A 72,089-nucleotide genomic window follows, 5' to 3' on the forward strand; every position below is an offset into this window, starting at 1 on the left:
AACCACGAGGGGGAGTTTCGAAACATGGTGGGCATCAGTGACATGGTATTGACAGCAGGTGGAAGTGGAGGTGCTGCCAGCCCCGATAGGCCCCAACAAGAGCAGGACCATGGTGGAGCAGATGAGCGGTGACACCATGCCAAGGCAGGTCCGAGCAGAGGCCTGATTGCCCCACAGATGGCGACCACCAGTGGCGGCAGGGAGCAGGGGTGCTGCTCATGCATTGAGGGAGTTGGGGGGGGGGGGAGCTCCCATGCATCAGACCTATTGCTCCCAGGCGGGATAGTGGAACAGGTGAGGGGGCAGTGCCAGGCCAAGGTGGGGTGCCAGGTGGGGCTTTGTTGCTGGGGCCCGATCTCCACAGGCCACCATGAGGGACCTTAACTGTGCACAAATTCATGCACCAGGCCTCTAGTCTTACCTAATAATAGAGAAACATGAAAATTGACCATGCCTCCGCTATGCCCATAGCCAATCAGAGAGAGTATGTAAATTAGCTCAACAAAAATGGTGGTTAAGTTGCATACATATCTGAGTCCCAGGAACCTCCTCAGCACCAAGGTAACTTCCAGCCTGTGATCCGAGGGGTGGAGGGGCTGTGCCCTCTTCCCAAGCCTAAAGCCTGGGGCAGAAGCTTTAGGCTTGGGAAGGGGCTGAGCCTTTGATAGGAGGTCCTGGAAGGGATGAGGGGAGAAAACCCCTTTCCATGCCTAAAACCTGGGCGGAGGCTTTTGGCTTGGGTAGGGGCCAAGCCTGGGATCAAAGGGAAGGGAAAAATCAATGGAAACATATACTCAGGTGAGAATAAAAAGAAAAAGAAATATCCTATCCTATGAAAGACACATCTTGAAAATGCTTAAAGAAAGTTGTCATTTTTTCATGGTGAAGGGACTGGAGTCCATGTTGATGAAAATACCTTTGTGGCTGTGGTGACTGGCAGTGGCTGCAGCAGTAGGGTGATGGGGCTTGCTCCTTCCCCTGATCAGCCTGGTCACCTCAAGCAAAGGAAGGCAAGACTAGGGCTTAGATCTGCTCCCAATGGGGAGCGGGCCTAAACCATCAGTAGGACATCCCCTGAGGGCTCCCAGTATATGAGAGGGACAGGCTGGGCTTAGGGATTCCTCCTTGGTGCATGAATTTTGTGCACCAGGCCCCTAATGTGACTATAAAGTTCAAAGAAAAAGCAAACAAAAGGAACAGAGTTAAAGTTGCAGAAGGAACATTCTTTAAATAAAATTTTCAGAGAAGGTCTTTATTTAAGCTGATTTCCAAGGAATGGGTAGGAGCAAGTCACCAAGTAGAATGGGTGGAACATTCCAAGATGGCTGGGAGTAATGCCCAGTGATCCTGAGGTAGAAAAGAGCTTGGAATATTCAAGGAACTAGCAGTACACCATTGGGATTAGAGTGTGGAACATGAGAGTGGCAAGTTCCTAAATGGGAGAATTAGACAGTGGGTTGACCATATGGGGTCTTGTTGTTCATGATAAGGAGTTTTTTGTTTTGAAAATTTCATGAGAAGACATTGAATGATTTCCAAATGTCCCTGATTTAATAGAGTGGGGTATAAGAAAGAAAGGATGTCTGTTTCTGTGCTATATTTCATAGAAACTTTACGTTATTTTTGTTTTCTGAGCCAAGTCCATACTCACTAATTTCCCTCTGCCCTCTTCTTCCTTTCTTCTCTCTTCACATCTTTTGCCTTCATTGTTGGAAGGAAGAATAACTTCTTGGATCAAAATATTTCCCACAGGTTTCCTGCAGAATAAGTCTCTGTGTGACCCTAAGAGAACATTCAACTGTCCACCCAACAAATTTTTATAAATGTTTTTCATTGTGAAATTATATTCATTTTGTAACAATTTAAAACTATTTACCTCATGCTGTGGTATATTCCCAAATGTAACTAAGGATAGATTTGTTCTCTAGATCAAAGAGGTATTTTGTTTCAACACGTATTTATTGTATCTTGCCTGCTCTAAAAGAAGCTCACTTTGGAGAGAGGTCTTTGAAAATGGCACTCAATGTGCTGAGGCATTCAGGTTGTGTTCTTATATTCTTACAGACTTTTTTTTTTATACTCCTGTGTCTTTCTTCTTCACTAAAGGAATACATATGGGCTTATTATTATGTTCTCACTGGTCATTTGGAAGTTGTTGCTTATGCTGAGAAGCATCCAAAGTTAGTGATGGTTCAAATAGTCTACTACAGGCATAGACTAAGCAACTGTGGTCCTCTGTGTCTGTCAAACATTCTTTAAAATGTTAAATATTTCCTGTAATGAAGTTGAACTGACAACACAGCAGTGTGAAAGGAAATATTAAGTATTAATATTTATGTTAAGTATTTATGAAAACACAAACTCTCACTTTAATATTATAAAGTACATTAGGACAACTATAGTAATCTATATTTGTATTAAGAGAATATGATTAAAGTTGTCAGAGAACTTATAAATATTGCTGAATATTCTGAATCACCATTCTTAGTAGTTTTTATTTTTTGAAGTTCTTTGAATTTTTGATGGCAGTCAGCTAGTGTATTTTCTTTCTTAATTATTGTTTTTTAATTTGATTTTTTTAACAATATATAAAATAAATCTATTGCCAGATTGTAGATACAAAATAATTAGCCATTTACATGCAATAAACATTAATATTTCAAGAAAAATATTTTAAATATAATAATATTACCAAAACTGTACTGACATAGTATACTATCACTAAAATTGTAGGAAATATTAAAAATCTGCAAATAACAGGATCACTTCTATTATATTCTAAAATATCTTTTTTCCTTTGGCTCTATTTTTGTTCATCAGTTTATGTTGTTCATTATATTCCACAAATAAGTGAGATCATCTGATATTTATCTTTCTCTGAATGGCTTATTTCACTTAGCATAATGCTCTCCAGGTCCACCTATGCGATAGCAAATGGTAAGAGTTCCTTCTTTTTTACAACAGCATAGTATTCGATTGTGTAGATGTACCACATCAGACTGTTCTTTTTTCATAGTTATTGCATATTTTTTTTCATGCTGTTGAGCATTTTTACCATCATTACTCTTAACTCCATTTCAGATAAATTTCTTATCTCTGCTTCATTTATCTCTTCTTCTGGAGAATTTGCTAGTTCTTTCATTTGGGGGTTGTTTCTTTGTCTTCTCATTTTGACTTTCTGTTTGGGTTTGTGATTATGTACTAGGTCCGTGGTCAGCAAACTGTGGCTCTCGAGCCACATGTGGCTCTTTGGCCCCTTGAGTGTGGCTCTTCTACAAAATATCAAGGCTTGGGTGAGTCTATTTTGAAGAAGTGGCATTAGAAGAAGTTTAAGTTTAAAAATTTTGGCTCTCAAAAGGAATTTCAATCATTGTACTCTTGATATTTAGCTCTGTTGACTAATGAGTTTGCCGAACACTGTATTAGGTAGATCCTCTACACCTCTCAATCTCTAGTGCAGGACAGTGTTAAAGCCTATTTCTGACTAATTAGATCAGGCAAAGGCTCAAAGCCTCTGCCTACAGACTGATAGGATTCTGACTTTAATTGCCCCAGGCAATGGTCCTTAGTTGTGGCAAGAGTTTGTTTTTTTTCAACATAGTAGGACATTTGCTTCTGCCTGGAAGCTAATTGCTATTTTTAATCTTTAAGTGTTTTCCAATAGGGTGTGTCGACTGTCTTCCAACCAGGCAAGGCATATGTCTATGTGGGAAAGATGTCTTCAGCTGAATGAGGGAATGACTCAGCCCAGGAAACTTTCTTGGAGTGTCTGCTTTCTGAGCTCTATTTCCCAAGTCCCTGGTCCTGGTTTCTGCTCTTACAGCTCCAGTCCACTTCACCCTCCCTCTGCTAGAGCACAAGGTGGTGGGGGGGTGGTGGTGGGGGGGAACTCCATAAGGAATTTTGTGCATTGTCCCTTTAAGAGGGTGCCTGAATTTTTAACTGTTACTCTCTGGCAGACAGTGCTCTGCTGCTTTTCACAGCCAGATGTTAGGTGGGTACTCTCCTCAGTTTTGGTGCTCTCTGCTGGGGGTCCTAGCTTTGGGATTAGGTCCCAGAGTTCTCTGTGGCAACCCCCCTCAGCTGAGATATCTCTCTGAGACTTCAGTTGCTATTTGTGGGCACCCAGCCAGCCCTTTTGCACCTCTGCCCCTCCTGCTGGTCTCCATTGTCCATCCTCAGGTGTCAGGGTTCTTTCCTGCCAGTTTTCTATTGATTATTCTGGAAGTTTTTCTGAATTTTAGTTGTAATACCAATTTGTTCCTGGGAGCATGTCTGTGTAGCATCCCCTTACCCTGCTGCCATTTTTAATCTCCTCATTCTCAGTAATCTATAATCATCTATAATAATAAAAGCATAATTTGCTAATTAGACTGGACATCCTTCCAGACATCGTTCCAACAATCTTCTGGATGAAGTCGGGGCTGCGAGGGAAGCTCGGGTTCCAGGTGCCAGAGGAAAGCCAGTGCCAGAAGCTGTGGGGAGGAAGGTATACTCTTGCATGAATTTTATGCATCGGGCCTCTATTTTATAATAGGAGACAAGCCATCATTTGTGGAGTAATGGAGAGGAAATAATATTCAATATGATTTTGTCACCAAACCGTTCTTGTGATCAAGAATATAGATTTTGCCATTACATATCTGGATAATTGTGTGTCTGGCCCTGGCTGACCATGGCACATGCCTTCATTTTACCCCTTTGTGTCCACTTTCTGCTGTTCTCTATTTCTCCAGGAGACTGATCTATCTAGAGACCCCGTACATGAAATTGAGAACCTAAGATCATCAGAAAGCACAAATATTTACATTAAGATTCATTAACCATAGCAAAATTACAGTTTTGAAGTAGCAGTGAAAATAACTTTATGGTTGGGGGTCACCACAATACGAGGAACTGTATTAAAAAGGGTCGCAGCATTGGAAAAGTTGAGAACCACTGCTCTAGAGATTCTGCCTCTACTGCTTGCCATTCCCTCACCCTGGGAGCAACTTTTTCTTCCTCGGTTACACTAAAGTTCTGAACAGTTTTTATCTGAAGCAAGGCCTCTATGACTAAAACCACTTGAAAACCATGGACCTTGAGTGATTGTAGGGCTCTTGATAGTCCTAAAAGTCTGCTTCTCTGTCTGGCTGTTATTTGAGGTATGAGAGTACTGTTCTTTGCATCACAGCCTCTGACCAGGGCTGGCGATTTGGTAGTAGGGTTAGTTAGCTATCGGCCATCCAGTCTCATGACTTACTATCTGGGCACAGGAAAGAGTCCAGTTAATTCTCCAGGATCATATTCTCTTTTACAAAGTGTTTTCATGGCTTAGGATAGAGAGCCATTGGGGCCAATAAATACAGAGTGAATAGGAGATCAAAAGGCTGCCCACAGTGGTTTCACTGTGGCCTTCTCATCACTCAGAGCTCTTGAGCAATAATTGCTTGTCAGTGTGCTGAGCCCGGACTGGAGTGGCTGTTAAACCTTGGAAGTTGTTCAAGTCCAGGAACACATTTGGAACATTCCACCTCTTAGCTTGTTGCTTCATTCAACTTTGTAGTTAACATCTTTTACTCCCTTTTCTGTATAAAGGAGTAGAGGAAAGATATGAACGAATTTCTTGGGTGTGCTGCAGGCTAGACATTCCAGAGATTTATTGCTTCATTGATTGGGACCATGAATCACCCCGAAGCACTACCATATAGCATGTCAAAGAAAAGATCTGGAAAACTGTTTATTATGAAGTAGTTTAGATTTGCTCTTTATAACCGTCTAAGTGGCTGTTTGTATTCAGCAAATATGTCTGAGTACCTACTGTGTGCCCAAGAACTTGCTATACACTGTGGAACATGAAATGAATTGGATAAGGCTCCTATTGCCGGAAGCCCAAGCCTAAATTGTATTCAGATTTCTGCAATCTGACTGGCTGGCTGGCCAGAGGCAGCCTCCTAATCAGCTTGTCTCCTAGAGGTGGTCCTGGGAGACTGAGTAGGCTGGGATGCCTAGTGGCTGGTTTTGGGAACGACTTGGTTTTGCATTTCATCAGTACATGCCTCTATCGCAGGGCCCTCCCCATGTGGCTTTGTTCTGTGTACCTTTCATTGCCACAGTATAGTTCATTTCACTCTGGGCAGTGTTGCTGTCATATTACACACATACATTTTATTACTTTTTTTCTCTTTTAGCTAGTCACACCAGGAAATCTTCTACCATGCCTCCACTTCTCATTCCATTTTGTGAGCCCATAAAAGGTCCTAATCATAGCTGAGTATGGAGAGAGAAGTAATAGCCTGAAACCACTGGGGCCCTTGTAACTACCTTCAGAATGTTGGTAAATTTATTTTCGGCTTTTCTAAGTATGAACAGTCGAGGTTTTAAAACAAAAAGTAAAACATATATGTATTTCATTTATTAGAAACTTTTTTTTACCTCATTAATTGTAGGACATTCTTTATTTTATTTTATTTTATTTTTTATTAGGAACTTTCACTACATATTTGGGGAAGAGACATATCTACATTGTTATGAGGCATGCTTTCATGAAGGAAGTGGCATTGGAACTTGATGCTATGGGATATAGTTATATGAAGATGCAAGTATGGATTGTGGATACAAGTAAGGCAAAGCAAAGCAAAACAAAACAAAAAAGACAACCCCCTCCCACACACACACACACAAAATCCACATTTATAACCCGAAAACTCAGAGCTCTTCCTGGTTTCCAATGCACTCTGACCAGCTTGACTTATGGCAATCATTTTCCTTGACTGTAATAACTTATTTGCATGTCTCTTTGCCTATTACACTATCAACATTTGAAAAAAATATTCTTCTAGGGAACAATACTATGAGCTTTTTTAAACTTTATTTTTATAGTTGATACTATTGCAGATGTTCCCATTTCCCAGCCTACCACCTTTACCCACCTCCACCCAGCCCCTGGTCCAGGGCTGGTGGTGCTTTTGGGTGCTTCTGTTTCCAGGGTTTAACACAATGTCAGGCACATGGAGGCACTCAGTAAGTGTGGAAGAGTCAAGGATAAATTTCAAGATGGATATTGAGGATAGAAGGTTACCTAGTTTGACAAGAGCCAGGATTTGATAGAGAAGTGGGATTTAATATTAGGAAGGTAGACCGGGGTTAGATTAAAGAGGTCTTACACACCAAGGTATTAAATAGACTGTGGGGAGCCACAGAAGGTTATGGAGAGTGTGGCACAAAGAAAGGTGACTATAATAGCAGTGTCCAGTGTTGATTGGTAGAAGGAAGGTGTAGACCAGAGAAATGGAATAGAGCAAAACAAGTATGAGTGGTCTAAAGAATATTTAATGTTATTTAACAGTGTAATACCTCAAACAACTGACTTCAGTATGCTTCTCCCTTCAGAGTATTGCCAACCTTCCCAAACCTCAATCCTAATATGATGCTTAGTATTCAAATGACCTTGAACATATTACCTAGGTTCTTTAAATATATTTCCAATGTGTTTTTTTATTATGAGAAAACCAGTCACTCTAAAGTATTTGGCATGGTTCCTGATGAGTAGGAAGCAGTTGGTGCATGATAATTATTAGTTGTGATGCTATCATTACTTGTGAAGGCTGCAAGGAGCAATTTAATGCTGTAGGGATGGAATGAGTTCTATACTTTTCTCCTGGGGTATTCTCAGTCAAGGAGTCAGATCATGATGAATAAGATTTGATTGATTTGATGAAAAAGGCTCCACCTCTTTTGTCTCTTGGCAAAATAACAAGTTTCCAAGCAAATAGTACATATAGAGGAATCATAGGTCATCGGGTAGCATGGAAAAACCCTAATCCAACATTTGTCTCAGGAGCAGAGTGACCTCAGGCAAGGCAGTTCATCAATCTGGATCTCCATTTTCTCAGTTAGAAAGTTGAAGGGGTTAGACTAACTGATCTTTAAGTTCCTTCCTAACAAAATATTAAATGACTTTTCAAGTTGCTCATTAAATTTCCAAGCTCCATCAAACAGCTCATTATGTAGCCTGCTTGTTCATTTGATGTCTCTATATATTTCCCATTCTATTTTTCAATGTAGATTTTTATTTGGTACATTTTCATTAGCACTACAGTTCTTTGAACTGCTTTCTGTAGATGATGAGAGAGAGAGAGAGAGAGAGAGAGGAGAGAGAGGAGAGGAGAGAGAGAGAGAGGAGAGGAGAGAGAGAGGAGAGAGAGGAGGAGAGGAGGAGAGGAGAGAGGGAGGAGAGGAGAGAGAGAGGAGAGAGAGGAGAGGAGAGAGAGAGAGAGAGAGAGAGAGAGAGAAGAGAGAGAGAGAGAGGAGAGGAGAGAGAGAGAGAGAGAGAGAGAGAGAGAGAGAGAGAGAGAGAGAGAAGGGGAGAGAGAGAGGGAGGAGAAGGCTTAAATTTGTTGGTGGAGAGGATGGCTTTAACTGTTTTCACAAATATCTATGAACTCTAGCAGCTTGGATGAAGTTGGGCAGCATCGCTCTGGTTTAAATTTATTTACATATAATTTCGTGAGCAAGAACACTTCTAGGTAGAAAATAGATTGGTTTTGACTCCTTTTCTCTAAGATTCAAAGATACTGAAATATGTCTGATGGATTAGGATGACCTTGATAAAGGCCAGATTGTGGGGAAGAGCAAAGAGGTGCTTGAAGGGCAACTCATCTGAAGCATAAATAATTCTGACCCAGGGTGCCTTTATCTCATCAGTGGCTAAGTTTTGGAGGAGAGGAAGGTCTGATTCTTGCCCAGGATGATTGAATCTGGAACCATTTTTACATATCCACCCGGACACCTTGGATATGCTGTGGTGGGAAAAAATCAAATATGTTTGAATTGAAAGAACTTCACCCAAACATGGAAACTCTTAGGCATCAGGCAGTTTTTCTGTGGGACTGCTGACTCCACCACCCATTGTGGCAGTATCTCTCCTGCAGAATCCGTCAAGCTCTCTGCCAGCAAATATAAATGCTAATTTTAATGGTATCAGTTCAATCTTTCTTTCTTTCTTTCTTTCTTTCTTTCTTTTTTCTTTCTTTCTTTCTTTCTTTCTTTCTTTCTTTCTTTCTTTCTTTCTTTCTTCTTCTTCTTCTTCTTCTTCTTCTTCTTCTTCTTCTTCTTTTCTCTCTCTCTCTCTCTCTCTCTCTCTCTCTCTCTCTCTCTCTCTCTCTCTCTCTCTCTCTTTTTCATCCTTTTTTAAAATTGTTGAATAAACACCTTTATTACCTGAGCTAAGATAGAAGGATTTATTTGTCTTCCAGGGCCATGATTTTTCTCTTACACAGAGCCATCTGCTTGGCCACACTGGCCTGGTCTTGGCGTGATGCTCCAAGCTTTCCTGCTGAAACTGCTCCTTGAGAAAACTGCTTTTGGCATTCTTTTTCCTTTCATCATATTTCTTCTGAATTATTTTTGATCTTTTTTTTTTTTTTTTTTTTTTTTTTTTTTTAACTCTTCCTCCTCTGCAGTCAGTTCTGTCTCCCTTTTTGCAACACGGGGAAGTGCCTATCAGGACTTTGCTGTTATGTGTATTGTAGACAACATCAGTAATCTTTGTTTTGCACATAAAATACTTGCATTTCCAGGAGAAGTTGCCCATGTCTGGTTTCAGGGCACAGTACATCCTGCAATGGGGCTTTCTCTTGCCCCTAGTCTTGTGGCACTTGTGCCAGTTATCCTGAGAGATGCCCATGGCTTGGCAGCTGCTGGAAAGAACTCAAGTTCAATCTTAAGGGCTGTGTTCCTCTCTTCAGGCAAGAAGCAGGAGACAAGCAATGGCTTTTGGACACATGAACATGCTCGAAGATTCTCATAGGTCTTTGGGGAAAGATATATGTAGAATATATTTGAACTATTGCTTAAAGAGTAGAATAGATGAGAATGCAAAGCCATTGGCACATTCTGTATGGATGTAAGTGTGACTTCATTTGAATACAGGCCCATATTGAATTAATATAAATAGATTCACCGAGCATAGAGAAAGGTTAAAATTATTTGAGGGCCAGTCATATTTATTCGTGTGAAATAATAACAGGGCATTCTCATTTTACAAGGTAGATGAGATGAGGCCACCTCTGACAGATGGAGCCTCAGTACACTAACAAGCAAGATCTTTTAGTCTACTCTATAAAGCTAAGGAAAGTATCTCATAGATCTGAGTGGCTAGCCAGACTCTATCAGATGATACCCAAATTCCCTATACAACTGTATCTTCTATCTTATATTAATGGTCATCTGAAAATCTTCATGAGTTAGAAGGGTAGGTAATATTATTTTATTCATTTTAAATGGAATTGAATATGGGCTCAGAAAAGACTAACAATTTGCCCAACATCATGCTAAGTTAATGGTGGAATGTGGACTCCAGGTTTGGTCTTCTGACTTTACTGTATTATTTGATTTCCTCTCCTCTGTGGTCAATGGGACAACCTGAAGTGTGAAAATATGAATGAAGTGGGAGTGGAGGGAGGAAAGTTCCTTCTTTCATTGGAAAAGGGGTAGCAATTTTATATATATTGTTGAAACTAGAGTTCAGCCTTTTTAAAAAAGTTCTCTTTAAAAAAAAAACAAAAAACGATTCATCATCCTAGACCAGAGGTCCTTGGATGTCTAGGGGTGTGTGTGTGTGTGTGTGTGTGTGTGTGTGTGTGTGTGTGTCTGTGCATGTTCAAAGATCCTGGGATTATTTTTGTGATTCAACTCACTATATTTTACAAGTAGCTCTAATAAATGTGGTGAGACAATAACAATTTATCTCTTGCTGATTCCAGATGCAAAGGAGAAATTTATGTCCTGGGTCATTTAGTTCCCTCCTGAAGCTTGGAAATTTAATGATCTTATTTTTTCCCCTTTTTGCTATAATCCAAGTGGCTTATTATTAATTTTCCAATGTATTAATTTTTTTTCTTTGTAAGAGTTTGGGTTCCATATAAGGTTAACCATCAGATTGAACTCAGATAATGGCTGAGCATAGATGCTCTGTACAGAATACCTAATGATACTTAGATCAGTGACCCTGAGACAGAAAACACATAAATCCTCTATCAGTCTTTTATTCCATGGGGCTTGGCTTTTTGAATGAACTAATGGTGATTTCAGGAGGCTCTGAGGGATTTAGACATAAAAAAGTACTTTTCTGGGGTAAGGGTCGATCCAGAATGTCAGTGCTTCTCTAAGCAAGAGTCAGACAGCATTGCACAAGAAAGAGGATGTGTTGGAGTCAGAACTGTGGGGCTGCATCATTTTGACTATGACACTTTGGACAATAAAGATAAATAACACAAACCTCTATTTCTTTCCCTATAAAATGGGATTGATAGTATTTTCCTATCTGGGTCCAGAGGAGTTTTTTGTTTTTTTTTTCCTGGGGGCCAAGTTAAATAATGAATCTGAAACTTGTTATATAAAAGCTTATATCATTTAGGATTCTTTGGATGTAAGCAACAGATTCCATCTAACTTAAGCATAAAAGGAATTTATCAGAAGGAGTAACTCACCAAATTAAAGGGCAAAGCTTGAATACAAGACACAGGAGTACAGGAACCAGGACTGGACCAGGGATCTAAATGACAGGAACTACTGTGTGGTCTTGCCAGGATGCCATCACCAGGAAGAACCAGTTCCACCTCTCTATTTTTTGCTCTAGACTCAGAATCCACCTCTCTATCTTTTGCTCTAGACTCAGAATCCCTGCTGAGAGACCATGACCAGATATCCCCATCTTGGGGCAGAAGCCCTCCACCTGGATTAACTGGAACAAGGCACATTGATTAACTGACCATCAAGGCTGCCAACACTGAGGGAAAGGAAACACTATCAGGGAAAAACTGCGAATAGAGATGGGGTGGCAAAATCACAATGTTCACAGCAAGAGCTAGGCCATTATTTGTTCCAGTGGGAGAGCATGCTGCTGAGAAGATGTAAGGAGTGAGGGATAGGGCTGGGGAGCTCTGATTAGCTATGGTGGCAGGGGTGCCTACTTTGGGGATAAGGTGAGTAGGATGAAGGAGGTGGGAGGGAGGGTGGTTGAGGAAATAGAGGCGGCAGGATACTCAAAAGATAAACACCAGTAGTTTTCCCACAGAATATTTTTTGTGGCAAATGGATTTCATATGGCAGTTCAAGATAGTCATAGACATTGACATTATCAGTCTTTTCTTTTCCTCTTCTTCTTCCAGTTCTTCAAAAGTGGGAGAGTCTCTCTTGAATGCATCCTCGGGTGAGAGGAAGGTATACTTAGCATGGCTGCCACATGTCAGCCAGAAATGCTCTAGTTATGGTTTTATAAATTGGGGTTTTGTGTGTGAATCTCTTCAGAGTAGGCAAACAAATGAGAGAGGAGAGAGAGAGAGAGAGAGAGAGAGAGAGAGAGAGAGAGAGAGAGAGAGAGAGAGAGAGAGAGAGAGAGAGAGAGAGATTGATTTTGCTGCTAAAAATAGCACTAGAAAGCCAGCATCTCCTAAAGGAAAACATGATTTTTTTGGCATAGCATATTTAGGCTCTTCAAACTGTCTCATCTCCTTCAACAGCTAGGCAGCTGAGTACACAAGCACAATATTGCTTTATTGTTTGCATATTGACATTGCTGCACAATAGCCAGAAAGAGCCACGATCTGCAGAAAATATTTACCTGTGTAGATGGATTGTTGAAATAACCCCAAATTGTTCTTGATCTGTTTGATCAGCAGAGGAATCATTAGACTTAGGCAGATTGGGCTTCTTTGCTGACAGATATCTCCTTTTTCACTGTGTGCTCTGAAAAGTTGGAATTCAGCTGTCCTGAAATTCCCAGTCGTCCTTAAACCTGGGAGTTATATTAGCTCATTCATTTGTTCTCATATCCTTGTGTTTTGCAGAGTGAATGGGTCTCTCTGGCAAACAGGAGTGCATTAGGGAAGTGTGTGCTAGTGGAGAGGCTGACAGACTTTGGGAAGTGCACATTCTTAGCTTTGCCCCAAGCAAAACAAATTGAATGAATATTCTTAGATTGTTCAAAATAATCTGAGCAAGGAATTTCATGTAAGGTCAAGTCAGTACTAAAGCAATACCTTAGATATACAATAATCTACTTTCAGTGTTGACTTTCAAGATGCTATATAACTTATTCAGTTGTGTATTTACTCATATAGTTACACTCTCAGGGTCAGAGTGGAAGTAATGTTATATCTTTGACTATCTGTCATATTTATCTACCTCCAAAATACCAGTATAATTGTTTTAGTCTATGTACACTGCTAGCCTTACAAAATTCTTTGTATGAATTACATATGCATATATGCATATGTCACTGTTATGGGGATAAAAAAAGGTTTGGGGATGTGACAGAGGTTGTCTAATGTAGAAGAGGAAAGATTAAACACATTATATAACATCACAAGAATGAAAAATGGAAGACTGGGAAGATTTTTGAATAGATTGTGTAGAATGCTTTTTATATGAGTTATGTTTTATATGTCTGAAATAACATTTTTGAAAATGTTGAAAGTATTAAAACACTAAAAGGATCAGAAATATCCTAATACAGCCTGGCTGGTGTGACTCAGTGGTTGAGTGTTGACCTATGAACCAGGAAGTCATAGTTCAATTCCGGTTGGACACATGGCTGGATTTCAGGCTTAATCCCCAATGTGGGGACTGCAGGAGGCAGCTGAACAATGATTCTCTCTCATCCTGATGTTTTTAGCTCTCCCATCCTCTCTGAAATCAATTATATATATATATATATATATATATATATATATATATATATATATATATTTTTTTTAATTCCAATGCAAATCCCACCACTCCAAGGCATGTGATAGCATCTTTGTATATTTCCATTCAAGCTTTCTTTCTTTCATTTTCACAGTTTTGTTCATGCAACATATAGAGTTTTGTGCTTTGCTTTGTTTGGTAAATAGTATGTCATAGACCTATTGTGTTTATAGTCGATGATATCAAACATTTAGCCTACTGAAAGATACACACTAAATGTTGAATTAGTGTTAGCTCTTGTTAACAGGGCTATCGATTTATAAGTGATCTTCAGATCTTTTTCTCTAGATATGAAATTATGAAGGAAGCAGCGTGTTGTGAAATTTCATGTTTCTTGGTGGGGATGGTGCAGAGAAGCATAAAGGAGAAGCAGTTGATGGGAGAACCTTGTACTATGACGTATTTGGTTATAAAGTCAAATGGAGATTTGTATTTCCATCTCCTGTGTTTATAACATAAATATGTAGGTACTAATACACATACATATGTCATCCTTTAACTTTTTAAAAACCATATTGCACAGCAGGATTTTTTTTTTATATCTCATAAAATTTCTGTTGCTCCCTGGTAGACACTCACCTCTTTACTATGATTATACCTATCTCCTACATCAACTCTGAGAAATGTACCCAGCACTGCTTCACTAATATAGATCCTCAAGAAGAAAAGACAGTTGAGAATGAGATATTAAAATTTATTTCTAGTTGATTTGAACCTGATTCTTTTTCATACTCTAGGCATATCTTTTCTCTTTTTAAGGCTAATACTATGAGCGTAAACACATGCCTATCATGGTGGTTAGATTGCAGCTAACTTAGCCCACATCAAAACTCATACTTCTGGTTTTGATCTCTATTGTTAGACATTTTTTATTCCATATTAAATGAGTCAGTCTACCCTTTTCTTTTTTCTTTTAAAAAATATATTTTATTGATTTTTTACAGAGAGGAGGAGAGAGGGATAGAGAGCTAGAAACGATGAGAGAAAAACATCGACCAGCTGCCTCTTGCACACCCCAACCGGGGATGTGCCCACAACCAATGTACATGCCCTTTACTGGAATCAAACCTGGGACCTTTCAGTCCGCAGACCAATGCTCTACCACTGAGCCAAACCGGTTTCGGCAATCCTTTTCTTTTAATAATAATATGCAGTGACCATCATTTATTCTCCCAAAATTGCTATGCCTGAGAAGATCCTCTCCAATATGTATTATTTTTGTCATGTAGCCACAACTTTGAGTGAGAGAAGGCGATAGGGTTGGGCTGATTATTTTTGATGAGGAGGTCTTGGGGAACCCTGCAATGAGTTGAGTGAATTCTGGTGAATGGAGGGACAGCTTAGTCCTGCGGATCAAGCACAAAAGTTGGAGTCAGACAGTTCTCAGCATGCATTCTGCCTCTAGCACTAATAAACTGTGTGTAATCTTAAACAACCTTCCTGAGCTATAACTTCCACAGTTACTATAGGAGAGATAACAGAACCCACCAGTGTGGGAGCATTCAACAATGCCATGTATGTTAAGAGCTTAACACAACACCTGACACATGTCATGTCAAAGGCATGATGACATGCATGATCGTTATACTCATTCAGGTCAGGTGTGGGGAAGAAAACAATCAGATTCTGATAAAGAGTCATAGCTGGGCTAGTTTAAAATACTAGTAAGTCCTTAGGAGAGCGATTTTCTTAAAAGGAAATGATTCCAGCTAAACTGTGAATATACGGTGAGTGGAGAAGGCAAGGTGACTTTCAGCCCTGCTATGTGTTGGTAGCTTTGCTGGTGAACGGTGACTGGTAAATGTTTTCCAGACTCTGCTGTCACCCTGACAGTTGATGGTTTCCTAATAATTTTCCATTTCTTCAACGTGTTCAATCATAAACTATAGCTATTTCGTTGGTTCATGGCAGGCCTATCTGTGATGTTGAGTAATTGCTTGGCAAACAGAAAAGATTGCCTTCTATATTTAAACATGTTTATCAATCATGCCTTCCAGACACCATCTGCCCAAGAAGGGCCACAACAAGTAGAGGTCCAGAGAAGGATGACTTTGGGAGGAAGCCTTTCCCAGGAGATAGAACAGAGCCGTCTGGCTCTGAGGATTGTTCAAGGTGGATGAGGAGAGGGGAAGGGGGGACACTTGCTCACATAAAACCCTTACTTGCTTATTAATCGAACAAAACAGGTGCCAGGCTGCTTTGAATTCTGCTGGCAGGTTGCAAAACATGCCATTTTCCCTGCTAATAAGTCCTTCAACACAGGAGGCATCGCTAGCCATCTTTACAGCAAGCAATAAAGGAAAAATTCAATTAATATGAACCCTGAGGTTAACTTTAAAAATCTCCTACAAGTGGAGGGTTCGAAGGGAAGATAAGAAAAGGAAAGGAAAGAAGGAAATGGAGCTCACTGTCATTAGATTATTCAAGAGCACATTCGCCAGATGTAGTCTGGACTCCCCAGCTTGGGATTCAAGGTTACTTTCATGTCCCCAGTGCTCTACCTGAGAGGTTGTCTCTGAAGCTTTAGTACCAGCTGCATTTAGGCCCTGGGAGTGAGGCTGCAGAGGGAAGGGGCTTATTATTTGCTTCTCTTATGACACTTTTCACATTCATCTTCATAGGTATCCTCATTGTATTTACTAGCTGAGACTCAAAGAAAGTGTGGGGAACTTGCCTAAGAAATCCGGGTAAGGGGAGTGAGTGAATGAACTCACCTTAATTCCACTAGTATCACTATTTGCTTCCATGTCATGTATGTCTTCCTTCCCCCTCCCAATTATCTGAATGCTCCTTGAGGGTAAGGTTTATTATTTATATCACATTTTATATTTATTTTTTATTATTAAGAGATATACATACTCTATGCAGAAAATTTGGTAACAAAGAAAACACAGAGAAATTTAAGCATTTCCACTTCCAAGAATTTTCATTTATAACTTTATTTGTGTGCTTCTGTTCCTGTGTGTGTGTGTGTGCGCGCATGCATGTGTGTAAGGGCTTGTACATAATTACATTATTTGGAAACCTGCGTAATAGTTAAGAGTACACAGACTAGATTCAGACAAATCTACATCTGGGTCTGAATCTTTTATTGTTGTGTTACATTAACTATTGTAAATTTCATACTAATTTTGACCCTCATTTTTTATTTTTTATCTGGTAAAATAATAGCCATTCTAAATTTCCATTTCCTCATTTGTAAAATGGGAGTAATAACATCCATTTCATAAGTACTTTCTGAGAATTAAACCATGTTGTTTATGTAAAGCACATAATAGTGGACCCACTTGATTAACTACTATTGTAATAATAGCAACAATAGTTACTGTAGTTATTATAATTATTTATAAGGAATATTTTCTTTGTCAGTAAATGTTTTTCTATAATATTATTTCTCAACATTTTTGTTCATGATTGTCCCACAAAGGAGCTTTTTAAGAGATTCTTATTTCCTGAAATCCCCCAATGAACTTTTAATATCACAGATATAGTGCATATCTGTTTATATATTGTTTATATATCTGTGCTTTGTACATACAAATAGCAAGACTTTTTTCACTCCTGCAAAACAATAATTTTAAGCCTCCATTGAGAATATCTGTTCTACAATATGATTTATAATACCACATCAGAGTCTATTATATAGATGGATTGCAATTTGGATCACCAAGACTATTATTTAATATGAGAGGCCTGGTGCATGAATTCATGCATCAGTGGGGTCCCTTGGCCTGGCCTGCAGGATCAGGCCGAAACTGGCTCTCAGACCTCCCCCAAGGGGTCCCAGATTGCGAGAGGGCACAGACCAGGCTGAGGGACCCCACTGCTGCACAATCAGGCCCAGGGAGGGATGCAGGAAGTTGGCCAGCCAGGAGGAACCATGGGAAGGCTACAGGATGAGTCTGGCTCATCTTGCTCAGTTCCAATCAGCAGACCCCAGCAGCAAGCTAACCTACCGGTCAGAGTGTCTGCCCCCTGGTGGTCAATGTACATCATAGCAACCAATTGAGTGACCTTAGCATATCATTAGCATATTACACTTCCATTGGTTGAATGGATGACTGTACTCTTAGCATATTAGCTTTATTCCATTAAAATTGAGTTATTTTAAATTATTTCCTGGGAGAAAAAGATGAAAGGAATAAGCAAAAACAAAACAACTAAAAAACCCCAACTCATAGACACAGACAATAGTATGGTCATTACCAGAGCTAAAGAAGTAAAGGTGGGGCATAAATGGTGGTGAACACGCAATATAATAGACAGATGATGTATTATAGAATTTACATTCAAAACATTTATAATCTTGTTAACCAGTGCCACCCCAACAAATTCAATAAAAAATTTAAGAACTCCTTTTCTCCCTTTTCCTTTGGCTGCATTCATAGTAAATTTAGTCCATTAAGGCTGTGAATAATGAGTCAGCCATAAAGACCCAGCAGGCATTGGATGGCTGCAGTAGAAGACTCCTGACCCCTAAGAGCAGTCCCCCCACATGGTGGGAGAACAGAGTGCTCTGTCTCTTTTTCTTATCTTCAGCAGGAATTATCCTGTCTACAACATTCTCCTGCTTTATAAAATCTCAGATGTTGGGGTCAGATATTTTAAAACTCTGTGTTCCATGCGAAGGTACTATGTTCTTCTTTTGCTTACAGATTCCTTTGTGGATAGAGACATTTTCTCTTGTACCTTTAATGGAAATTCTGCAGGATAATGTAATGGAATACATTTAGTCTGCTCTTGGTTGGTACTGAGTATATTATTTTATTGTTTATAGGGCTGGTAAAATTGACTTAACTTCTTTGTTTTCCTCAGCGGCTACCTTGTGTGTATATTGTATGTAGTTCTTCCATTTGGGACATTCAATCAACAATGAAGCAGAATTCTAAAATATAAGCTTTGTGGATCCTGCTCCTTTGCTCTATTTTTATCTGAAGCTCTTCACAGGCAGAGCCCGTGCTCAGATCTAAATCTCTCGCTGGAACTTACAAGGACCTTTCTCATAGCAGGTGCTTATGTATTTAAAAAAAAATAATTTTGGGTGAAGATTTATTCAACAATATAAAAATGATGTGGCAATTAAAGAAGAGTCATGTATTTATGAGAGGGAAGGATGTTGGGAAAGGGATTTTTAGTTTATAGTGTTTCCATAGCCAGCTTTAAGTTTTCTAAAATTTTATACTATGTATGCTATTTTTAAAATAATATACCTTTCTTTAGAATAATATGGAATATTCTTCAAATGTAGGAGGAAAAAGGTCAAAAAAGGAGGCATTGATGTCATGGAAAGATTTGGCATTATATCAAACCTAGAGATTTTCTCCATTGAAGTAACAGGGTGTGCAGTCCAGCACTGCAGTCTATTGGCAAAGTGGGAGAATCAACTTGCCTGTAGTAGCCTTGACGCCTTGGTGTCCCCTTTCCTCTGGCATAATAGCACTGGGTAACAGGAAATAGAGACACTAGATAAAATCTGGTTTTAAAAAGAGGTTAGTACTGGGATAATTGAACAATTAATTCAATTCATCGAAGTACATTAAAACAACATAAGAAATATGACTCTATCAAGTAAGGTCTGGGAAGGTCAAAATAGGCCACATTATCTTCTGCTGATTTGTGAGTGCATACTTTCTTAGGATCTGGTGACTTTCTACCAGTGAAGAACTTTCTGGGCTCAAGGGTGGCACAGCCAGAGAATCAGGTTTAAGTTCCCTTTTTTAAATCACCCATGTGACATGATGCTGATAGTTGATTTAAGACTCATTATCCCTGGTGCATGGGATGATGCTCCAACCAATTGAGTCACCAAGCCAGGGCTCCATAAACAATTTTATTTTTAAAATAAGGTGTATAGTTTTCAAGGCATTATATTATTAAAGGTTGGTCTTCCAACATTTTGTAAGAAAAACCGAAATCAGAGAAACTAAGTGAAGGGCACTGAAGTCATCAAACCATGACATGATGAGAATCTGGGTAAGGGTATTGCCAGTGAAAATTTAGCAGAAGTTCATGGATATCCTGTTGAAAAACCAAACAATAGGTAAATCATAGATGAATCTGTGATATTGAGCCTAATTTCCTGGACAAATAATTGGGTCCATGAAATATTCACAGAGATGAATTTTGGGGAATGTGGCAGAGAAAACGAATGAATTGGATTTTGAAAGTGATGAGTTTTTTTTTATGAAAACAAGACATGTAAGTGAAAACATACATAGGTTTCTGGAAAGAGAAGTTTTAAGTCTTGCCTGGCTGATGGAGCTCAGTGGACTGAGCATCATACAATGAACCAAAGATCTGAGTTTGATTCCCAGTCACGGCACATGCCCAGGTTGTGGGTTTGGTCCCCGGTTGGGGGCGTGCAAGAGGCAGCCCATGATGTGTTTCTCTCATCGATGTTTGTGTGTGTGTCTCTCTCTCCCTCTCTAAGAATCAATAAAAACATTTAAAAAAAAGTTTTAAGGTTCAAGTCAAAGGGTGTAAGTGTTCAAATAATTTCAAAGGTCATAGATAAACTGGCTTTTCCAGGGCAAGATGATAAAGGGGATAGGATAATGTGTAGTCTTGGGGGAACTCCACAGTTTAGATGTGAAAGAAGAAAGTAGAGAGATACTTGGAGGTACTAGCTGAGGTGAAGAGTAGGAATCAGAATGCTTGTTGTATAGACACCAAGGGTTGACATTTCAAAACAATGAGCTAACTAGCACTGTCATCTATATAGCAGAAGCTTCTTGGCAAAGAAGTTTGAGAAAGCCACTGGACCCTGGGATTCTGTAATAAGAAAATTATTGGTGAAGCTTGAAAGAGAAGTATGGTGAGGTTGGAAACAGTACACTAGATTGAGGAACATATGAAATTTTTGAGAATATATTTTAGTGTGTTACTCACTTTTAAAATGAAGGAAGACAGCAGAAGAGTAGCAATAGAGAAGGCAGTAGATGTCATTCCCCAACAATCTCTCTCCTCATTCTTTCTCTCTCCCTCCCCTCTCTTTCTGTATGTGTGTACTTCTGTGTATCTATATATACAAAAGCCAAGTGACCAGAATGATAGGAATGACCAGAATGTCTGGTTGTTATTATGTACACTGCAACCAGCTAACAGGCCAGATCGGGGTGGGGCTGGATGGCCAACCTCCCGTGGCTCCTCCCCCTGGCTGGCCCTCCCCCTGATTGGCCCCCAACCCCTGCCCCAACTGGGGGTGGGGCCAGCTTGCCAAACTCCCATATCTCCTCCCCCCCCTAGTATACATATAAACAATATATATATGTGTGTGTGTGTGTGTGTGTGTGTGTGTGTGTGTGTGTGTGTGTATGTATATATATATATGTTTGTGTTTAAGTATATATGTATACACAGACAGAACCACCTACTCACACACACACACACACACACACACACATATATACACACACACACACACACATATATATAGGGTTAGGGTTAGAGAATATATATATATATATATATATATATATATATTTATTGATATATATATATATACACCCACACCCACATACACACACACACACATATATCAAGAGGCAGTTGGGGCTATAGAAGAAGCTGGAGAAAAGAGGTAACTGTAAATGAGGTTCAATGACAATAGAAACACAAAAAAATGTCAATTAGAGTATGAGAATCACTTGGATATACATCCCTGAGGAACTTGCAGGCTCTAGAAGGGAACTATTATTTCCATTTATTTTTGTTACTATATTTCCTCGAAATAGTATAATTCTTGAGATCTCCTACAGTGCCTTACACATTTAATGCTCATCAAAAATGTGTGTCTAGCCTAGCTGATGTGGCTTTGTGATTGAGCATTGACCTATGAACCAGGACGTCATGGTTCAATTCCTAGTCAGGGTTGCGGGCTTGGTCCCCAGTGGAGGGTTCGCAGGAGACAGCCAATCAATGATTCTCATCATTGATGTGTCTATCTCTCTCTCCCTTTCCCTTCTTCTCTGAAATCAATAAAAAAATATTTTTAAAAAAATCTCACTGATTTAATGATGTTATTGATGTTGTCATTGTTTTTGTTGTATTTAGAAAATGGCATGTTTTACAAAAGTTGAAAGGAAATATAAAAAATGGAGAGCAACATGACATGTATTTGGTTCTCTTAAGACTGAAATGAAATTGAAAATTTAGGCTAGATTTATTCCCAATGCATTTGGATTGCACATTGTACTTCCTGAGGGAGATTGAATGATACTACCATTTTTATACATATATAAATCATTAAATAGGATTACCTTTTAATCTTATAATTTACATTTGCCCAGTATTAAGCACTGAATTATTTCTATGCAAGAAGAAACACAGACAAACCAGAACAAATGCTGCTGAAGAAAATGGAAAAAGAGAAAAGTGATATTGTCCAAGAGACCAATCCAACAGTGTGTGTATTGTTACATATGACACCTGCTCTCATGAGATGCATTCCCCCCCCCCACCCAAATACTCCTACAATCTTCCTATGGTGACGGTGAGATGATGGGTGTCATACTTATACAGTACATGTACTGATGCTTAAAACAGAGAATGACATTCACTCTTACTGTTCTGAATTATGAGAAGTCAACCTTGTAACCTCCATCTTCCCCCACCCGACACACACACACACACACACACATACACACCACGTGAAAATCAGCTTTCTGTCTGCTAAATCCTGAAATATGATTCTGTTCCAGGGTTTATTTCCTTCCATAAACAAACTAGGAAAACAAATTTATTTTCTGAATAACAACTTCAGTGGATTATATATTTTCAAAATACATATTAGATGAACCTATTTCAGACAAATCCAAAGGATGTGAGCATAATGGAAAACTGGGTTTTGGTTGTTGAAATAGAGTCTCATTATACATTAATCTTTAAAAAAATATAATAGTTTTGACCAACCTTTAAAATGGTTACAACTTTTTATTTTTTTTCATTGTCTCCCAAGAGAGGGCATGTACCTGGGTTTCAGGCTCAATCCCCAGCCCTGGTCAAGACACATGTGGGAGGCAACCAATTGATGTGTCTCCCACACATTGATGTTTTTCTCTGCTCTCCCTTTCTCTTTCGCGCTCTAAAAAAATAAATGGAAAACATATCATAGGTTGAAGATTAACAAAACAAACAAAACAAAAAAGTATATAATTGAACAATATAAATATTAATATTGCTAACCTGGTATATATCTCTAATACCTCCTTTTCTCTTTGGTGTACATCTTAATAGTTAAAGCTTTCCCTCAATTTTGATAGTTGATGGGTTGCCATTTAGTGGGTGGAATGTATTATTTCTTTAGTGTCTTTCCAAATTTTGCTTTTAAATTAACCAGAGTTCTAGAAGAAAAAAAATCAGCAATATTTGTTCTATTTCTCTGCTTAATGCCCACTGGATTACCTAATGGATCTTACTTGCTTGTTTTATGACTTTGAGTTGAAGGCTTCTATCTGAATACTATCCAGGTTTAGACACTTTCTGCATTCTTTACCTCTTTTTGTTTAATTATGTATTCCAAAGCTGAATGATTTCATATTGGGGCTTAGGACTTTGACATATGAATATTTTTAGGGGGAGGGGTTACAATTCTGTCTGTAGCTCGTCTCTACAATTGTGAATGGCTCAAAACAATCAATAAATATTCACTGAGGGATTAGTATGAGCTCAGGACTATGCTGGATTCTGTAGGAGCTGTGAGGAATGAAGAAGACAATGTCAGGCATTTTACATACTATACCTGATTTAATTCTCATAACCCTCCTACAAAGTAGATATTTTTATCTCTATTTTACATACAAAGGAACTGAGACACATGGAAATTAAAAACCTTGCTTCAAACAAGTGTTCAAAAGCACTCATTCTGCTAATAAGTATAGAAATAGAAGTTTAGTCAGACCATGTTGACTCTGAAGCCCATAATCTTTTTATCACACATACTAGTAGCATATGAATAGCTACTATCCCCCTCACCCCCTGAAATAACTGCAACCATCCTTATATCTGATTTTACTTTCCATGTTTTCAGTTACCTGTTGTCAACTGTGGTCCAAAATATTAAATGAAAATTTGCAGAAATAAACAATTCATGAATTTTATAGAATGTAAAGGGGAGCAATCTGATGCTACCCCCTTACATTCTACTCAGAATGTGAATCATCCACTTGTACAGCATATCCATGTAGCTGTCCTTTAGTCACTTAGTAGACATTTTAGTGAGAGAGAGAGGTGGGGGGGGGGGGAGAAAGAGGAAGAGAGAGAATTGTTATAATTGTTCTGTTATTAGTTATTGGTATTAATCTCTTACCATGCCTAATTTATAAATAATCTTTATCATAAGTAGATATATATGGATAGGAAAAGACATAGCATGTATAGGACTCAGTACTATTCATGGTTTCAGGCATCCACTGGGGATCACAGGTTGATCTAATTAAGAATTACATGCAAACAAATAAGAATGGTGTTCACCCTAATGAATTGCTTGAGCAATGATTTATAGGAAATATAGTGGATATTGTATGAAAATAAGGGCCTATGGTAAAATAAACTTAGGAAATTATGTCTTAAATAGTTAAACAGGTTCATACCTTACAAGATTTCTTATATCTTCACAGGATAGTAGGTATTGTGGATTTCCAAAAGAATAAAAAGAATAAGCTTCTGCATTTTCCTAAATGATTTGACCACAAAACCTTATTCTTTTTGAATAGTCATTAGATTAGAGTCTTAATGACCCTAGAGCACAGTCCAAAGCACTGGCTTCTGGTAAAGAGTGTCACCTGTTTCTTCTGAGTGGTTTCCCAAGGTCGCTCTGAGAATGCATTTGTCTCTTGAATTAACACTCAGAAGCCCAGAATGCATATGTATGTGCGCTAGTCCTTTCATTTCAATTGGTAAAGCAATTTGTGGAAGATGACACATAAACCACACAAATATGTGCACAGAATTGTATTTGTGTAGTTCAGAGCAAGGTGAATTTAAGATTTAATTGCTCTGATGGAGTGTGAGTGTGGGTAGGGCGTGGGTGTGGGTGGGTGGCATTCATTTTAAACCATAATGAAGGTAGAACTTACTTGCTTTTACTATCAGCACAATATGTGCCTTTGTAAACAGGACACAATCTGGAACCCAGTTCCTCTATTCAACACACACTTTTTGTAGTTCATTTTTAGAATTTTGAGCTTGGCTTCCTGGTGCTATTGTAGAGCAGGTTTAATTTATGCCTACAGAAGACAGTTCTCTCGGAGTCGGTGGTATTATGGGAAAGCAATACATGAATTGGCTTTGGTGGGGAGAAAGAAGAACTGATGGCCACAGATCACTCTCCAGCTTTCAGCCATCTGGAGGATGCCAGATGGAAGGAGGGAAGGGTTCAGAGAGGACCAGCGCTTAAATCATCAGAACCCATTTTAGTCTCTGTTGGACTAGATTTGCTCATAAAGAATTGACCATAGTTATCTTCTTTTTGACTATCGGACTCACACAGGACTAGGTTAATATAGTGCGTCCACCACTTACTAGCTGTAAGTGGTATCTATTTTCAAAGTATTTACTTTTTATAAATCTTATATTAATCATCAGTAACATGAGATTGGCACTCACTTAATGCACTTACTATTATTATTACTAGAAACTAAAGTGCCTACATTTTTCCTTGCTCTTAGCTGATATCTAAGGAGGGTTGCTTTCCTTTCCATCCTAGATTTTTCGATGGAGTTGGAGAAGAAGGACTTGATGAGGGACAAGATGATCCAGGTAGAGGGAACATGTGCTGATGCTTCTCAGACAACAGGTCCTGCATGTTTGCAGGTTCTGCATTTGACCAACCACACATCAAAATATTTTTTAAAATGTTATGTTGTTGCAATGTGTTCCATGTAGGCAGGCTTACAATTGTTGTGTCTGTACTGAATGTGTACAGACTTATTTTGGTCATTATTCTCTAAATAATACAAGTATAACAACTGTTTATACAGCATTCACATTGTATTAGGTAACATAAATAATCTAAAGATTTAAAAAATATATGAGAGGATTTCATGTAGGTTATATGCAAACACTATGTTGTTTTATATAAGGGACTTGAGCATCTGCAGATTTTGGGATATGTGGGGGTCCTGGAACCAACCCCCCTCGGGCACTGAGGGACGACTGTATTTGATACTGTTTTTGCATGGAGGCTAGTCAGTTTTACATTCTAGACAGGAGATGATAAATGTACTTAATTTCTAGTGAACCTTCTTCTATTTTCATTCTGCTTTTCCTCTCTGCAGCCTCCACTAATGAAGTATACTTTCTCTTCCTTTGGCTTCCGCAAGGCTCTCCATATTAGTTCTGCCCAATGATGTGACTGTACCACTTCCTCCTGGTTTCAGAAAGACTGTGTGTTCTGGTTACCCATCATTGCATAACACACCACTTCTGAACTTCTTGGTTTAAAACAAGAAATATTGTATTTTTATCCGTGGAGGTTGACTGGCTCAACTCGGTGGTGCTTGCTTAGGTTCAGTCATGCGATTACAATCTGGAATACAGCCCTGGAGTTGTTTGAAGACTTATTCACTCAGGTCTGGCTCCTGGGAGGAGGGGGGGTGCTACTAGGTGGTGGCTGCAGCAGCTGTGGATCCTTGGGCATTTATGGAGTCTCTTTTCATGATTTTTGAAGTGTAGCAGCTTCAGGGTAACCGTACTTCTTATCTGGTGCCTCAGGGCCTCAAAGAGAGAGAGAAATAACTTTTTATGATGTAGCCTCAAAGTCATGTGCTATCATCTTTGAAGCATTTTATTAATTGGGACAAGTCACAGAGGCCTGTTCAGGTTCAAGGAGAGGAGAAATAAACTCCACTCTCAATGAGAGTGAGACAAGATTCTGAAAGAGCATGTAAAACCAGAAATATTTTTATGGCTACACTGGAAAGATAAATTTTACTACAGTACCCTGGTCCTGAGAATACATGCAAAACAAATTCAACCTATCCCTAAGACTATCTTCCTCCAAATTTCATTCCATTTTGGCATTAGGCTCATGTTTGAGGGGCCAGGATCTCAGCATATCAGCCAGGTGTAGGTGTGGATGAGTCTCTTCGGTGTGCTTCCTTGTGTGTAGCTTCTTTGCTATCTTTCTTCTTGACTAAGACCTGTAAACTAAAATGGCAAACTGTCTGTGTCTTCCCCCACAACCAACATATAACTGTGGGACAGACCCAGAATAACTACAGTAGACACTCCAAGTCAGAAAGGGGGGAATAGGCAGCATAGCAATCGTTGGTCCTTAGCAATTCTGAAAAAAAAAAATAGCTGGGGATATATTGTCAAGCACTTGATTAAGGTTTTGTTGTACTATCTGGGAATAATTTTATGCAACTCTTGCCTATTCCGTGAAATGTAGTCTGTGTTTGCAGGTCAATAGTTCTGTCTGTTTCTTGACAGTAGAAGCTCAAGAGTATATGGGATTCTGTCCTTTTTAGTCCAAGGTAAAACAACTCTTTTACAAACTGTGTGTGTGTGTGTGTGTGTGTGTGTGTGTGTGTGTGTGTGTGTTTTACTGCATCAATCTCTAGTGCATTATATTAGACAAAAGTTACACCCAAAATTTCTTCAGGACAATCCCTGTGCCACCTTGAACTTTGTTTGAGATTGTGTAGGACAATACAATTCAGATTCTTGGAAATGCTATTGTGTAATAGAAAGAATATGTGAGTCGTGACAACATTCTTAGGTCATTTATCTGTTTCTTAACATATAACATAGGTTTTTGTAGTCCTACTCCTCCTTTGCTTTTAGACCCTGTGTCCTAATTGCATGCTAGACTTTTTAAATATATAAAGACATTACTAATTTTAGAATTGTCCTTCCTCCAGAGAAGCTTGGAAGGAAAGTATTCTATTCACTCAAAAAGTCCTTGCTTCTTGCTTCTTTCTATTGAGCAATTCCTTCCTTAGGTTCTTTTTTCCCTCTTGCAATTTTGCTATAAGCAGCAAGAAGGCAGGCAGCGACTTCAATGCTTTGTCTGGAAATCTCACCTAGCTCATTTGGTTAGTACATTTCCTTATTTTCCACATTGCAGAGGCAATTGTGTTATCAAACATTGAAACACTGCTTTCAGACTAGCCAGACCTTTTATTTATTTTTTACTAGTTCCATCATAAAGGGCTTTATTTATATACATAACAAAAATAACTATTGGTTATGTCATACAAACATGATCATGTGGTCTTTTTTTCAGTATTCTTTTTTTAATTTCTTTATTGAATGTGGTGTTACATATGTGTCCTTATTCCCCCCTTACCTCCCTATCCCCCCCTCCCTCATGCCCTCACCCTCCTGTTGTCTGTGTCCATTGGTTAGGCTTATATGTATGTATACAAGTCGTTTGGAGTTGATCTCTTCTCCTAACCCCCACCCTCTCCCCAGCTAGTAAGTCAAAGATACATGTCTCAGGATAAATATGTTTAATTGATCACAAAGCCCCACTCAGGTTAAAGAAGAAGGTAAACAGACTCTAATTCTTAATGGAGTAATAAAAATGTTATGGCCATTTATGCAAAGTATAATCAAGCATATCCAGACTATAGGTATTCCCAGAGGTTCCCCACTCCACTCTTCCCTCCCTCCCCCGCCCCCCACAATAATTGTTCCTTCATGATTTAACTGCACATATGGCATCAAGTAACATACTATGTATATGACTCCAAAATTAGCTTCATCATCCTAGTTGTCACTATTATTGAGTACCTGTAGTGATCTAGCACTGAGCTGAGGGTTTTACATAAACTATAATTTATATGGTCCCTGTGCCATTGTTTTGGTCTATAGAAGAGATGTAGAGGTTTAAGTAACTTAACTGCCATACAGCTATTATGTGGTTCTGATTATATATATATATATATATATATATATATATATATATATATATATTATATATATATATATATCAATATAATCAGATTATATATATAATAAAATCCTAATATGAAAATCAACTGAAGGGCATAACGACCCATTACTATGACCACCAGGGAGCACTCAACCCCAGGAGCTGTCCCCTAGTAGTCAGTGCTCTCTCACAGGGGGAACACTGCTCAGCGAGAAGCAGGTCTTAGGGCTGGTGAGCACAGCAATGGTGGCTGGAGCCTCTCCCACCTCTGTGGCAGTGCTAAGGACTCCTTGGGACACTCCAAGGTGTCCCAGACTGTGAGAGGGTGCAGGCCAGGCTGAGGGCCCCCCATACACCGAGCCTCTAGTATATACACACACATACACACGCAGAGTGAAACATCAATTTGTTGTTCCACTTATTTATACATTCACTGGTTGTTTCTTACATGTACCCTGACCAGCGATCAAACCCCATACCTTGGTGTATCAAGACGATGCTCTAACCAAGTGAGCTATCCAGCCATTGCTATAATTCTGATTTTTAATCTCAGATCTTTCACCTCCGAAGCCCATACCCTTAGTCACTAGATGAGTTTTTCTGCCAGGTTTTATTCCTGGTTCTGACTTCTTTTCCAAGGCTGTCTAACTGCGTACAATAATGATACCTTTTTCAGTCTTTTCTCTGGGCAGGAAGATGGTAGGCAAAGGAGGAGGGCGATAGGCTTAATTGGTATGTGACTGAGACTGGCGAAGGGGAGACACCCTTCATCTCAAGCTGTGGACTTTAAAGAACAGGCAGTGTAAGATTCTGATCATCGAGCTGAGGAGACTGCGTTCTGTAAACCAGGGATGAGGGTTCCAATGTGTCCTAAGACAAAATAGTTCTGGGTCAGGTTATCAGGCATAATCATCGAACATTTAACTTGGGAACTGTTGAGCACACAAGTAGGCAAGAATCTCAGCAAAACATTACCTGTTTGTAATATGTGATCAGAGCTGCTCCATTTCAATGTCTAGGCCCGGAATAGATGCCATTGTATATCTCATGATCCCATTAATGTCTCAAACATACTTTCCTCTCCATATAGAGATTCAAACATTTTTTTGACATATAATGCAGACACGGCTTAAAAGCAATTTAGGTGAAACACAATGTAGAGCTTTTATCTTATTAGTACTTCAGTGTGAGTCTACAGTATCCTGTATCTGTATTTTTCCCCCCACTGAGATAAAAATAGGTTGCCTTGGAAGAGTCTGCAATGAGGGAAGTGAGCATTCCATGCTGTTCTGAATATGTACAACCACTGCTGAAGTCTGCACTGTGTTTTGATCAAGCCACTTTCTTGGAGGTCATTGTTAAGATCAAATTTCTTCTCTATAGCTCTTCAGAAGCTTGGCTAGTGAAGCCACTCAAATATGGGCCAAGTTAATTATATTTAAATAAAATATATAATAATAAAAGCATAATATGCTAATTAGACTGGACAGCCTTCTGGATGACCTTCCAGATGAAGCTGGGGCTACGAGGGAAACCAGGTCCTGAGTACCAGAGGGAAACCCAGGTCCTAGGTGCCAGAGGGAAGCCAGTGAAGGCAGCCGGGGGAAGGAAAGCCTACTCTTGCATGAATTTCATGCATCAGGCCTTTAGTAATTTAAATGAAATAGAATAATTTACCCAGCAGGAGCCAGAATATATGTATTAGTTTTTCATTGCTGCTGTAACAAATCATTACCAACTAAGTGGTTTAAAATAGCAGTCACATGGTGGTCAGTGAGGTCTGAAAGGTTGGCGACCACTGGTTTAAAACAACCTTCTCTATATATTGTATAAAAGGCTAATATGCTAAATGTCCATCCAGGTAATGACAGCATGTAACAGTGCCTGCCTTCCTCTCCCTAGTGACAACTAGCCTCCTTGTAGTTTCTTCAGCCCAGGAACATGACTAGCTTTATAGTCAGGTGTAAATATGTCACACTTTAACCAAATGTCTGTGAAGCATTTTCCTGTGCCTCATCTCATTTGATCCTCATAGAAGTCCTGGAGTAGGTAGATAGGAGACTTGGTGGAACCCTATTTTCTTTTCATTCACTAGAAAATAAAGAGTTAGAAAGCTTAGAAACTTAACCCAACTGAAAAGAAATAAGAAATGGTGGGCCTTGAAAATAACTTCAGGTTTTCTCATTGTGCAGAATATAGTCAAACACTGCTACAGGTAAATATTTTACTCTTTGTTCTCTGTAATAATCTGTAATACTGTAATAATCTGCTTCATGTTGATATTTGCTGTTGTGTTGCTACAATTACCTGAAAGAGAAGTTGAGATGCTTCACTGGGCTGGGAAAATTTTAGCTAAATCAGAAAGCAGATCTAATTAAGTAAGTTTGTTCTATATCTACAAAAGGTTAAGTTGACTCAAGCATGTGCAATACATATAAAGCTCTTGCTGGCACCAATCACATGCATGTATTTCCATCTGTCATTGTCAATTGTGAATTTGGTTGACACTTCTATAATAGAGAAAGGGTGAATAGCAATATTAAAATATTTCTTCTAATTAATTTCCTTTCAATGTGAATGAAATTGTGCATAAGGCCACTAGTATAAATATATTATCTTAAGTTTTGTAGGTCAGAACTCCAAACACATTTCACTGGGTTAAAATCAAGTTGCCCACAGGGCTGCATTCCTTTGTAGATAAACTAGGGTAGAATCCACCATATTTTTCTACTTCTAGAGCCTGCCCACATTCCCTGGCTCTTGGCTGCTATCATCCTCCTATCTTCAAAGCTAGCAAAGGAGGTCAAATTCTTATATAGCATCTCCCTGAAAAGCAATTCTCATCTAATTTTAAGGAATTATGCAATTAGATTGGGCCTGCTCAGATAAGATAATACAGGATAATCTTCCTATATTTAAAATCAGCAGATTAACAATCTTAATCCCATCTTCAATATTAATTGACTTTTGTTATACAATCTAACATGCTAACAGTTTCCAAGGATTAGAGCATAGAGACATTTGAGGCATTTTGCCTATCACAGTATATAATCTAAATAGGCAGCTATATTTAGGTTTATATATTTTAAAATTTTAATGTTATATGTAAAAATTTGTATATGAAATTACACACACACACACACACACACACACACACACAAAGACACTCAAAGACAATGCAGAAGTATGGTCTCTGGACACTATAGATACCCAAGAAGATGTCTCTCAATCGAGACGCCTGCCAGTACTTCAATCTGCCCAATTCTGCTTTTCCTTGTACAAATTAGGATTCTATGCCAGATTTTCTCTGAGGATCAATGGCTCTGCTATTTAAAAAAAATGGAAAAATCACTAATAATACTCATCCCTCATTTTATTTATTTATTTATTTATTTATTTATTTATTTATTTTTAAAAATATATATTTTATTGATTTTGTACAGAGAGGAAGGGAGAGAGATAGAGAGTTAGAAACATCGATGAGAGAGAGTCATCGATCAGTTGCCTCTTGCACACCCCCTACTGGGGATATGCCCGCAACCAAGGTACATGCCCTTGACCGGAATCGAACCCGGGTCCCCTCAGTCCCCAAGCCGACGCTCTATCCATTGAGCTAAACCGATCCCGGCTCATCCCTCATTTTAAAGATAAAGAAACGGAGACTCATAAAATTTACCTCCTCAAAAGCACATACATAACAAGAGACTAAGGCAATCCCATCATTAGAGTTCATAGGAGATTTGTGTAGAGGCTTTGGTGGTACTGGGTCATATGCTCCTGGCCTCACCAAGTCAGGGCTCTAAGAGAAGACTTCTAATTACCTGTGATAATGTCTCTTTACCTGATGATTTTGAACTAGGGAAGCTGCTCTGCTCCAATGCAAGGAAAATTGGAAAGGCTAAAGAATGAAAACTACTAAGCTTCAGCCAACGAGTGACAAAGTTGGGGTATAAATACCCCAAAATAAATACCCCAACTTCCTTGCTCCTCAAATGGGATAACTCTGAAATGTGTGTTCTATACTATTTTTCTAGGATATGACCTCTGGGATTAAGCTCTGATTATCCTTTATATTTAAGTCTTCCCTTATATAATACTAGAGGCCCAGTGCACAATATTTGTGCATGGGGGGTCCCTCAGCCCAATTTGTACTCTCTCCATTCTGGCATCCTTTTTGTAATCCGGGACCACTGGCTCCTAACTGCTTACCTATCTGCCTGCTTGGTCACACTCTCTCCCCTCCCCCCACTGCCCTCCCATGCCAGCCTGGTTGCCCCTAACTGCCCTCCTCTGCTGGCCTGGTTGCCCCTAACCACCTCTGCCTCAGTCCCCACCACCATGGCATTTTCCAGAAGAATGTCCGGAAGATGTCTGGTCTAATTAGCATATTATCCTTTTATTAGTATAGATAAGTATTTGTTATATTATTCTCTACTTTTCTATATGTATTTAAAATAATATAGAATATTTTAAGTGAATAAAAAATGGCCAAGTTGCAGAAAAATAGAAGTTTTGAAATACAACCTCGTAGGCTTGAAAGCAACAACATTTGCATAATAGGGCATAAGTTGCAGTTAGCAACAAAATTTGTTGTTAGGATTGCTTGGTTAATATTCTTTTGTTGGAAAGGCATGATCTGAGCAAAGGAGAAAAAGGAAACCAGCCCTATAAAAGGGAATGTCTGATTGGGCTGTTGCCAAAGCAGAGAGGGGCAGGTGTGGCAAAGGTGCAGGCTGTCCCACAGGTACGGGACACCAAAGGACACTTGTCACACCTGAAACACAATCTTCTAACACTCCCAATTGCAGAACTCATGAAGCATCACTGTTTTTAAAACTATTATTTTCCTAACATATGAAATATACATACTTATAAATATACATGCCCTCTTCTGAGCTTCCCCTGCCCTCCACTTAATATTTGACTATGGCTTTCTTTTCATGTCAGCGAATTGGATGTACAGACATAATTTTTAATGGCTACAGTGTTATCCCTGACTGTTTGACATTGCTATGGTTTACTTCACTGACCCTTTATTGTTGGGCAGGTTGTTTCCGGTTTTTCCTGGCATCAACAACTACAGTAAACATAATTGCTTATTTGACTGTTTACTTGGGACACATTCACAGAAAATGGAACTCCTGGCCCAAAGCTAATTCACTTAAATTTTGATCCACATTTCCAAATTGACTTCCAAGAAAGTGCTTCTGTTTGTTTAGTCCATTGGTTTTAAATCAGATTACACAAATGGGGTGAGAGAAAACTGTTCAACGCGCCTTTGGCAAATTGCAAACTCTTGCTGAACTTGAGCAACCGCTTTCCGGCATAGGTGTCTGAGCACTTTTCAGGACACTTTTGAAGAAAGGAAAGGGATCCGACGCCCCTATGGCTCTCCTGTGGGGACAGAGCTGGAAAAGCAAAGTTTTCTAAGGAGTGGAAGTGCAGCGGGGACCCTCCAAGCTAGGGGAGGGGTGCACCCAGACATCCCCTGTGCTCTGGGGCTGGGGTGGGGCACATGGGGTGGGATAAGCCCTGGGCCTGCGGCGGGGCGAGGCTCCTGGGCCATGTCCCCCTCTGACTGCATGCCTGCCAGCCCTGAGTGGTAAGAGTCCCTGTGCCCTTCCCTTTCCCCTTCCTCAGACAGGCGGGTAGGGACAGTGGGTGGTGAATTGATGGCACCATCGATCCCAGTCCTGAATCCCAAATCCTGCATGCTGTGTTACTGATAAACCTTAGCTGGGTACAGGCCACCGGGCAAGGGACCAGGAGTGTCCGAGCTGGTGGATGAAGTCCAGGGAGGCACGGGTGGCACAGCCAAGGCCCTGTGTGGGTGTGGGCGTGTGAGCGTGTATAGCTCAGGTCCATGCTCATGCACACACCCTCACGTCCGCCCTCCGGCTCTGCACCATAGGCCACCAGGAACCTCTGTGGAGCCTGCTGTGAGCTCAGATGCATTCAGTCGCAGCACCAAGCAAGTCTGAGAAAGTTTCCCCAGACGGACTCCTGCAGTGCTGGTGGGAGGCAGGACCCAAAATGATGTCCCACCACCCTCCTCTGGTCTCCTGCCTCCCACCTCCCACAATGCATGAGGCTCCCTGCCTCCATGCACCTCCTGGTGACTGTTTGTTTGGTCGTTTTGGACGTGAGCCCACAGCCCCTCCCAAGGCCAGCCTGCTGTTCAGTCGCCCATCCAGTCATTTAGGTCATGGTGGCCCCTAGCTTTTTATATATCGGGTCTAGTAATAATTAATGTCGTTTTAAAACATTCGTTTAAAATCTTGCTTGGCGTTGACTTGTATTGACATAACCTTCAAACACGTGGTATCTACAGAACGTGTGAAGTGCAATTAACAAGTTTTGCTTGAAAAAGTTTGTGTTTGGTTTGGTTTTTGTTGCAAAACTAGGGCTAAGAAGATGGCGGATGAAGAGCATATTCGGCACTGCATGCTTTACGAGTTCCAATTAGGAAGAAAAGCAAGTGAGGCTGCATAAACCATCTGTAGTGCTCTTGGTCAAGATGCAGTTAGCTCCAGAAAATGCCAGCGTTGGTTTGAGAAATTTCGCGAGGGAATTTTTTCATTAGATGACAAGAGTGGTCGAGGCCGTGTGTCCAATTTTGATCAAGAAGCTCTTCAAGCTCTTTTGGTGCAAAATCCTCAAATTACCCAACAAGAGTTTGCGACAACTTTAAATTGTTCACAGAAAACAATTTCCAATCAATTGCGTGCACTTGGCAAAGTCCAAAAGTTTGGAAAATGGGTTCCTCATGAGTTGACCGACAACAACCGTATTCAAAGAGTCACAATTTGCAGTTCGCTCCTCTCTCGTCAAAACCGTTTGCCGTTTTTAGAGCAAATTGTTACCGGAGATGAAGAATGGGTTCTGTATGTTAATTTGAAAAGGCGGCCTCAATGATTGGACAAAAATGAGGCTCCACAGCCTACGCCAAAACCTGACTTGCATGCGAAAAAAGTGATGTTGTGTGTTTGGTGGAATTTTAAAGGAATTCTTCATTATGAACTTTTATCATCTAACCAAACCATTACAAGTGCAGTGTATAGTACCCAATTGGAAAGGTTAGCCCAAGCTTTAAGAGAAAAAGAACCCGTGCTTTTTAATCGGAAGGGCGTAATTCTTCACCACAATAACGCACGACCGCATACTGCAAGAATCACTGCTGAAAAACTGCGCCAGTTGGAATGGGAAGTTCTCCCTCAACTTGCATATTCTCCTGATATTGCCCCTTCCGATTACCACTTGTTTCGTTCTTTGCAAAACTTTCTTCTTGGAAAAAAATTTAATAATGAAGAATGCCTCAAAAATGCATTGACCGAATTTTTTGCATCAAAATCACAAGAATTTTACAACAGAAGGATTAAAATGCTTCCTGAGCGTTGGGCACAAGTAGTAGAAAACAATGGCAATTATATTGTTGATTAAATCTTGTTGTATTGTTTAAATAAATTCGATTTTAAAAAAGGTATTAGAAAACGACATTAATTATTACTAGACCTAATATTAGAATACACCTCTCTAGAATGTTGTTGAGATCTTAGCATTAATAAACTGCTTTCATTGGAATCTTTGTCTCAGGATCTGTGTCTAGGGAAACACAAATTAAGCCATCTTCTTACTCACAGTGTTGGGACTTGAGTTAACCATTGATGGCTGAGTAGACTGGGCAAGGAAACAATGCGTGAAGGACTGGGTGAAAGCTGGAAAGTGAACAGCTCTGTGCTTCCTATAATTCACGGAGAACTCCACCATCTTGGCATAATTTTCTTCCCTCCTGTTCAATCCACTTTCAGAACCTTCTATTTTATACCCTCATTGCACTTTATATCCTCATCTTACATATATCTGTATATCCATAACACTTTATAACAAGAGGAGAAATTCATTTCTTATTGGGGATCTGAAAAAGGTCATAGGGAAGACCGTCTTTGTGTTGTTCATAATTAAGCAAGCATCACAATTCTACATTGTGTAGAGTTTACATAGTCTAATAGTGTTCTATCTTCCATGGTTTATTGTGACATCTTCAGTCAGTGGCCTCTCATTCAAGCAGCAAGTCGTACAGTGCTTGGTGCAGAGTTCATTTGGCTCCTGGGAGCTCATGTGTTAGGGAAATGGGTCAGGAGCTCATTTATCTAGAGAAGCAAGTGGAAAATAAGGTGCCTATACAGCATTGGGGAGGAGTGTAGCTGTGAAGTTGTAAGGACTCACAAACCACAAAAGGTCTTTAAGTACATGAGCAACATGATGAAAGTGCTATTTAAGGAAGAAAATGCTTGAAGCTAAACTTAAAATAGATTGGATCAAGGGAGCTTGAAAGTCAAGGAGGCTGACAGGAGAGCTCTGCTATAATCCAGGTGTGAGCCGTGGCTTGAGGGGGAGGGGGAGTCTGTGTCCAGGAAAATGGACTGAAAGAGATAAATAAGAGGAGAAACACTTTGAACAAAATTTTGTTGGGAATTGCTAAATGTTCGTAGGTAAAAATACACTAGATTATGTATCTATGTGGTGCTTTCTCTTTTTCATTGTACTTGACTCCAAAGTTTGGAGTCATTGGGCAGACAGAATGTCATTACAGACAAAGTCAGGGACACTGAGAGCTGGAACTGCTGTTGGAAGGGTTAACAAGCTAATTTTAGTTACTTTAAATTTGTGCTGACAGGAAACTCTTAAAGTAGTAACACCATTAACATTCAGAAGCCAGAACTCCTTATCTAGCCCCTGCCAATTACTGATTTAGAAACCTGTAGCTTTGTCAGCTTATTTTCTTAAATGTCAGCTCATTTTTAAATGGAGAAAATAAATAAAATAGCTCAATTAAACTATTTCTGATCACTTCTCTTTTATAGTACTCAGTAAAAATTCAACAATCTTATCAGTTTAAGATTCAGCTTTCACTTAAAATAATGAATTTTTAAAATAAAACAGAATTAAATTTATCATGAACATTCTAAATCTTTATGTGTCATGTGAGGTCATATATCATTGTAAGTCCTGGATTGAAGAATGATATGCATTTTATGCTTCCATTTAACTTTATTGTATATTAAACATTCACTGCATACATTACACTTTGAGGGAATCAAGAATGAATAAAATAATGTTTAAAAACATGTTTGGTGTCAACAAACTTCGTACCTAGAGCAGTTCTTTTGAGACCAAGTCGAAATAGCCACCTTAAAATCACAGGTGTATATAAAATAAATGGATGGGCTTGCAATATCTTGGGTGGGGATTAAAAGAGAGTCCTTTGTGCTGACAAAGACCATCTGGAAAGAGGTGGCATTTGAGCTGATCCTGGTATGGGTGACTAGACCATCAGGAGGCGGGAGAGTGTGTAGCAGGTGCTGGGTGAGTTGCATTGTCTCAATGAGTAAGGAGTATCCAGGTGTCCTTGGGCCAAGTTGTCAAGGCACTTGTGAACATCGGAGCTGGGAGGCTGTGGCCATCGCAGTGACTCAGACTTGAGAGCTTGACAGCCTCCCGTTGCTCACACCCGCTCTGTTTCAGAGCAATGCCTGAGTCATCAGTGAACAGTTGGCCATGTTGTCACCAGTACACTTCAAAGCAATCACAGAATATTTATGCCTGTTGGCAAAGGGAGATCAGATGGGGTGCTCAGGATTCACTCCTGTAGAAAGGAGTGTGCCTCAAGTCTGTTCTTTCTCTTGAGCCTCCCTCACAAGGCAGGCAGCAAAGTTGGGAGATAAGGATTGACAAGAATATTAACAGGTCATCAGTGGTTCCATTTATAGATTGCCTGTGCCCTCTTCAAAGCATGAAAGCATATGGAGTCATAATTTCATTGAAGTAAGTCTTCATAACCACCCTGCTGTTCTTGTTTGTAGGTATGGGAGAAAGGCTTAGGAGGCTGAAGTAACTTTCCCAGCCATCACACCCAGTAGTCAGTTAGTATTTGATTCCAACTGATTCTGACTCAACATCTCATTCTTTTAAAACATTACTGTCTCTCATGAGTAACCAAGGGTCATATGTATTCTTGTCGATGAGTCATGAAAATCACTCATATTGGCACAGCTCTCTAGTGCTTTTAATATGCCAAACATTGTTATACTTATTAGTAAGTTAAAAGTGCTTCTCTTAAATGTTATATTTGTTCCTCATAATAATCCTGCAAGTCTGAATTGAGGTTAATGTTCAGAGAAAGTGCTTGGCCTGACCAGAGGTCACAAGATAATCATATGAACTCACTGGTGCCTGAGACCCTAACTAAATACTGTTTCTACTGATGGCTTTCAAAATTTTCAAAACAGAAAAACCACTTCTCTAATGGAGCAGCCCATTACATGATAAAATCAAAGAGAGTGGGCTGCTGAGGCTGAATTTGAGTTTTGGAACCTTGGAGAACCTGCCTGTTCAGATTGTTCTTCCTTTGTTTCTTAGCTCATTCCAAGGAACCTGGGCTTGAAGGGCTCAAGGTCTAGCTAGTCTTGATGCCTTTGATGGAGGAGACACAGCCACCTTGGTCTAAGTCCCCCACATTCTAAGTATGCCTGGCTTCAGTCATTACATAACGTGTTTCCTACTTTTTGACTCTGTTATGTGAACCTTGGGGGTTTTGTTTCATCACATGAGAGTTTATGGATTGGCCTGCACATATATCACATCAGAAGCAGGATTTTTCTTCTCTTTCCTAAGGGAATATGAGGGATCTTTATGTGACATTTTAATTAACTATGATCACTGAGAAGGCATAGTGATTCCGGTGTCAGATTGCACAGGCTCAGAGTCTAACTCTTTAAGTTAGTAAATGGGAACATAGTGTCTCTCCTTGTTAGCCTTCTCATCCATAAAATGGGGAGAATAATGACAATGACCACTCTAGACCACTTTGATAATTAAATTAGTACTTCATGTAGAGGGCTAAGAACAATGTTTGGTACAGAAAGAGTGCTCAATAAATATTAGCTATTATCATGCATTAAAAAGTCTTAGAGGTTTTTGTCTGAATGAATCAGTATGACTCAGTGGACACACCACCACCACCACCACCACCACCACCACCACCACCACTACCACTACCATCACCACCACTGTTGATCTGAGGCTGCACTAGTCAAAAACATTATATTAAAAATAAATCTTAATCTTTCCTTTTTAGGAACAATCATACTTGTGTTTGTAGCCACACTTTAGGATGGGCATTGAAAGATCAGTGTATCTACAGGGTACATAGTGCAGTGTACCATGGGAGGTATGCAGGCTGCAGAACATGAAGGGTGAATAATGTTTGAAATGAGGTGATTGAACTGGAGACGAGGATAGGTTCTCAGGGTGGGGCATCATGGGTCTCAGGTGGAATCTGAACCAATAGGTGGAGACTAGAAGGAAAGAAGGACATATTTATTTAGTGCTATGATGTGTTAGATACATGCATTCACATATTTAATTTTTAAAACTATCTCATCACATAAGAATTGTTGTCCTCATTTTTATACATAAGGGAAGCTGGGGTTCAGGAATGCCACCCGTTCAAGGAGGATTTCCAAGTAGGTCCAACAGACGGCAAGTTCTAAGTCCTTTCTGCTGCTTCCCTTTATGTAACAGGCAGCCTGGAAGTCTGGAGGTGTACACCGAGTTCTGTGGGTGGGTTTCTTCTTCTCTTGATTCCAGTCTTTAGCACATGACAAAAAGGCATTTCAACCTCGATTTTCTTTTGAGTTGCATTTCATCTTCCATGTTGATTTTCTTTTTCAAACCTGAGGTTTTCAGTTTCAGGAAATTTTGGCAAATCAGTGTTGAGTTTCATCAAAGGACAAATTTCAAGATGAAGCAGTATCTTGCCTTTTTAGATACTATCTTCACAGATGAAAATAAAACATTTAAAGGTGGCTTTGGCCATTAGGACAACCGTATTATGCTATTGGGAATTTTCTAGGCCTCCTAGCGGTGAATATAAAGACTGCAAAATAAACCCAGAGTTAAAACCAGTTTTTCTAAGTGGCCCCTTCTGCATTTGCTTCCTTGCTACCTGAATCTGTATCCTGCCATAACACCAGTGGTTCCCCCACTTGCTGTGATTTAAGTTTTGTCATCTGTTTGATGAAGAATTTGAACTAAAAATCCTTAAAAATTTATCCCCATACTTACATTTTGTGATCTGAGCATTAAATTAAAATGAATTTTCTATACCTTTCCTCCCTCTCTCTCTGCCTCCCTCACTGCCTCCCTTCCTTCCTTCCTTCTTTATCTTATTTATTTGATAACTTGATTAATAAGTTAGACTTCAGTTTAAACTCAAAGCCCTGAGGTTTGTTGTGTTGTTGTTTTTTAATATTAATTTGAAGGGTATAGTTCCTAAAGCAAGCTGGCACTCTACCAAGAAAAGAGCCGATTCTCACTTAGGCAAAACAGCAAAGTTGCAGATTGCAGCTATCATCACTAATTAGCTGTCCCAGATGGAGGGTTGTCCTACCCCAAAGCAAGAGCTGGATGACTTCCTACAGATAACTGAGACATAAATAACTTGCTCCACTCTCCCTCTACAGTAGCCATACCATATTGCCTCTCCTGTAAGAAACATAATTGGTCCATTTTAGAATTGGGGCAAAAGAGGCTTGCTTTATAATCGACTTTAATAGAGTTATCTAGGTATAAAAATAATAAATGCTATTGCAGAATGTTTAGGTAATGGGGAAGACACAAATAAGAAAATAAATCATCCACAGTTCTCTCCAGCTATCACTACATATTGGTACATATCCTTCCACATGCATCTGAAATACAAGTTTACACTGTACACATTTTGCAAGCTTTTTTACTTAACCCTTAGCCTAAACATTTCTATATCATTACTGTTCTTCCACCACATTATATTATGAATGATGGATAGTATTCTATTACATGGATTTTTTTTATTGTAATGACATTTAATTTTTGATACTTAGGTTGTTTTTAATTTTTCACTATTATAAGCAGTGTTGCAATGATTATCCTTGTAGATAAATCTCAGTACACATCCACAATTATTTCCTTGACATAGATGTTTTAGTTGTAAAATTGCTGGAGCAAAAGAATAGGCAATTTCTAAGCCAAGTCTTTTACAAAAATGAGAAATGCTTTTCATTATCACAGATTATGAATGTGGAAATTATCCTTATACTCTCACCAACATTATACATTACTGTTTTATTTAAAAAAATTGCTATTGTTATTGGTAAAACTTTATATATAAATATATATTAAAGTCTCTATGTATTTAAGTAGACATTTTATATGCTTATTAGTTTTTATAATTCTGTCATAAATTTCCTCTTCCCAACCTTTTTATCTCTTTATATTCTAAGGATGATAATTCCATGTTTTATATATTGAAAATATTGTCTCCCAATTTATTGTTTTCCTTTTAATTATTATATATTTAGCACAATATTGAGGATATTATGTTGTGGAACCCAACTCTTTGACTACATATTTTTGAGTGAGGGCCTGAGTCACTATGCCTCAGTTCATTCACTTATACATTGAAAGTAATAATAGTATGTACCTCATATGGTTGTGAGAATTACTTGGAAAAACACTTAGCACAATCTCCGAGTAGTCATGCATATTTCTGAACCTTAAGGCACTGCCAATGATAAGATCAACTAAACCTGTGTACAATAAACAGCCCCTGATGGAGAAGAATTCAGGGAGCTGTGAGGCAAGGTCCAGGATGAGCAGATAAATCTACAAGTCCTTTGACTTATCTGTACTGTCAATTGTTGACACTTAATTTGGTGCATGTTTTATGGTGAAGAATGTTGGCCCCAAGTGGAGAGGCCGTTGGCCAAGATTTAGAAATTATTGTGACAGTTAAAAGAGGAAAGTGGATTAGTAGTAATACAGTAAATGGTCTAAACCACATGTGTCAAACACTAGGCCCGCGGGCCAAATCCGTCCCGCCAGGCCTTGCAATGTGGCCCGCACCGCGCTGTCATCACTGCACTCCGCTGCGTTTCCATCACAATGACAGTTTATGACTGTTCAGTAAACCATTCGGCCCGCGATTTAGGCTGGATTTTAGATTTTGGCCCCTTCTCTGATTGAGTTCGACACCCCTAGTAAACAATAGGCCTGGCCAATCAGAGTCATTGATGCAGAAATAGCAAGTTAAAGGCAGGCCAGCTCCATAAAAAAGGATATTCACACAACTCAGACTTGTTGCATACACTGGCATATGTGTGTCAGAAAACTTTTCAAGTTCCCAGAGGTGATAATGTGGTAGGTACTTCAGTAGAAATGCTTTTACAAAGCCATAATGTCTGAAATTGTTTTAATCAGGGTTAGGGATCACAAAATTAGTTAGAATGGCTGAATTATTAAAGAAAATAAAAAACTAATTTATTCCTAGGAATGTCTATTGGTATTTGAAATGTACTTGATAATAGTGGTCCTTTGATGAAGCCGTAGAAATGCAGAGAGATTATGTAATTGAGAGTTATATAATGTATGCATCCATGTGTCTGAGTAATGAGAACACATGGTCTTATTTCAAACAGAGAATTCAGTATTTAGCAGGTGTGTTTTTTTTAAAACTCTAACAGTAGAATCAAACTACTGTAGCAACCTCCTCCCACCAAGAAATCCATTTATTAATAAAGATTTATCAGTAAACACATGTGTATTTCCTACAATGTGCAAGACACAGCCCACCAGTACTTCTTTAGCTGGTTGCAAGGTTGATGCAAAAAATCCAAACTAGCTCATTTTAAAATGTGTCTTAAAAAAAGAGATAATATTCTTAACATCTATGAAAAGATAAACAATCTTATTAATAATAAAATAGACTTAACTTTTTATGTTACCTATCAAACATGAAAATGATATATTCACCTCTTGGTTAGATTATGTGAGAATAATGTAAGAGGGAATCTTAGTAATGAATATCAAAAATCTTAAAATATATTTTCTTTTTTTAAAAGTATATTTTTATTGATTTCCGAGAGAAAGGGAGAGGGAGAGGGAGACAGAAGCATCAATGATGAGAGAGAATCATTGATCAGCTGCCTCTTGCACACCCTCTACTGGGGATCAAGCCCACAACCCGGCATATGCCCTGACCAGGAATCGCACTGTGATAAACCACATTGGTCGGTACTCCACCACTGAGTCACACTGACTGGGCAGAGTATACTTTCTTTTTAACTACTAGACTCATTTCTTGGACTTTATTCTCATGTTTAAATAGATCTACACGGAAGCATTCTCAGTTTAAAAAGACATAAAAATTCAAATGCAAGTCTTTTTTGAAATAGCCAAGAAAGGATGAAGGGAGGGGTTGGGGTACTTCTACATAAACTCTGGAGAGCCACTAGTAGAGAGTTGCTTCTGGAAGTTTTAATTCCCTGGAATTCTAGCCTGCTGAGGACTGGGGCTGAATGACTTCTGCAGTAATGCAAAAAGCATTCATCCATAAAGATGCAGGTAGCAACAGTTGGAAATAGGTTAAAGGCTCCTAAGATATGGACAATGTCTTCTAGCTATATTAAGAAAACATTAAAAAGAATTGCAATTACATAAGGACAAATATATTTATTATAATATATATTTTATAAACAATGTGTCAAAATCTTGGGGATTGATTGCAGAAATCACAGGGTATACAATTATATATAATTTCTAAATAATATTTAATCACTAAAAAGTATGTTGTAGAATACTTAATGACATGAGTGTTTTATTTAGGAAAATAAGCAAGTTACAAAGCAGTGTGTATAATATGATTATATTTTAGTTTGGAGAAAAAAAATCTATCATTAAAAATAGATTTGAAAGAACACAAAACAGTAACTCCCTCTGAGTACTGTGATAGTGCATGTACTCTTATTTCTCTCCTCCTCCTCCTCCTCCTCTTCCTCCTCCTCCTCCTCTTCCTCCTCCTCCTCCTCCTTCCCTGTTTTATAGGGCTGTTTTTTTTTAATGTTCTATAAGCAGTAATCTTTAAACTGTCATCAATGAGTTAAAAATACAATAATTAAAAATTCTTCACTATGTCTAGGAAAATGATGTTTTAAATGTAATAGGATGATATGAATTTCAAGTGTACATTTCTAGGACACATGATCTATATATTGCATTGTGTGCCCACCACTCAAAGTCAAACCAACTTTTGTCACCAAATATTTGGTTCCCTTTATCCCCCACTACCCCCTCACAAGAAAAATAGTTTTGAAAGAAATTGATGTTTACTTTTTTGAACTCAGTTAAGATTATTTCTACAAACATAAACATTGTTCCTCCTGCTGTTTGACTGGTCATGCCTGTCAGTCAGCCGATATGGTACATGCAAACAGTCTGGATTACATCTTGTACACTTCCAAATCAGAGTTACTTGTTCAGTTTGTTATGTTGGTAATATAGAACTGCAATTCTAAATCCAAGTGTTCGAATTCAGGCATAGAGAGTTTAATGAAAAAAATTAACACCCTCACCTTAGTTGTTTTGACTCAGTGGATAGGCACATGTGTCAAACACAAGGCCCGCGGGCCAAATCCATCCCGCCAGGCCTTGCAATGTGGCCCGCACCGCGCTGTCATCACTGCACTCCGCTGCGTTTCCATCACAATGACAGTTTATGACTGTTCAGTAAACCATTCGGCCCGCGATTTAGGCTGGATTTTAGATTTTGGCCCCTTCTCTGATTGAGTTCGACACCCCTAGGATAGAGTGTCAGCCTGCAGAGCAAAAGGTCCCAGGTTTGATTCCAGTCAAGGGCATTTATGTACCTTAGTTGCAGGCTCTTCCTGGCCTGAGCCCTGGTAGGGGCTCATACAGAAAAAAAAACCAATTGATTTGTTTCCCTCACATGGATGTTTCTCTCTGTGTTTTCCTCTCTCTTCTACTCTCCCTAAAAACCAATGGAAAATTATTCTTGGGTGAGGCTTAACAACAACAACAAAAAACAAACAACAACCACACCACACTCTACCAAGAAATAACTAAAAATAAAAAAGCAATATTGAGAAATGAAAATCGCTTGTACCCCAACAGAGAGATGTGCTGAACTGTAAGATTCTTTCCTGAAAGGAATTTAGACTTGCTCAGTTTTAGGTGCTAGTAAGAAACATCTTTAGAACTAAGGTTAGATAAGGGCAAATTGTTTCTTTTTCATAACATGCCAGTTATGGAATGCTACTACTAATCTAATCAAATGTCAAATAAATCAGGTTTGTGACATAATGCTCTACACACAGTAGGCCCTCAAAGACACTCATCCAATAAATTAATATTAGATTTTGCAAAAAAAAAAAATCTGTCACAATTATGATTAACACATTTGTTAGGTGGTTGATCTTAGTCAAAATTGCCAGTTCTTTTTTCAGAAAGTTTTTTTTTTCTTTCAGAAAGAAAGTGGGAGATCTTTGTTCTAATCTTTTTAAGAGCTCATCAATAATGCACCAGATCAAAATTTAGAACAGGCTGTGTAACGATTGGCATATGGGGGATGAAGAAAATTAATTTGATTCAAGAGAACAACCAGACAAGTTCCCTTCAATAATCCTTCTACTTCTGTGAAGGGAGGTTTTAGGAGATGGTGAGGAATGGTGAGAAGCAGATTTTAAAAACCTGGTCTAATTTTTTAACCACATAAAGAGCAAATTGATATAATTAAAATATATATCTGTAATCTTCCTTCATCTTAGCCAATCAGTTGTTCTGTTATATTGATTCTAGTTTTTCAGTTTTACTAAAATTTACCCCTTCCCTTGTATTTAGGCCCACTTTCTAAGGTTCAGTTATCCTATCTCTCTTTGGTTTATTCTAGTAGACCCCTTTTTTCCTTGTGTCCCCCCACAACCCAGTTTTTCCCTAATTCAAATTTAGTTTTTTTATATCTTGTAAAGTTAATCTCCAAAACCACAATTCTTATCTTTATTCAATTGCTTGGTAACATTTCACATTTCATTTTGTATTAAGATTGTTTGCAATTGTTGTATTCACCTTATCTTTCACAAATCAAGGCTAACCCTATGAATATTGTATCTGGATTTAGAAAAGTAGAAGGAAGGATGTTGGTAGTGTGGAAATTCATATAAAAGACATATCTGCTGCCTATAGGCAGTACCTTAAAACAGCAAGTTGAGTGATGTGGGACCCTTGAGGAAAAGCACCACTGTGTTGTAGACTCTCTGCTTGAGTTCAAGCTCACAATATACCCACACTAATTCCGGAGAGGCCTCAAGTACTAGGAATAGAGTAGAATAAGAATCTTAGATATTACTACCAACTTCTTTTCGAATTAACCACAAGAGACCAGGAGATAAAAGGATTCATTTATTAATTCCCTTATCTTACAAATGTCTACTGAATTTCTATCTCCTTGTTCCAGGGATCCTGTTAGCACTTAATAGGCTTTTAGTAAAGGTAAAGCTAATCCTTTTTAAAGCTTTGTCCAGATTTCTCATTTGAAAAAATGAGTAAGTGAACTGATTAAGATCATATGATAGCTGAAGCCGGTTTGGCTCAGTGGTAGAGCGTCGGTCTGCAGACTGAAAGGTCCCAGGTTCGATTCCAGTCAAAGGCATGTACATTGGTTGTGGGCACATCCCTGGTAGGGGGTGTGCAAGAGGCAGCTGGTCGATGTTTCTCTCTCATCAACATTTCTTGCTCTCTATCCCTCTCTCTTCCTCTCTGTAAAAAATCAATAAAATATATTTTAAAAAAAAAAGATCATATGATAAACACTAAAATATTTTTTATTTATAGAGAACAGAGGAAGTTCCCTTACTTCTCTAGAATGGGACTACTACTCTTTCTGGAACCGCCATCCTGATCTTTTAGCTCCTGTCCATAGATTTCACTTCAAATGTTATTTACTCAGGGAGGTCTTTTCTGACTTTTCTAAAATTAGATTTAGCCTACATAATAAACTTCATAGCATCCTACTTTTCCCTTATAGCACTGCTCAGAATGTTTAATTATATAATTAGCTCATAGTTCTCTGACTAGACTACATAAGACCTTCAGATTTGCCGAGTGCTTCTCTTAATATTACCTGGAACAAGGAGGTTCTCAGTGGACATTTTTAAGGTGAATGAATTAATGAGTGAATCTTTTCATTTCTCAACCTCTTATCATTCCTGTGAAAAGAGATTGATACTAAAACCCAAGATTCTTATTTCTAGTTTGTTACTGGTATTCTCTCTGGAGTTTCCATAGCGCTATTGTGAAGCTTGAAGTAAAGCATAAGAGTCTATAATATACTGTTCAAGAGTCTTGCCTGGGGTGACCTGATGTACTGAGGCACTTCACTGGATAATCAAGAGCTGAGTGTTCCTTTTATATGGATTTTTGCAGGGCCGGCACCCTGCCTCCAGCCTTATTGTTCTGAACCCAGAGATCTCTAAGTTTAGCCTTTATCTATAAAAGGCAAGGTGAACACAAAGACTACAAACATCTGAATGTAGAATAGAACATAAGATATTACTCAGTAATAGAATATTATTCAGGTACTCAAAGAAACTCTCCATGGAATATAAATTTTATTTTAAAAAATAACTGGAGGGTAAAAATGTGGGCCAAACTGATCATCATGCTGACTGATATTTACTACCTTCTTCCCCCTGTCTCTCCCCTCCTCCTCCCCCCCCCCCCAGCAGTAAAGTTTGCCCCAATTTTGTTTGATATTCTGATGGCTCTTTTATGAACCATCAGAATGCAGTCCACATCTCTTTCTATTTTCATCATGGAACGATAGCATTCTATATTTGTGGAAGAGTGTGTGTACATGACTTGCTCAGGCAATAGAAAAATAATGTAAATTCTTAAGTGGTTTCAGCTGTGATTCTCAGCAAACTCAAGGCGCTGGGTAATAGAGCAGTGAATAATGCAGATGAGGTCCTTAATCTTATGGAGCTTACATTACCATTAGGTTGGGAGAGAAAAACAATAAAGTAGATCAATGAATAGCTTGGGTAATTTCTCAGAATCTGATATGAGCTGCTTAGAAAACAAAGCTGGGTGCTGTGATGGAGGGTGCCGAGGGCTGGAGGTTGCTGCTTTTAATTGGGCAGACAAGGGAGTCATTCTTTGTGGGGGGACTTTTGAGCCTCCACTCTTTTCTCCTACCGTGGTGATTCTCGACTAGGAATGATTTGTCCCACCCTCGAACATTTGACAGTATTTGGAGATACCTTTGGTTGGGACAGTAGGGGGTGTTTGCTACTGCTATCTAGTAAGTAGAGGCAGGGATGCTGCTAAAAAAAAAAAAGTCTAAAATGTACAGGACAACCCTCAACAAGGAATTATTATCTCAAGAATATCAATAGTGCCAGTTGAGAAACATTCATAAATTCTGATCATAACGCCCATGTTAATTTCTTCAGGTAGTGAATTATATCACATTTATCCCCAGTTTGAAATCTGTTTTGAATCCCCATGTTGCCCAGACTTCCCATTGCCCCTTATCTCTATGTTATTTCCTTTAGAATTTACAATCCAGGCTCAGGGCTTTATGCTGGCTGATTCCCCCGCCTGGAATGACTATTTTCTCGTCTCTATCGAATCTTTGCTTACATGTCACCTTTCCAATGATCAAAATTGTAATCCTCTACTTCTGATCGCCTTACCCTGATTTTGTTTCCATAGCACTTATCGACATCCAACATGTAAGAGGAGTAAGTATAGAGGCACTAAAAGTGAATGTGCCAGTTGGCTTGAAGGACAATCAGAAGACTGGTAGCTGGAATACAGTGAATGAGAGAGAGCAATGCAACATCAGTCAGAGATATTGTCATGACTAGTTCCTGTAAGGTCCTTTAGAGCATAGCAGTGTCTGTGTGTATTTTGTGAAGGAAGAATTTGGGGTCATATTTAGGATAGGATTTATATATATTTTTCCCAAGTTTGTACATTTTTATATCCAACTTTGGTAATAAAATCTTCAGTGATTTCAGCTGTGATTCTGGACAAAACTCAAGGCACTGGGTAATAGAGCAGTGAATAATACAGATGAGGTCTTTCATCTTAGGGAGCTTTCATTACCGTTAGGCAGGGAGAGAAAATCAATGATCAAATCATGAATGATCCAAATGACTGCTTCCTTTCTGTTTTGCATTAAATGGCTTTTCTCCATGTACTTGCAACAAAACCACCATCCACGTTGTAAAACCTATGAGATGTTCGAAGGTCCAACTACACCCCAAATCTTTTAACACTGACCCATTTTTAAAATGTCCACCATTGTTTTGTGTTTTAACCATTGTTTTAGAGGCTGCTATTAAAAAGTAAATATGTTATCTAGAACATATAACATAATTTTACTAAAAAATTGTTATGCCATTAGCAGGATTGTATTATCTCTTGAATAAAGACAGAATGGATAAAGGTAGAAAGGAGTCTTTTGAATGGAGGTATTATGAGAAAGGAGACAATGTCAAGCAAGGAAAACTAAAATTTGCTGATCACCGAGAAGGCAACAAGTATTTTGCTAAGTAGTTTCATATATATTCTCATTTAAACATTAGAAAAGTACTCATTTTATTTTAACAATGAAGAAATTAAGTTTCAGAGATGAATTGACTTGCTTATTCATGAAGCTATTAAGAAGCCTTGTTGCAATTTGAATTAAAATATTTTTGGACCCAATACTATATTAGTGTACTCAGGTTGTTATAACAAAAACTGTGTAACTTATACAGGTATTTATTTCTCAGAGTTCTGGAACTAGGAAATCCAATATCAAGGCACCAACTAATTTAGTTCCTGGTGAGGACCCTGTCCTGGCTTAGAGTTGGCTATCTTATATATCTGTGTCGCTTCATATATGGCACAAGATTCATTATGAGGGTTCTATACTACTGAACAAATTATCTCCCAAAGGCTCCATTTCCACATACTATCACATTGTGGGTTGGGGCAGTAACACATGAATTTGGGGAACACACACATCAGCCTATAGCAAATACCAATATTGTTTCTATGTTTTTAAGCTGCCTTTTTACTAAAAAGAAAACACATGCCTACTTTGAAATTTTGCCAAAAGTAGGTCCTCAATGAATTAATCACCTGTGAGTTTAGGCCTAGGTTCATTTCCTTTAATTAATTCAGTTCTTAAAGTCTTTTGTTAATGCTGACAGAGTTTCTTTAACATCTATGAAAGAAGTTTTGATAGAGACTGGCTGAATAAATAAATTCTTTTTTTCTCAGTTGTCTGAAAAGTCAAAGTTTATCCTAATGCAACTCTCACCCTTGCTAGATGTAAAGGGAACATCTTAATGCCAAAGCCCTGTATTTGGACTTTTGATACAACTTTTGTGTCTGGTAATAAAAGCCAAGATTGATATTGACTAGAGAAATTCAACCCTTCCCTCATACATCAAATGGACAAAGGGGTATTCACTATTAAATAAAGAATGCTTTGGTTGCAATATTCAGCTCTTCTACACAAAGATACAGACAATAATTTGTATTTTTGAAAAATGAAGGATGAAATTATCCTATGAATCTGATCATCCATTCCTAAGGAATTGTCCATGTGTTTAAGTGAAGAACTGAAAATAAAAGTTTTTACTTTTTTTTTTTTTTTTTTTTAAAGAAAAGAAAGGTTCATTTTTCTCCCCATATTTCCTTTGGTTGGAGGGTTTAGATTTTTCCATTAACTTTATTTCAACTATAAAACAACAACAACAAAACCCACCAAATTCTTTATGTTGTGATATGTAAAGATTACCTATCAACATAGATCACATGAAGTGGTTAGTTGCTTATAGTTGCAATGTTTTTATCCAGAAATGCTTGCAGTTTATGACAGTATAATTTAAAATAGACAAACACATATTAGAATAAGTTTAAGGAACATCCCTTCCCTAAAAATTCCGTTTTATTCCTTGTCAGAGTACCTGGAATCCAACTTAAATTGCTATTGTCTTGTCAATGGATATACTAAGTCAATTTATAAAAGTTATTGTTTTCTCCTGTGAAATCAAATCAATTTATATTGGGTAACATCCTGACTCATCAAAAATCTAAATTTCTGCAGACCTTAAATGGGATATTGACACACAGAATCCAACTGCTTATAATATAACTATGTTTGAGAATTTTTGTCTTCTTATCTTGGGAAAATTAGTATTAGAAGCCTGCATATGTGCATGAATGTATGGTTATTCAGAATTGCTAGAGTTAATGCATTGTTTGAAAGAGTTATCTTCGTTTTTACCCCAATTTTAATTGCCTATTTGAGCATAAATGCACTTTGAGTTATTTTTAGTCCTATACATTGGATTTAGAATTCAGTAGATTTACCTTTTACCAATACAAATAACAAGTCTGTTTTATTTTTGGCAAGCAGAGGGTGCAACACTCTATCTTAAACCACGCTGGTTCATAAAAATGACGCATGGCACTAATTTAAGAAGCAACCAGTCACGGAATCACCCTCTATGAAAACATCCTCCAAGGAAACACACTCCACCTTTATAAGAAATTACCACGACCCAGCACTGGCAAAATCACAGTTTGGGAGCTTGGGACGTTTACACATTATTAAATCTGGGAGGAGTCAGATCCCTTCTTTGTGGAATGGCTATTGTCTTCTGGCTAACATCTCTATTTCTTTGCAAGAGACAGATGGCCACTCACATGGGGGTTGCAGTTTATGCTTATTAGATAGGTTGTGACAGGTGTGGATTGCAGTTAAAAATTGTCACTCTGCAGGATATTTTTTAGAACTTCATTTATATGATTCTCTGTAATTAAAAAATAATAAAATGATTTGTCAGAGCAGATTCTCCCCCAACTGCTCTCATTCAACATGTATGCTCTAGTACTTTGTTGAGAATTTTTGCATCTATGTCCATCAGGGATATTGACTTGTAATTCCCACCTCCACCCCCCTTTTTTGTAGTGTCTTTGGTTTTGGTATCAGAATAATTGTCTTTATAGAATGAGTTTGAAGGTGTTTCTTTCTTTGCAACTTTTTGGAACAGTTTGAGAAGGATATGTATTAGTTCTTTAACTATTTGGTAGAATTCACCTCTGCAGCTGGCTGGTCCTGGACTTTTGTTTGTTGGGAGGTGTTTTTATGTTGTTTCTTTTCTTTTTTTTAAATCACTGCTTCAATTTCATTGCTAGTAATTGGTCTCTGTAGATTTTCCATTTCTTTCTGGTTTAGTTTTGGAAGGTTGTTTGTTTTTAGAAATTCATCTATTTTTCCCCTATATTTTCTTCTTTGTTGGCATATAATTAATTGCTCACAGTATTCTTTAATGATTCTTTTTATTTCTGTGGTGTCAGTTGTAATCTCTCCTCTTGCATTTCTGATATTACATGGACTCTCTTTTTCTTTTTCTTGACGAGTCTGGTGTAAGTGTTCCATTCTTCATTTTTGTGTTTTTTGACATTGAATATTGAAGATTAAGTATTGTGTTAGGGTCAAATAAAAAGTGTAATACTCCAGGCAATAAAACTAAAATGAGGAATTTGGTATCAATTATTTTACAGAAAATTTAAAATTATGGCAGAAGAATGAACTCAACTTGATTACTACATCCATCATAACTCTTTCTGAATAGAGTGTTAGCTATACGGAATAATTTAACGAAAAATCTGCACTTTGAGAATGGTAATTTCTATGGAAGCTGTCTGCTATAATGTGCAGAGTACTTAAACTGTGTGGTATATTTTCTGACAACGTATAATTCCAAAATTATACATTGTATTATTTAATTAATAGCACTTTTACTTTCCAGCTTCTTTACAAAGCATAGTGACTAATATAATAAAACGTTCTATAAATTGTTATGTATTAAAAATGAAATTCTATTTTGGAGCAGTTTTCATGGCATCCTTTAAGTTGGCAGACTTCTATAAGAAAACCCAACAACTTCTCTTTTCTGCTATAAAATTTGAGATTCTCAAAATGAAAATTTTCAGTTTTGTGTAGCTAGAGCTCCTTTCAGCTGCTTTAATTTTAATTTATTTAGCTCAAAGTACATAGGATTAATTAGAAATAATTTGTTAAATACACATGAACCATTAAAGAATGAGACCAAGCAATCCTGTTTGAATGATTTTTTTTTTTAGAAATAAAATGTACTTACAAACCAGAACATAATCTGTTATATTTTGAAAAGGCACATTTATTCTTATATATTTTTTCTTTCCCTTCTATAATACACACATTATCTCTATTGTTTGGTTTTCAGAGAGTGGAAAAGTAATATTTATAGAGTGTCTACTTTTTGCCAGTAAGAATTTCATAAAACACACAGGAAAACTCTTTGAGGTAAGAGTTTTACATAATAGACAACATCTAAATGAGATATACTTTAAAAAGAAGAAAACTGATCTCAGAAAGAAGGTTTGAGATAAAAGAATAACTGTTGAACCTGGTGTGCATGATTCAGTTGGTGAGAGCCTCCTCCTGTACAATGAAAGGCTGTGGGTAAAATTCCTCATCAAGGCACATACCTAGGTTGTGGGTTCCATTCCTGGTTGAGGCGAGTACTATGGGAGGCATCTGATAGTTGTTTCTCTCCCACATTGATTCCTCTCTCTCCTTCTTTCTTTCTCTCCTGTTCTTTGTAAAATCAATACACATATCCTTGGGTAAGGACTAAAAAAAATAAGATAAATAAGAATGACTATTGAGTAAAATACAGTTGCCCCTTGAACATGTGTTTGAATTGCATAGGTCAACTTATGTGCAGATTTTCCCCCCAATAAATATACAGTTGGATCTTCATATCCCTGTATTTCATCCTCAAATCTATAGTTGACTTTTCTTCTATATACCAAGGGCCCACAATATGAATTATTCTAGGCCATTTTATATAAGTTACTGAGTGCCTGCTAATTTTGGTATCCTGGAACAAATACCCTGTGTATGGTTACCTAGGGGTGACTGTAGTTATCTGTGGAGTGGTGGTAGATGCCCCAAACCCCTGTATTATTTGAGTTAACTGTACATGCAGACATAAAATAATATGTGTGATAAAATATACATAAAAAAGTAAACACAGAGGTACATCTAAACTAGCAATGATTTTATAAATAAAAAATGGAGTTGTTGGAGGTTGGGCAAAAAAAGGTGAAATTAAAAGACTGGACAATAGCATATTCTTGAATTGTTTGAAATGAAAACAGAATGATGGAAATGCTTATTTCTGCTTATTTATTTGTTCACTAATTAATACAATCAACAATTGTAAATTTCCAGACACTCTTTAAGTACTTTTAATAGCACTGATGAAAAAAAATCATTCAAAATTCCCTGTTGTTACAAAGCCAACATTTTAGTGAGTAAAGTCAGAAAATAAATTTAATTAAAAAATAGCATACATAGTATTATATATTTATGAGTCTTTTGGGGGTGGGGAGAAGAATGTGATTGTAAGTACAGAAGTTCAATTCTTACTATTTGCAACAGCATGGATGGAACTGGAGAGCATTATGCTAAGCGAAATAAGCCAAAGAAAGATAAACATGGATCTCACTCATTTGTGGAATATAATGAAAACATAAACTGATAAATAAAAACAGATCCAGAGACAGAAAGGCATCAATCAGACCATGAAACCTCAGAGGGAAGGTAGTAGGGGAGGGTGGGGGTAAGGGAGAGAGATCAACCAGTCCATGCATGCATGCAGGACTTGTATGCATGCATATAAGCCTAACAAGTGGACACAGATACCAAGGAGGTGAGGCATGAGTGGGGGTGGGGGGGAAAAATGGGAGGATAAGGACACATATGTAATACCTTAATCAATAAAGAAAACAATAACAAACAAATATTGACAGATTTGATTTAAAAAAATATTAAAAATTTTCTGTACAGAGTAATAGATATCATAAGGGGAGGGGAACACAGATAATGACTAATATACATATATGCAGAAAATGGTTATTATTCATAACATATAAAAGTTCTTAAAAAATAAAACTATAATTTTAATAGTGTGATCAGGTGAGTGCTCCATGAGGAGGTGACATCTGAGCAAACACTAAAGAAGGCAGAAGAGTAAGAAGCCCAGATATTTAGGAGAGGATGATTCTTACAGCTAAAGGAAGCAAATGAACAGCCCCGAAGGTGAGGTGGGAGCATGGGTCTGAGAAATAACAAATATTCTCTGTGGGGGAGTAGAAGGAGTGAGGAGCAGAGGGAATAGGATCAGCAGGGCAAGAAGAGACAGAGAGTTCAGGGCTATGGACATTGTAGTCTGATCTTTACACTGAGTGAAAGAGGGATGGGTTTTGAGTGGAGGAGAGTTGTCATTTGCCCCACATCTTAGAGTGCTCGCTCTGTCGCATGAGTGCAAGGAGGAAGCCAGATAAACAACCTAATTACTGGAGCAATCCCATACACAGTGATGGTGGTTTGGATGTAGCATGAAGATGGTAAGAAGGTCTTGACTCAGGATATATTTTGAAAATAGATGTGAAGCTAGTGGCTAGTGGAGTTAATGCAGAGTATAAGAGAAAAAGAGGAGTCAAGAATAACTCCAAATTTCTTGGCCTGAGCAATGGAAGGAACGAAATTATCAATTTCTGAAAGGGGAATAGAAGGAAGCAGATTTGTGTGTGTGTGTGTGTGTGTGTGTGTGTGTGTGTGTGTGTGTGTGAAGGGAAAACGTGGGTTAGAAATGGAAAGATCAGGACCTCATTTTGATTCATTTCATGCTGGACATTCTCAAAGAGAGAAGTTTTAATGAAATAAACTAACTTGATTTTAAAAATTGATGTATCCTAAATATTTCAGATTGTGACTCTGGCCGGTGTGGTTCAGTTGGTTGGAGTGTCAGGGTGGCTGTCAAGTTTGATCTGGGTGGCTGTTGAGTCTGATCAATGTTTCTCTCTCACATAAATCTCTCTCTCATCAATTTTTTTAAAAAGATTCATATTGGAATTAATCTTTCCAAGATATTTTATGGGATATAATGAATATGACAAGAAAGAAAGGAACAGAAAGGGTGTGAGATAAAAGTGAAGGGGTTAGAGAGGGAAAAAAGACTCTCTATCTCTAATCACCTAAGCTTCTCCCCTGAGCTCCCGAGGTGGTGACAGCCTGGGCAGTGTCCCCTCCTCAGAAGTCTGAGCCCCAGATGTATGAGGATCCTCTTTCAAAATGCTAGATTCTGATAACTCCAAATCTGCTTTTTCCTCTCCTGATCCAAGGCAGTAATAGCTGTTTTCTATAATTATCTTTACCTTTTTATGTTTTAAGTCTTCCAGCATCCATGTAATCAGCCCCCTGTATTATAATTGATTTTTTAAGATGCCTAGAATGGTTTCTATTTTTGTAACTGGACTCTGACTGACACACTCTAAATATGTGACACAAATCAATATCAGTATAAAACAATTACACTTTTCATAGTTCTTAAAATTAGTCTTTCTTTTTTTCTTATTTGCCATTATCAATAAATAGTTTACATAAAGGTCATATTGCTTTCTATGCCAATTGCATAATAGTTGTTTGAATATTTGGGGCCATAATAGAGCAACTATATTGAAACATAGGTAGAAATTTAAATTGAGCTGTTACCTTTTCTTTTGTGTGTGCAGATTTTTGGCATATGAACTGTTTTAATGTAGAACAGGGCTCACATTTTCATAATGTCATACTCTGTATTTTTGAAAGGTTCTCAAGAGTTGAAATGTTATGTAGACTTTTTTTTTTTGTGAGGGAAGTAAGTCATCTCTCCCTGCTGTGGAGCCGAGTGACTGTTTTATGTCTTTGAAGATAATTAAAAGTCTCTTTATTTAACCAAGTCTAACTTATCTATGCAAGCTTCAGAGGAAGAGTCCTTAAAATTTCTATCAATCTACATTCTCCTTTAATAGGTCCCATTAAATCTTGAAAATGAGGGGATAATTTCTATTGAAAAAGTGAGTTTTTCTGGATAATGTACAAGTATGTAAATTATACACATTACTTTTGGGGGCTGTTGTGGAAGCAAAATCCCAGTCTTGAGAGGAAATGGCTAGGTTTGAACAAGAGACAAAAATTAAACACTTCCAAGTTAATTATAGATAGCACTTCATTTAAAATTTTTTAAATTTGTCAATTTTGAGAGAGAGAAAGAGAGAGAGAGAGATACATAGATAGAGAGAGAGAGAGAGAGAGAGAGAGAGAGAGAGATTGAATTGTTTCACTTATTTATGCATGCATTGGTTTATTCTTGTATAAACCAATATACTGGGGATATACCTACAATCTTGGCATAGCGGGGCAATGCTGTAACCAACAGAACAACCAGGCCAGAGTAGACAGGACCTCATTTAAAATCTTATGTTAGTGCTCTAACCTGATTGTAGCATCCCTTTATTACTCAGGATAGTCCTCTATTTAATATAATAAAAAATAGCCAAGACTGAAAGTATTAATCCAATAAACTAAATTTTCTTTTTCTGACACCAAATTCACTTTCTGCAGCTTTCAATAAATTAACTCAATTAATTACAATATATTGCCATATAGATTCAGAAAAAAATTCCTAAATTTTACTAGAGTTTCAGTTTCACATTCTGTTCCATTTTGAAAGAGGAATTATACTTCTGTTTGAAATGCATCTCTATGGCCTTAATCATCTTACCTACATAAAAAATGATCTCATTTTCATATTCTTATTCATTGTCCACAAAGATTAGATGCTCTAGATCCGTAGGCATTGAAAACAACTTGGTGAAAGGATACAATCCTGCACATTAGTTATGGCAGGTCTTATTATCCAGCAGACATTCCCATCATTTTTTCTTGCTAACTAAATCTGATTTTTTACATATTTCAGCCAATAAAATTGTACAATAATAAAAGGTACTTGAGGCAAAACTTACAAGGATGTGAACCCCAGAGGTTTGGCAATAACTTTATGAACATAAATAGGACAAACTTGAGGGGGGGAAAAATCAAATACGCAGAGTCTTGTTGTGGATGGCAGAGCAATAAGTTAGAGGAACCCTGGGCCTTGATGGTATTGCAGAGCCATTTCACCAGCACTAGAATTTCTCTATCTCTTAACATATAAGATAATTAATGTCTAACATTTAAATTGCTTTACACTGCGTCTTCTGTGTTTTAACCAACTTTTATAGATTTTGTAATTGATGATTTGGCATCCATTGATAACCCAGCCTAAATTAAGTCCCTGGAACCCATTCTAATGTGGGTGCATGCCCTCATAGAATTTAAAAAATAAAGATGAGGCTACTATTACTCTCTTGGATGTGGACCCCAGCCTCTCTGAGGTCAGTTGGAACACTCTAGATAGTGGGACTTCCCAGTAGAGGTCAAGCAGGACCACCAGGAATTGATCAGTTTTAACAAGAACTTTATCAATTTTTTCTTATCCTAAGAAAACACAAGGGGAAATTTTATTTCCCCCTGATAGTCATAAATTGGAAAAGATTAAATAAAGGACCAGTGAGTGCAATGAGACCAGAAGTGCTATTGTATACAGAGCCTTATAAAGGTGACAATGACCAAATACATGAATGAAGTAAGGATTGCAGCCTTGCATCTCTCTAGGAAGAGCATGCCAGGTAGAGGGATTAGCAATATGCAAGGACCTGGACATGTTGGTTTGGCTGGAGCCCTGCAATGAGGAGGCAAGCAAAAGAAGATGATATCTAAGAATACAACTGACTGGTGGAAGGATTAAATGATATAATATACACAAAACATTTGGCATCGTGGCTTGAGAGTACTAACTACTATTTCTCCATTCCATTTTATTGCAATTTAGAAGTGCACTATCTAGGTATTATTTTTGAAACCCACAGCTTTGCTCATTGGTCCACATTTTCTGCTCAGAGTGGCTCACTATGTCCTAGATGGTCAATTGTCTTAATTCAACCTTTTACAACTTTTTCTCCTGTCACTCATATGATAATTATGACATTCACAGTTAATAGCTGAGCTTTTAATCACACTGATGACATTTATTACACTTATGAAAAATGAAAAGCCCTCCTGAAGTCTGCAGAATTTCTAATGACTTTTTAAATATACGGGTTAGAGAGGTATATGTATGTTGATATCCACAAATCATTATAGTACCATGTTATATCTAAATTTATTGACCAAGAGAAATATAAAATATGAAAAGACATGCAAGGCATGTTAAGTGAAAAGAACAGGTTGCAGAACCATATGTAGAATACCCATTATTTTAAAAACAAACTGTGTGTTTATGCATGCATAAAAAATGCTAAAATGGTCTTGACTTGGAGTTTTAGCTGAGTTCTCATAGATAAGAAGAATAGATGTTAATTGTTAAATACCTCCATTGAAGTGTTTGACCATCAATATAGAATAGTCAATATGGTGGTAAAAAAAATAATAATCCCTCTCAGGATTAGCTTATTTCCCATATTAAGTCCAGTGTACATAATATCTTCTTAGAAAACTGAGAGTTCTTTACAGCAGCCAGCATGTGACTATTTTGGGAGAGACTTGTAAGTTTACTGAGTGATTCCTGCATCCTGTTGTGAAGGAGTGAGGGATAGGTCTTCCTAGTCTCGAAGCCAGCTGAAAGGCTCTTTAAGAGAATCATTTAGAGAACCTGGCTGTCCCCACTGGAATTTTTATGATGCCAGGCCTGGCATGTAACTTCTGCCTGAAGGGGTCTGCAGCAACAGAGAAAGAGGTAGACCTCAATTTCTAGAGCTTTGTGGGAAATGGATGTGTGATTAGGTAAATGCCCAAAAGAAGGCAGGAGGAGTGGCTTCTCCAAAGACATACTACCCAACAGGAACACTTGAAGGGACAAGAGGCCCCACAGGGTGGACCATTTGAGGACTGAAGAGAAGATGTCACCTACATCAAAGAAGCTGCAGTCAGGGGATCTCTGAGGATCCCCAAGTGCCTAGATATAAAACAAGTTCCAGTTGACCAACTCTGAGGGCCTCAATATCACTATATCACTTAGTAAGGCTTTTCCTGACCCTACAGTCTTCCTTGCCTACTCCACTTCTGGAGAAGCCCGAGGAGTTTTGCTGGATAGGGGAAGAAATAGAGGAAGAAGATGTGCAAGTATTGAGGAGGCCACTATACCCTTAGCTTCTGCCCCACTGTGTGTTTCTCATCCAAGTGGCAGGTCCAAGCAGGGAGAGAAGAGATGCTTTCCTGGTGAGAGACAGCACTGATGCAGATTGGGTTTAATAATATCATGTTAAAGGATGTTTTTAGAAAGGTAAAATCAAGACTCTCATATAAATGTAAAATGAACCTGTTCCAAGATTATATTTAAGTTCTAAATTAATGAGGAAAATAGAAATATAACTAGTGCAAGTGTTAAGAGTATAAAAAAAATGAAGGCTTCAGGGGCTTGTACATACAATAAGAGTCAGACAAGTGCTAAGAACAGTGAGTACCTTAAACACTCAGTGGTAGGAAAAAGCACTGGTAGGCAGACTGATCTGGTCAGACTGGAGTATAGGTACATATTAGGAATAAAGAATGATCTCAATATAAGCAGAGGGAAGGAAATAAGTGGTTCTTAGTCAGCAGCAACAGTTAAAATACAGTGTTGAAGGTTAGGTTTTCCGATTCTGATTTGCCCTGGACATAGGAGTAGAAGGTGTTGGAGTTCAAAACATCATCTCCTTTCCATGCCTCTGCTCTTGGGTTCAACATCCACTGAGGCTGGCTGGGTGAGGGGCAGGTACTCTTACACTGCTGGGCCATCTTATAGGAGATGGCCTAGAACACAAGGATTAGTGTCATCAGAGTTCACCTACTTTTCCTTACAGGCCAGGGCCAGGCAGTGTTTATACTGTTACCAACCCACCTACTCATGGGGCCTTTCCCTCAATGAGCCCTTCCTTTCCTTCATCTCCTTTGTTTCAGCGTAGACTCAGAGGCTTCAGAGAGCAGTGGACTAATGTTCAGAGAACAACTATGAGACAATGGTGGGTTTACTAAAGTTCCCTACTTATGAAGACGACAACTCATAGAATATCTATCAATTAATTGGAGCAGTGGCTGGAAGAATTTATGTGGTTCACCACAATGAATTATGGCTCAGACAAGGACATTACTTAGCTAGTGAAAGTTGTGCCAATCAAAAGAACATTAACAATTTATAAAAATCAACAAATGATTTGGAAATACTTGGTAGATTTGATGAATAATATATTTCACTTAGAAAATACTTTCAGCTTGAAAAAAATGTTTTAATATTATTAAATATTATTTACATATTACTAATATGTAAATATTAGTTACATATTATTTGTACAGTTTGCTGTATTTCTAACATGGTTGATATTTATTTTAATTATCATTTTTCCTTGAAATTAAGTGCTTCTAACTGAGGAATTTTGATGGAAAGAAATATTAATTCATCCCAACAGTAGGTACAAAAAAGTTTACTCAACAATGGAATTTTTAGTTCTGGCAACAAAAGAATGATAAAAGCCAAATAGTACCGACATTAGTGAACTTCTGCATCTTTTGAAAATCTTGGCAGGACTCTCCTTGCTTTGGCCTGTGTCAGGTTTATTTGAACTTGTCTCTTGCTCAATCCAAAATAAGTGGAAAGACACAAAACTACATTTTTTATTAAATGTGAAGGCCAGACATTGGTACAATTCAATTGTGAAAGAAGAAGCCAGGAAAATGTTCCAGGTTTCACTCACCCTTAAATGAAAGACTTTCCACCACAAGTATATCCTCTGTAAGTAGCATTTGTTTTGCTTGCCTTGGATGCCAAGACTAACACAGCTCAGATTTCACTTGTTGGGAAAACTCTGCAGGCAGATGCCTTGATCTTTAGCATCACTCCATATACTTTCAGAAAGTAATCTCTCTGACATTGTCTGCTTGAAACTTATTCTTCTGTTAAGGACATTATGATTAGATAATATAGGCTATTAATTATTAAAATTGAAGAGAAATATGGAAATGATAAAACAAATATATAGTTAAATTTCTTTATGGCCATTCCCTAAATAAGATACGGTGGAGGGTAGATTTTCATTTTGTAGTCAATTGGATCCTCATGATCCTTTAAGGTTTCTTAAAGTTCACTGTATAAGGGGAAATTCCAGTAAGTGTGTCTGTAAGCCTTTTACCCCTTATCAGATATTGAAACTCTGCTTTTATATGTTTATATATTGGGGTTCCACAAAAGATTAAGCAAAATTTTACTCAATACTAATATCTATATATTTTTATGTTCAGTAAAATGTGTCTATTTTAAGTGTACAGTTTGTGGGTTTTCACAAATATACATCCCTATATAACAGGCATCTCACCATAATCATGGTAGAGAACATTTCCATAACTTTCAGAACTTTCCTTATATCCTTTGCAGTTAATCCCCACCATTCCTGGCTTCAGAAAACATGCTTCACCCTTCAATAACTGCAGGTGAGATTTACCTATTCTAGAATTTCTTATAAATGAAATCAAACAGGATTTATTTTTTGTAGCTGGCTTTTTAAAAAAGATTAATTTAAGTTGTTACATGTATCGGCATTTTTTAATGGGTGAGGAATAAACTATTGTATGGACATACCACAATATATTTATCCACTTAATTAGTCACGGACATTAGTGTTTCCAGTTTTTAGCTATTATGAATAAATTTGTAATGAACATTTGTGTAAGTCTTGATGTGGAAGTATTTTTATTTTATTTTTCTTGGGTATATAGTGTAATAGCTGGTTTAAGTGGTAATTATAGGTTTAACCTTGTACAAAATTGCTAAACTGTTTCCTAAAGTAGTTTTTGTTTTGTTTTGTTTTGTTTTTTTTAATCATTTAATATTCTCACCATTTGCAGCTGCTCCAAATTCTTCCCAGGACTTGATATATTTTATTTTCAATCATCCTAGTGGGTATGCAGAGTTATCTTATTGTAGTTTTAATTTGTATTTCCCTGATGACTAATGATATTGAGCATCTTTTTTATGAGATTAATGACCACTGGTATATCAAGCCATATGAAAAGCCTTTACAAAACTTTTGTCCATTTTCTATTGGATTATTTATTTTCTTAATATGGAGTGGTAAGAGTTCTATTTGGTTTACATCTCTTTTTTATATATAAGCATTGTAAATATTTTCTTCAGTTTGGGGTTGTTTATGTTCTGAAAGGTATCTTTTAAGGAGCAGAGGCATTTAATTTTAAAGAGATCTACTTTGGCCCTGGCCTGTGTGGCTTAGTTGGTTGGACATCATCTCATACACTGAAAGATCAGGTATTTGATTTCTGGTCAGGGCACATACCTTGGTTGTGGGTTCCGTCCCCAGTTAGGCTAGGGTGTGTATGATGGATGGTTCTCTCTCATCTCACATTGATGTTTATCTCTCTCTCTCTTTCCCTCTTTCTAAAAATCAATGAATAAGTCCTCAGGTGAGGATTAAAAAAAGGAAAAAAAAATATATATATATATATATTTTTTTTATGGGTAATTAATTTTATTCCTTGGGAAAATTTTGCCTGCCTGTGGGCAGTAAGATTTTCCATATGTTTTTTCTATATATTTTATAGTATAGTTTTTGTATTTAGATCAGAGTCAAGTCCCTCCCCCACCCCTATAGATATCCAGTTCTCTAACACCAACCTTAACCATGTTTGCATGAGTCTATTTTTTGGATTCTGTATTTTTATCCTGTCATCTAGATTCCTACATTTTCACCAACCTCATACTCTTCTTGATTATTGTAGCTTTATATTGTTTTGAAATTAAGGAGTATAGTTCTTGTTATGTAACTTGGTTATTTTTCAAAATTAGTTTGTCTACTCCAGGTTCTTTACATTTTCATATAGATTTTAGGATTGCCATGTCAATTCCTAAAAACAAAACAAAACAAGACAAAACAAAACAAAACAAAACAAAAACAACTTGCTGGGATCATTATTGGGATTATATCATACTTATAAATAGTTCTTTTATTTAGTTACATGTGTGTCATTTTTGTCACTATATCTTACTTTTTATAGATTTCAGTTTCTATCTGGTATTATTTTCTTCTGCTTCTAATGAAATATTTTTCTTAGACTTTTTTTATAGTGCTAATCTGCTGATGAATTTTCTCATCTTCCATCTATCTATCAAAGTCTTTATTTCACTTTTTAAAAATATATATATTATATTGAATATATATATATTGAATTTTTTACAGAGAGCCAGAAACATCAATCAGCTGCCTCCTGCATACTTCCTACTGGGAATGTGCCCACAGCCAAGGTAGTACATGCCCTTGACCAGAATTGGACTGGGACCTTTCAGTCTGCAGGGTGATGCTCTATCCACTGAGCCAAATCGGTTTTGGCTTTATTTCACTTTTATTTTGAAATATATTTTTGCATGATATAATTATATATATCATTTATATATTATACTAGAGGCCTGGTGCACAAATTCGTGCACGAGTGGGGCCCCTTAGCCTGGCTGGTGATTGGCCGATTGGGACCGTTTCACTTGAGGAGGGACCATAGGAGGTTGGCTGGCTATGGGAAGTAGGCTATGGGAGCACACTGACCACCAGGGGGCAACTCCTGCATTGAACATCTTCCCCTGGTGGTCAGCATGTGTCATAGCAACCACTTGACTGGTCATTTGGTCTACTGGTTATAATGGCCACTTTGGCTATTATATAGATCATATTAATTATATCATATTTAAATGTATTATAATTTGCAGTTTTTTTCTGATGTGATGTCAAACATTTTGTAAAATATAATTTCATTGATTTCAGAGAGGAAGGGAGAGTGAGAGAGAAAAAGAAATATCAGTGATGATAGAGAATCATTAATTGGCTGTCTCCTGAACACCCCACACTGGGGATGAAGCCTGCAACCTGGTCATATACCCTGGGAATCAAACTATGACCTCCTGGTTCATAGGTTGATGTTCAACCACTGAGCCATGTCAACCAGACTGAACCAATCTTATTGATGCCCCCCCTGTATCTAGTTTCTTTTTCTATAGCTGCTTTTAAGATTTTTCTTTATCAGTGGTTTATTTTCCTTGGTGTTCATTGAGAGCCTTGCAACTGTGGGTTTCTAATTTTCACCAAATATTGAAAAATTTCAGGCACTATTGCCTCAAATAAGTTACTTGCTAATCAGTTTTATTCTTTCAGGGCTAATTGTTCATCTTGGGCACGGCAGGTGTAAACAAATCATTCAAAAAACGCATTAGTCATTATACTAAGATTTGAGCTGTCCGGAGTCTTCACTATGTGCCCTATGTGCTCAGCGAGGACTCTCCTCTGGCTGCTGGAAATGCCAATGTCATCCCACTCTGTGCCAGTCCTGTACTCCTCAAGTTATTGTTCTTTGCCCAGCATCATTGAGGATCAGCTTAAGCAGGAGTGCTTAGCATTAAGCGAGATTTTCTAAGGCATTTCTGTGAAGCTCTCTGTAGGTCTTGCTTTGTGAAGTGTTCTCTTTTCTGGTACTCATTTCCATTCATTCCAGCCATCTCTACCCCAAGCCCCACCCCTACTCCCACCTCTAACTCTACTTTCTGTTCTCCTTTACTCAGTGAGATCTTTCTGAATTTCTCTTCCCTGATCCATGGACCAGAAAGTGCTACCAGGCAGAAAAAAGCCTAGATGGTTCTAGGATTCAGCTATTTTCCTTCTGTTCATACTCACAGCCCTGCCTTTCTTGTGCATTTTGTCTGGTCTTCTAGCTGTTTTCGGCAAGAGGGCAAGTTCTGTACCAGTTACTCCATCATGGCTCAAGGCAAACATCTCTGACTTCTAAAAGGCAGTTTTCCAGCTAAAGTGATTTGGAATCCACTCCCATGGATCTATTTTTAAGCTGTATGCACATAAACACTAGATTGAATAACAGAAACAAACATGATTATATAAAGGAAACATTATAGAGACCCTTTGAACTGGGACTGAATCTCTGTCATAGGTCCAGGGGTTCTAGAAAGAAACTTTGGAATCTGTTCTGCTTTTTGGATCACCTCATCACAGTCCTAGTTCTACCACTTCATACTGTGAAGACTAACGGAATATAAAAGGCTTTATGAAATAAAGAGACTTCAAGGTAAAAACCATCCAGAAATAGACACAAAAGTGTGTGTGTGTGTGTGTGTGTGTGTGTGTGTGTGTGTGTACAGGGAATAGGAGTTGAGTGCTGCAAGTGTGAATCTGCAAGTGTCTGGAATTCCAGCACAGAACTAGTTAAGTGTTCTAGGAACCATGGGTAGGACTATCTTGAGAATAAAATCCATTAATGAATTTGCTCTGGACTCTGTGTTCTATAATTTTAAGTGATCCTGTCCATTGGAAACTCATTTGATGAAGTGAATGACCTTTAGTAAACTCCCATGTAGTCACTAATGTATTGAAAGAATTACTGGTAATGCATCCTGATGACAGATTAACACACCATAATAATCCACTGGAGTAGAGCTATTTTACTTTATTTCTCCAGAAGACTGTCTAGGGAACAATAGGTCCTAAAGATGATTCCATTTAATAAATCTGGAAAGTGCAATGATACAAGAGACTGTTTCATCTTTTAGACATAGAATATTTTAGAGAGAGGCCTAGCATGGAGAAGTTGATATATTTTCCTGCAAAACAGGAAAAGGCCTATTTTGGAGTTGTCACCTAATTTTGGATGTTCTCAGGAATTAATTCGAATGGGTTCTGTTGATGTAAAGAAAACATCTAAATCTATAGAGAATTTGTATGAGTTTATTTGAGCCAAACTAATGACATATGCTGGGGAGCGAGATCTCAAATGCTCCAGAGAAAGTTCCATCTTCTTGTATGTGTTTGAAATTAAGTAGGGAATGTACATGGAGGTGGGATAAAGCAAGGCAGGGATTAGATTACAGGACAGTTATTAAGATTATGTGCTCTCCTGAGGCTTAGTTCTTTGAGTATTCAAAGACACATCATCCTAGGTGCACAAGAACAATGGATAGGGCTGGCTTCAAACCTTCACTAAAGAAGTTATAGGCCATGACTACCCACCATGACCTCCCCAGTTAAAAATTTATCATCCGATCACCCTGTGAGATTACTTTCCATAGAACAACCCCCCCCGCCTTTTTTTTTTAATTGTTTTTGTTGAGAGTATTACAGTTCTGGGTCTAGCAATATATTTTGAGCATATAACAGAGACGTTGTCAAACAATTTTTTTTAATGGAGCCTGTCCAGGCAACCACATATATCAGATCAGATGTGGTATAGAATGTTCATTTTATTCTGCATAAATAGAATAAGATGGAGACATGGGGCTGACAAAATAAGTCAGGAGAGAAGGCTGTGGGTGATAAACAGATTTCATTTTGTGCGTTATTCCAGACAATTTGGTAGCAGTTATGTAAAAGGCTGTTTTGAGAAAGATTCAGAGGCAATTGCTTGTCTCTGCAGGAACATGCGCTGATCAATTAATGGTGACTGCTCTGAGCCTGGGAGGAGAAGAAAGTGGAAGCAATATTTATTTTTATTTTTATGGCATTCCTTCAAGTAGAAACAAAGATTGCTTAAATTGTGTTATGAGAAAAAAGTGACAAAATCATGCAGACACATGAGTACAGGGTCATATAATAACTGTGATTGAGAAGTTAAGTATGGGCCTAGATAAGGTAGGTGACCTATATGTGCATTGGTGAGAAAAGATTAGGGAGTGTGTGGATGGCTTTATTAGATAGAAAATATCAAAGTGAAGATTTTCTGAATGTATTAATAAGGCTATATTTGTTTATTTTAAAAGTAATTTTCAATTTATTAAACATAAATTCAGAAACTTTGTTTTTTACTTTTTCTCAAATTTTTTGGTTCATCTCATTCTATGTATAACTCAAGTAAATTTTGATGATCATTGATTAGCTCAGTTTCATTTACAGACTTGGTCTGTTAAGCTCACTCAAATATTTTAAGCTTTATTTATTCTATTTCTTTTTTAAACAGTTCAAATTTATGACTAACAACCCAAACCTCCCCAAATACCCACACAATTTCAGAAAAACTAACAGATTACATTTGGTGAATCTGAAACTATTTATCAAGATTAAATAGCATTATACTTTCAAACAGAAGTCACAAATCATCAATTACTCGATGAACACAGGGCTTATTTGTTAGATCCTTTCAAGTGTCAAATTACTTTAAACAGAGATCATTTAAATATAAAATATAGGCTCTCACCCTAGCCAGTTTGGGTCCCGGGTTCCATTTTGCTTGGGTTGCGGGCTCAATCCCCAGTTGAGGATGTGCAGGAGGCAGCCGATCCTCTCTCATCATTGATGTTTCTATCTCTCCCTCTTTGAAATCAATAAAAATATATTAAAAAATAAAATAAAATATACACGCCCAACTTCAAGTCCTTAGTTTATAATTTAGTAACCTCTGGTTTAAGAGTAGATAACTATGGGATTAAAACAAAAAATAAAATAAAATATAGACTCCCAATTTCAAGTCCTTAGTTTATCATTTAGTAACCTCTGGTTTAAGAGTAAATAACTATGGGACTAAAACAAAAATTCCCCTTATAGGACCCTACAGATATTAAATCTTCCATGGGATACCAAGGTATAAAGCAAAAGACAAAGTTGTACCAGGATCACCAAGGGCCATGAGTTACTCCAGGTGATAGTGAATCAGTTTCCAAACCTAACTTTTGTGCCAAATTTAGGCCATAACTGTTAAAATTGGGAAAGGCTTCTGGAACTCCAAGCCCCCCCCCCCCCTTTTTTTTTTTTAAGTGAGGTAAGCCCTGACTGGTTCGGTTCAGTGGATAGAATATCAGCCTGCAGACTGAAAGGTCCCAGGTTCGATTCTGGTCAAGGGCATGTACATTGGTTTCGGGGCACATCCCCCGTAGGAGGTGTGCAGGAGGTAACTGATGGATGTTTCTCTCATTGATGCTTCTAATTCTCTATCCCCCTCCCTTCCTGTCTATAAAATAAATCAATGAAATATATTTTTTTTAAAAAGAAAAGTGAGGCAAAATTGACATCACAGAATTAAAGTATACAAATCAATGGCATTTAGTATGTTCACAAAGCTACACAACCATTATCCCTATCTCATACTCAAACATTTCATCACCCAGAAAGGCAACCCTGTACCCATTAAGCTTAGCCATTCCCTAGCTTCTGGATCCACTATTCTGCTTTCTGTCTGAAAGTGTTTACTAATTTTGGATATTTTTTATACATTAAAATACATAGCATATAGCCTTTTGTGTCTGCTTTCCTTCAATTAGCATAATATTTTTGAGTTTCATCCAAGATATACTATGTCTCAAAACTTCATTTCCTTTTCACAGCTAACTAATATTCCATTATATAGCTATATCACATTTTATTTGTCCATTCATCATTTAATGGACATTTGGGTGATTTTTACTTTTTGGCTATTTTGAATGGTGCTGCTATGCACATTCATGTACAAGTTTTTGTTTAAATGGGTTTCCAATTCCTCATTTTTGAGAAGTTAAGTAAGTTCAACAGATAATACTGAAATTGGGATACGAATAAGGACTTTGCAGTCCAAACCCATATTCTCCCAGGAGAGAAGCATATTTCCCAAAGGCAAAGGAGGCAGGGAATTAGTCCACTTTCTTGCAAGAGGATGTGAAAGCTGCCTGCTTCCTTGCATAAAAGAACCAGAATTTGTTTATTCCTCACTTTCTAAAGTAGTCTGTGTTTAGAAAGGGATTGTAAAAGCTTGGAGAGATACAACTGATTACAAATTATCTTTGTATTTACAGATGGGTTCTGTTTCTTCCAGTTTACCTCAGGGGGCTTCTGTTTTGAAAGCATTATTGGCTAATATGATAATTGGTTTTAGCTTAGAAATTATTTGGAGGAAATCGCTCTGAGAGCAAAGAAGACCTTGCTCTGTTGGTGTCCTTTTGTAAACTATTCCCTCTAGTGGTTTGAAATTGTTGTCACTGGGTTGACAAGATTCCTGTCTTCAAAAATATAAGCAAGAGAGACCCAGGCTATCTATTATTGATAATAATCAAAACAACAACAACAACAATTCTGAAGGTTTCTGGCTGTCATCACACACAGGAGACCAGGGTGAGCTGTTAAAATATTCATCATTCAAATTACTTGCTGGTGTTACACTCCTATTAGAATAAACTCCAAACTTTTTTTTTATGCCTTATAAAAACCCCAAAGGATTGAAGCCTGCCTGTTGCTCCAAACTTTTCCCAGAGTGTCAACCCCAGGGCAGCAGGGGCTTCTTCTTTGTCATTCATTTCGCTTCAGCCTAGCAAAGGGTTGGTGCTCAGAAAAAATGTAAATGGCTTGTTAAAACCCAAAATGCAATACAGTAAATTTGAAGATCTAATTGGCTCTGTTAAGAAATTCCTGAACTGGGCAGTATCCCACCCAGCAACTAGAAGAGTGCTCCAGGGTTGTACTAAATGGAAGGTTTTTTGTAGGAAGAAGGATGGGGCAATGGAGCTATAAATCAAAGAAAATAGGATTTTTAGACCAACTCATCTCCCTCCCCCACTCCAGGAAAAGGAACCTCAAGGGTTTTTATTATGCAGAGTACCTCTTCTTTCTATGGTGGTTAAGGGGAATAGAGAGGGCCCGTGTGACAGGTTACCTCACTGGTGCCTGAGCAGAAAATTCCAGACTGATTGAGCAAGATTATAGTGCCAGGAAAGGATGAAACAGCAGTTAGACCAGGTATTCAATCTAGGTTTGGGATCATGAGCTTGAAGCATAAGCAACGCCATTTTGGGCCTGTGGTTTTTCTCTTTAACAGACTGAATAAATGCCTTCTCATTTTATTGTCCTTCTCCAATCCCCATAATAAACAACCCTGATCTCATCCCTCAGTATCTTGATCACATCAAATGCCTTACTCAATTACATATTTGGCGTTTATAATCCTCTCCAGCTGCAGTTTTCTCCTCCAGATCTTTGCATATGGAAGAAACTTCTTCATATTCTACAGGGGGTCCCAGGTTCCAAGAAGAGATCATGTAAAGTAGCCCCTGTCCCATGATCATTCCCAATCACAATACTTTATATGTATCCTTGTCTGAAATGCATGAAAAATAATGTGTGCCATGCAGAGTTGTGCAATAACAAAATTTTGACCAAAGTAAAAGTCCCCTGATATATAGCAGGGTGCTCACCTATTGATCCAAGGTGAGAGGTGGGGTGGAGGATACATTTTGGTAAAAGGGAACAGGAAGTGAAATGGCTCTGAGGTAGAAGAGGAATCACGGCCTGTTTGAAAAACTGAACGGTAGTAGTGTATGCTCTATCCCAGGGAGCAAGGAGGACACTGATGGGACAGGAAGCTGGAGAGACATGGATGTTGAAACGTGCAGGGACCTAAAGAAATGGTGTTACAGAAAACCAAAGAAGAACAAAGCAATACTTAGAGAGATGGAGTTACATTTACTACGTGCGGGTCCAGAGGAAAATATCTCTTAAATTCTGGGTTTCAACATGCATGAATCTTCCCTATTTATATGTTTTTACCTTCTTTGTCTCACAAATATGGGGTGTTTCCAGCCCCTTTTGCAAGTTCTTAAAGAGCCTGTATGTATGTACTGGG

This window comes from Pipistrellus kuhlii, unplaced genomic scaffold, assembly GCF_014108245.1.
Source record: "Pipistrellus kuhlii isolate mPipKuh1 unplaced genomic scaffold, mPipKuh1.p scaffold_m20_p_9, whole genome shotgun sequence".
NCBI lineage: Eukaryota > Metazoa > Chordata > Mammalia > Chiroptera > Vespertilionidae > Pipistrellus > Pipistrellus kuhlii.